Source organism: Pempheris klunzingeri, chromosome 3, assembly GCF_042242105.1.
Source record: "Pempheris klunzingeri isolate RE-2024b chromosome 3, fPemKlu1.hap1, whole genome shotgun sequence".
Taxonomy (NCBI): domain Eukaryota; kingdom Metazoa; phylum Chordata; class Actinopteri; order Acropomatiformes; family Pempheridae; genus Pempheris; species Pempheris klunzingeri.
This window is the reverse complement of record NC_092014.1, coordinates 20,900,148-20,966,557: the sequence shown is the minus strand read 5'-3', so window position 1 is coordinate 20,966,557 and position 66,410 is coordinate 20,900,148. Positions and strand designations below refer to the sequence as shown.

The 66,410-nt window shown below is 40.9% G+C and overlaps 6 protein-coding genes across 10 annotated transcripts in view; 5 read left to right on the top strand and 1 right to left on the bottom strand.

Annotated features, from left to right (window-relative positions):
- Window positions 1-9,033: 9,033 nt before the first annotated feature.
- Window positions 9,034-11,631, top strand: LOC139198671 (GTPase IMAP family member 7-like). Of its 2 annotated transcripts, none has more exons than XM_070827590.1 (3): window positions 9,034-9,146; window positions 9,430-9,551; window positions 10,431-11,631. In XM_070827590.1, exons 2-3 carry the CDS (start codon window positions 9,458-9,460, stop codon window positions 11,279-11,281), a joined length of 945 nt encoding a protein of 314 aa, XP_070683691.1. In that variant the 5' UTR covers window positions 9,034-9,146; window positions 9,430-9,457; the 3' UTR covers window positions 11,282-11,631. The 2 variants fall into 2 exon arrangements, with proteins under 2 accessions (XP_070683691.1, XP_070683692.1); XM_070827591.1 differs by having other exon boundaries at window positions 9,122-9,146; window positions 9,442-9,551.
- Window positions 11,632-12,619: 988 nt separating this feature from the next.
- Window positions 12,620-15,982, top strand: LOC139198678 (GTPase IMAP family member 7-like). Of its 2 annotated transcripts, XM_070827600.1 has the most exons (3): window positions 12,620-13,391; window positions 13,587-13,658; window positions 14,932-15,982. In XM_070827600.1, the coding sequence occupies exons 1-3, from the start codon at window positions 13,382-13,384 to the stop codon at window positions 15,861-15,863; spliced, it is 1,014 nt and encodes a 337-aa protein (XP_070683701.1). In that variant the 5' UTR covers window positions 12,620-13,381; the 3' UTR covers window positions 15,864-15,982. The 2 variants fall into 2 exon arrangements, with proteins under 2 accessions (XP_070683701.1, XP_070683700.1); XM_070827599.1 differs by having other exon boundaries at window positions 12,620-13,658.
- Window positions 15,983-19,492: 3,510 nt separating this feature from the next.
- Window positions 19,493-20,851, bottom strand: LOC139198979 (GTPase IMAP family member 9-like). The gene is made up of 2 exons (XM_070827976.1): window positions 20,726-20,851; window positions 19,493-20,647 (listed from the first exon to the last, which is right to left on the bottom strand). The coding sequence occupies exons 1-2, from the start codon at window positions 20,748-20,750 to the stop codon at window positions 19,803-19,805; spliced, it is 870 nt and encodes a 289-aa protein (XP_070684077.1). The 5' UTR covers window positions 20,751-20,851; the 3' UTR covers window positions 19,493-19,802.
- A 1,256-nt stretch (window positions 20,852-22,107) lies between these two features.
- Window positions 22,108-24,295, top strand: LOC139225619 (claudin-9-like). 2 transcript variants are annotated; one of them, XM_070856407.1, is made up of 2 exons: window positions 22,108-22,191; window positions 22,550-23,928. In XM_070856407.1, the coding sequence occupies exon 2, from the start codon at window positions 22,564-22,566 to the stop codon at window positions 23,230-23,232; it is 669 nt and encodes a 222-aa protein (XP_070712508.1). In that variant the 5' UTR covers window positions 22,108-22,191; window positions 22,550-22,563; the 3' UTR covers window positions 23,233-23,928. The 2 variants fall into 2 exon arrangements, 1 of the variants encoding a protein (XP_070712508.1); XR_011587156.1 differs by lacking the exon at window positions 22,108-22,191 and adding an exon at window positions 24,228-24,295 and having other exon boundaries at window positions 22,477-23,771.
- A 2,502-nt stretch (window positions 24,296-26,797) lies between these two features.
- Window positions 26,798-39,632, top strand: slc25a10b (solute carrier family 25 member 10b). Of its 2 annotated transcripts, none has more exons than XM_070856479.1 (12): window positions 26,798-26,813; window positions 27,396-27,603; window positions 33,528-33,647; window positions 34,278-34,392; window positions 34,739-34,787; window positions 34,916-34,957; window positions 35,049-35,092; window positions 35,215-35,285; window positions 36,422-36,514; window positions 36,600-36,677; window positions 36,770-36,826; window positions 37,850-39,632. In XM_070856479.1, exons 2-12 carry the CDS (start codon window positions 27,514-27,516, stop codon window positions 37,949-37,951), a joined length of 861 nt encoding a protein of 286 aa, XP_070712580.1. In that variant the 5' UTR covers window positions 26,798-26,813; window positions 27,396-27,513; the 3' UTR covers window positions 37,952-39,632. The 2 variants fall into 2 exon arrangements, with proteins under 2 accessions (XP_070712580.1, XP_070712579.1); XM_070856478.1 differs by lacking the exon at window positions 26,798-26,813 and adding an exon at window positions 27,063-27,077.
- A 20,063-nt stretch (window positions 39,633-59,695) lies between these two features.
- Window positions 59,696-66,410, top strand: part of gcgrb (glucagon receptor b) — a 42,199-nt gene continuing 35,484 nt past the window's right edge. Inside the window, exon 1 of the mRNA XM_070827748.1 lies at window positions 59,696-59,777. The gene's annotated coding sequence lies outside the window, so the exon portion shown is untranslated. The remainder of the gene's footprint in view (window positions 59,778-66,410) is intronic.

Here is a 66,410-nt window from a genome sequence, read left to right as displayed (position 1 = left end):
ACATACTGGTGAGGCACGGAGCACCATCTGGGAGTCGTCTTATTGGGCCTGGATTTATTTTCCAAGAGGACAATGACCCTAAACATTCTCCTAACTATTGCCGGAACTACCTGCGACAGAAGAAATCTGCTGGAACATTGAAAATGATGGACTGGCCCCCTCAAAGTCCGAACCTCAACCCTATCGAGCAAATTTGGTGCGAGTTGGAAAATAAACTGGACAGATCTATTGTACATTCAAAGGAAAGCCTTTGGCTTGAGTTGCAGAAGGCATGGGATAACATTAGTGTTGAAGTTCTCAGGAAATATATTGGCACTATGCCAGAGAGATGTGCCGCTGTAATTGCTGCAAAAGGTGGACAAATCCAAATATTAAAGTTAAAAGTGGATAAAAACAGTAGGACTCACTTCATCTGATATTTGTTGTGCTAAGAGAAACCATCTACACATTTCATGAACATTATGAAATGAAATCATGTTTTGGAGGCAAAAAAAAGTCTATATTTTCAGATCTATCAGGTGTTATAATAATTTTGGACACCACTGTATATACCGGAACTGTGTCTATCTGACTCCCTGTTTATCAGAAATAGTCTTCAGTCCCTCAGTGTTACCTTGGTAACCTGCTGTCTAAACAAATGTTGTATAGAATTTGTAGATTGTTTTTATTTGTTATATTTGGTTCTACTTGATTGTAAAAATACTTCAAACTGGCGTTTTTGTCTTTCAAAATGGTTATAGGATGTTCATGAATGTGGGTAAAACTATGTATATACCGGAACTCTGTCTGTCTGTCTGTCTGTCTGTCTGTCACTCCAACGGGAAAACTAACAGGCTCCCCTGACTTTGGTCCAAAACGGGGAAACAGCGCCACCAAATCGCCACTTGTGGCCACAAATGGTATTACATCGGTAGAGATCAGAGCTCCCATAGAGAAAGAATGGAAGAAGTTGTGAGAGTTAAGGTCTATAATTCAATCAAACTCTGCCGAGTTACAGTATCAGTAAACAGGACAATATGTGAGACTTTATGAAAGACTGGAATAATACAGCATGGTTGGATCGTGTGTGTATATATTTTTATTAGTAGTATTATTAGTAGTGGTATTATTATTATTATTATTATTATTATTATTATTATTATTATAAGACTCTGGACTCACCTGGTGCAGTAATTTACCTCTGTGTAATAATTTGTAATAATAATTTATAATACATCTTTTTTTTTAATTCATACTTTTATATATTTATATTTTACTTTGTGTTTGAAGTGTATTCTGATTCTAATTCTGATTCTAATTCTGATTCTAATTCTAAGTGGCGACTCTGGGGCCAGGGGGGACGTCACCTATGGCGTCATCTCTGACGTCACAGAGTCTGATTCTCCGAGGTTGTAAATAGGACCCGCTGCAGCCCTCTGGTTACTTCCACCCTCCCTCATGGGAGTTGTGAGAGCTCCATTCACTATGCCGAGTGATACGGACGAATAGGCCCTAACAGCAACTTTGTAAGAATGCAGTGTGGCACTCTGTCCCACTTTGTTGGGATGCTCTCAGGTGGAGGGTTCATTACCTGTGAAGATCATGGTAATGGATTATTTTTTTCTAATTCCCAAAACATCATACAAATAAGCTAGCAGAGAGCTTGAGCACGTGACAGCCGCCACTGTGTGTGTCTGCTCTCTGCAGTGATGAGTGTGTGTGTGTGTGTAACGTGCTCAGAGCTGACAGTGTGTCGCTGCTCTGCTCACCAGTTGCACAACATGACATGAGGAGATGCGTTCAGTGACTGACTGGTCCTCCTGTGATGCTGAGGACGCTGTGATCAGCTGTTTGGTGTCTGTCTCCCTCTGCTGTGAAGAAGAAGAATCGTTTTGGCTGCTGTCAACTTTCCTCCTCATTTGTTTTCTCTTCAGAAAGGTTGGAGTTCACTCACTGCTCTCTCTGTTTAGTGAAGCCTAACTTTCCTGCACTAGTTGCTCTTGCCTTTTGTCATCATTTTTGACTGAGAGTTAATGGCGTGACAGTCCACAGTGCTCATTTGGCACCAGTTTTACCCAGATACCAAATGTGAGCAGGTCTGTCATTCAGTACCAACTTGTTTCCCAGTCAGACACAGAACAGTAGAGCAGCAGCAGCAGTAACAACACGCTGAAACGACAAAATAAGAGCAGCAGGCAGGCGACGACAAGGGAGACACCCAACTTTCAAGTAGCAGAAATGCAAAATGTACACGACTGTCAATAAAAGGTAAACATGTTAAAATGCGCCTTTATTGTCTCACTCAAATCTCAAAGCTGATCTGTTTGACTGCATCATACAAACACACAGTAACCTCATGGTAAATGTTGATCTGTGGCATTAACACTACTGCTAACATGGGTGTTGAACATCAGCAGTCATCCCTCTCAAACCTGGTGTTGTGACTCCCTTCTGTGGCCACCTGAGAGCAGCAAACACTCATGATTATGAAACACACTCATCACAACCACCATCAGCCACTTCCGGTGCCCACTTTCAAAATAAGACAACTCAAACACACATCGGTAATGCTAATTCTGTCCACCCCAACCTAATGTGGATGGACAAAAAGGTCACAATGATAGCACAGGGATTTTGTATTACAATCATTTTGTTGTCTGTAAGTTTTAGATCATTTCAAATATTCCAGTTGTGTGATTGTACCACTTTGCAGCCGGTGGTAGAGAGACAGCACCATCCCTCGCATGTAAGAACTACACACTTTATTTGTAAAATAAAGTCTGGAAACATCAATTGATTTTCAGCATTTACTCTAATTAACTGTTGGGATTAATGATTGTTAAAAAAAAAAAATGCAAGGCCAGTGACGTTGTAGGAGTGAAGCTTGACTCTCTGACGGTGATGTCAGAGAGGAGAATGCTTCACAAAGTGGGAGCTATTTTGGACAATGTGTCCAACCCACTCCATGAAGTGCTGGTTAGATACAGGAGTTCTTTCAGTGCCAGACTAATTGTACCAAGATGCACTACAGAGCGCCACAGGAAATCATTCCTGCCTGTGGCCATTAATCTATACAACTCCTCACTCTGAGTGTACATGTTGTTGTATGTTATTACTATTATTATTATTATTATTTATTATCATTATTATTATTGTTGTTATTATTATTATTATTATTATTATTATTATTATTATATAATACATCTCCTCACTCTGAATGTACATGTTGTTATATATATATATATATTATTAGTAGTAGTAGTGGTATTATTTGCATCATCATTATTATTATTATTATTATTATAATATAGTACAGCTCCTCACTCTGAGTGTACATGTTGTTATATATTGTTGTTGGTAGTAGTAGTAGTGGTAGTAGTATTACCACAACATACTGGTGAGGCACGGAGCACCATCTGGGAGTCGTCTTATTGGGCCTGGATTTATTTTCCAAGAGGACAATGACCCTAAACATTCTCCTAACTATTGCCGGAACTACCTGCGACAGAAGAAATCTGCTGGAACATTGAAAATGATGGACTGGCCCCCTCAAAGTCCGAACCTCAACCCTATCGAGCAAATTTGGTGCGAGTTGGAAAATAAACTGGACAGATCTATTGTACATTCAAAGGAAAGCCTTTGGCTTGAGTTGCAGAAGGCATGGGATAACATTAGTGTTGAAGTTCTCAGGAAATATATTGGCACTATGCCAGAGAGATGTGCCGCTGTAATTGCTGCAAAAGGTGGACAAATCCAAATATTAAAGTTAAAAGTGGATAAAAACAGTAGGACTCACTTCATCTGATATTTGTTGTGCTAAGAGAAACCATCTACACATTTCATGAACATTATGAAATGAAATCATGTTTTGGAGGCAAAAAAAAGTCTATATTTTCAGATCTATCAGGTGTTATAATAATTTTGGACACCACTGTATATACCGGAACTGTGTCTATCTGACTCCCTGTTTATCAGAAATAGTCTTCAGTCCCTCAGTGTTACCTTGGTAACCTGCTGTCTAAACAAATGTTGTATAGAATTTGTAGATTGTTTTTATTTGTTATATTTGGTTCTACTTGATTGTAAAAATACTTCAAACTGGCGTTTTTGTCTTTCAAAATGGTTATAGGATGTTCATGAATGTGGGTAAAACTATGTATATACCGGAACTCTGTCTGTCTGTCTGTCTGTCTGTCTGTCACTCCAACGGGAAAACTAACAGGCTCCCCTGACTTTGGTCCAAAACGGGGAAACAGCGCCACCAAATCGCCACTTGTGGCCACAAATGGTATTACACCGGTAGAGATCAGAGCTCCCATAGAGAAAGAATGGAAGAAGTTGTGAGAGTTAAGGTCTATAATTCAATCAAACTCTGCCGAGTTACAGTATCAGTAAACAGGACAATATGTGAGACTTTATGAAAGACTGGAATAATACAGCATGGTTGGATCGTGTGTGTATATATTTTTATTAGTAGTATTATTAGTAGTGGTATTATTATTATTATTATTATTATTATTATTATTATTATAAGACTCTGGACTCACCTGGTGCAGTAATTTACCTCTGTGTAATAATTTGTAATAATAATTTATAATACATCTTTTTTTTTATTCATACTTTTATATATTTATATTTTACTTTGTGTTTGAAGTGTATTCTGATTCTAATTCTGATTCTAATTCTGATTCTAATTCTAAGTGGCGACTCTGGGGCCAGGGGGGACGTCACCTATGGCGTCATCTCTGACGTCACAGAGTCTGATTCTCCGAGGTTGTAAATAGGACCCGCTGCAGCCCTCTGGTTACTTCCACCCTCCCTCATGGGAGTTGTGAGAGCTCCATTCACTATGCCGAGTGATACGGACGAATAGGCCCTAACAGCAACTTTGTAAGAATGCAGTGTGGCACTCTGTCCCACTTTGTTGGGATGCTCTCAGGTGGAGGGTTCATTACCTGTGAAGATCATGGTAATGGATTATTTTTTTCTAATTCCCAAAACATCATACAAATAAGCTAGCAGAGAGCTTGAGCACGTGACAGCCGCCACTGTGTGTCTGCTCTCTGCAGTGATGAGTGTGTGTGTGTGTGTGTGTGTGTGTGTGTGTAACGTGCTCAGAGCTGACAGTGTGTCGCTGCTCTGCTCACCAGTTGCACAACATGACATGAGGAGATACGTTCAGTGACTGACTGGTCCTCCTGTGATGCTGAGGACGCTGTGATCAGCTGTTTGGTGTCTGTCTCCCTCTGCTGTGAAGAAGAAGAATCGTTTTGGCTGCTGTCAACTTTCATCCTCATTTGTTTTCTCTTCAGAAAGGTTGGAGTTCACTCACTGCTCTCTCTGTTTAGTGAAGCCTAACTTACTTTCCTGCACTAGTTGCTCTTGCCTTTTGTCATCATTTTTGACTGAGAGTTAATGGCGTGACAGTCCACAGTGCTCATTTGGCACCAGTTTTACCCAGATACCAAATGTGAGCAGGTCTGTCATTCAGTACCAACTTGTTTTGTGTACTATCCTCATGTGGATTAATATAAGCATTACAGTGAAAAATTTGTGCTTACTAGCACTGCAGGCGGCCTTCTCATACTGTACTCTGGAGAACTGATTCTTATTTGACATTAGATTTTGCCAGTGGGATAATTTGTCTTTATATTATTCAAATGTATTCTTTGGAGAGTATCTATTACGCCTTTCTGTGCTGGTAACAGCAGTTTAATTTTACTGGGAATTAGTGCAGCCTGGATGTGTGAACTTCATTAAACCTATACGGTCACTTTGTGCAGAACCTCCATTCACATTTCTACAGTTTTACAGTTTTTCTTAGTGCCTGTTCCAGACTGAAACAAATAAAATAGAAATAAAAATAAAATAACAGACAAAGTGAAACAATAAGAGTAGAAACATATATATGTATACATATACACACGTGGACAAAATTGTTGGTACCCCTCTGTTAATGAAAGAAAAACCCACAATGGTCACTGAAATCACTTGAAACTTACAAAAGTAACAATAAATAAAAATTTACTGGAAATTAACCATTGAAAATCAGCCATTACTTTTGAATTGTGGTTCAACAGAATTATTTAAAAAAACAACTAATGAAACAGGCCTGGACAAAAATGATGGTACCTCTATAAAAGATTGAAAATAATTTGTCCAGAGGGACATGTTTAACTCAGGTGTGTCCTTTAATTGGCATCATAGGTGTCTTCAAACTCATAATCAGTCAGTCTGCCTATTTAAAAGGTGACAAATAGTCACTGTGCTGTTTGGTGACATGGTGTGTACCACACTGAACATGGACCACAGAAAGCGAAGGAGAGAGTTGTCTCAGGAGGTTAGAAAGAAAATTATAGACAAGCATGTTAAAGGTAAACGCTATAAGACCATCTCCAAGCAGCTTGATGTTCCTGTGACAACAGTGGCACATGTTATTCAGAAGTTTAAGATCCACGGGACTATAGCCAACCTCCCTGGACGTGGCCGCAAGAGGAAAATTGATGAGAAATTGAAGAGACGGATAGTTCGAATGGTATCCAAAGAGCCCAGAACAACCTCCAAAGAAATTAAAGGTGAACTCCAAGGCCAAGGTACATCAGTGTCAGATCGCACCATTCGTCGTTGTTTGAGTCAAAGTGGACTTCATGGGAGACCAAGGAGAACACCACTGTTGAAAGCAAATCATAAAAAAGCGAGACTGGAATTTGCGAAAATGCATATTGACAAGCCACAAAGCTTCTGGGGGAATGTCCTTTGGACAGATGAGACAAAACTGGAGCTTTTTGGTAAGGCACATCAACTCTATGTTCATAGACGCAAAAATGAAGCATACCAAGAAAAGAACACTGTCCCTACTGTGAAACATGGAGGAGGCTCGGTTATGTTCTGGGGCTGCTTTGCTGCATCTGGCACAGGGTCTCTTGAATCTGTGCAAGGTACAATGAAATCTCAAGACTATCAAGGCATTCTGGAGAGAAATGTGCTGCCTAGTGTCAGAAAGCTTGGTCTCAGTCACAGGTCATGGGTCTTCCAACAGGATAACGACCCAAAACACACAGCCAAAAACACCCAAGAATGGCTAAGAGAAAAGCATTGGACTATTCTGAAGTGGCCTTCTATGAGCCCAGATCTAAATCCCATTGAACATCTGTGGAAGGAGCTAGCTGCCATCTGGAGAAGACACCCTTCAAACCTGAGACAACTGGAGCAGTTTGCTCACGAGGAGTGGGGCAGAATACCTGTTGACAGGTGCAGAAGTCTCATTGACAGTTACAGAAAGCGTTTGATTGCAGTGATTGCCTCAAAAGGTTGTGCAACAAAATATTAAGTTATGGGTACCATCATTTTTGTCCAGGCCTGTTTCATTAGTTTGTTTTTTTAAATAATTCTGTTGAACAACAATTCAAAAGTAATGGCTGATTTTGATTGTTTAATTTTCAATAAATTTTTATTTATTGTTACTTTTGTAAGTTTCAAGTGATTTCAGTGACCATTGTGGGTTTTTCTTTCATTAACAGAGGGGTACCAACAATTTTGTCCACGTGTGTACATATATATATGTGTATGTGTGCATATATATATATATATATATATATTATTTGTTTCAGTCTATATATATATATATATATATATATATATACACACACACATATATATATGTGTGTGTGTGTGTATATATTGAATTGAACTATTCAGCCTTTTCATGATGTCGGAGTTCATTCTGTTAGGAAATTCCTGACACATTCGTTTCCCATCTTCTGTACATTTGCTTCACTTTCCGTTGGATAATGAGATGAGAGTGTAATCGCCAGCTGAAGGACCCTCATTAGACGGAGAGGCTTAAATGAGTGGTAGTAGTATTATTAGTATTGTATAAATTGTGATCATCTAAAAGTGAAACTGGACTGTAAATGTTAGCACACAGTCTAATGTCTAATGTTGTAGGCTATTTCATTTCTAAATTATTCGCTCAGCAGAAAAAAGGCAGCCTTCAGACTACAGGAATTTACTACTTCCAGCCAAGTCTGGCATATTATTCTAAATGTATCAAATTGACAACTTTTCACTTCTTAAATTAGAAAATGTAAAATTTACTTTCTCACAAACAAATTATTTATTTTGTTAAATGTTAAATCTTCATGAATGCAAATGCTACATTTTTACAAATCTTTGAGATGCAGGACTGGTTTGATTTTCAGTTCTCAATGTTGTTTATTAGTTATGTGCTTCAGAAAAGGTAAAAAAGCTTGTCAAAGAAGAGCAACACACACACACACACACACACACACACACACACACACACACACACACACAGGACACATGTCCCCACTGCTGTTAAAATGCATCCTCTAGTCCTCACTATGTAGCAAGTACAAGAACACACATTTTTGTAACTCGAACCAATGCCACTCCTCCTGCTACCAGCAGATGGCTCCCTCCTCTGTTAACCCTTCGGAGTCTAGGACCGCCACACGGCGTCAGAGTCACGTGTCGCACGTTTGAAAACGTAAAGCTGTGACACAAGCACGCAGGTGCTCAATTCAAAGACTGTTGGAAAGCGGACACTTCAAACTTTTTACAAGTGTTTGAATTTTGTCGATCGGCCTATTAAGACTAAATTTATGAAGAGCCGAAGTCGCGCACTACAGCAGCTCTTCTACGAGTTAGAAGATGCTGAATCTGATTCTGAGGAAGACTCCTTTCAGAGGATGAAGTGGATGCTGCGCGTGAAGACGAACGAGAGGAGGTGTCCGCGCAGACCTCCGCTCCTCCAAAGATCCAACTAGTTCCTACTCGGATTTTGTGTTTCTTTTGCACTCTTACATTCAGTGTGTCCATATATTATGTCAAAATAAATAAATACTTGTAGAATCACATAGGTGAGGTTGTGCTGAAAAGAAAGACACAAAGAAAGGCAAGCTAAGCAGTTTTAATGGGAAACACAAAGGTAAAATGAAAAGTAGTAAAGAAAAAAAAAGCCGTTTTACCCCAAGGGTTAACCTGCTCAGTGGGTTAGGCTTAGTTTTCAGTTACTTTCAGATTCGTTTTCCACAGAAACGCAACTAGAAGCAGATCGGATCTGTTCATGATTTACAGTGGTAAATGCAATAAAAGCGTCCCTTCAGCTATCAACATATCAGACAGCTGAGGAAACACTCATACAGGTATGTTGAATATGTACAGTTTATTGATAAATAATGATATTAAGGATGTATTGCTTGGTTTCACCAAACAATTTAGGGCAATTTTAATTTTTGGATTTTATTCTGAATTTCATTCTTTCATGCTGATTTGATAGATTGTTGAAAATTTCCTTTTTCCTTTTTCAAGCTTTATCTTCTTATAAGGTTTAAGAGAGTACAGTTGCAGACCGTGTCTTTTATCATTTCTGTTTCATTTCACCTTTGAGAGAATTTCTTTTAACCCGTTTCCTTTTGTTTTGTGAAGTTCTTTTTGCAGAGTTACTGCTACAGAGATGTTGGGAGGAAAAGCTTGGATCCCCTCTTACACCCTGTTTGTGCTGGCCACTTTATGTTGTCACTCTGCTCACTGCCAAAGTCAACGCCAAGGTACATAATAGACAAGGAAACAATGTCACTGGCACTGCAGGTCATGAGAGGACCTTAAACTCACAAGATATAGTAAAATGTTAACAGACAAGGAAAAACCTCACTGAATACACCTGTAACACCACCTACCTAGCCTTTGCTTGCCAGATTAACTGGTTTGGCTACTGTTAGACGAATTAAGACTGATGCTACAGCAGTATGCAGACCAGTATGTGGATGATTAACATTGTACTGGCTATTGTAGTTTTTATGATGAAAATAAGCTTCAGCTAGCAAGTAAGATGAAAAGGAGAGTGCTCATTGTGTTTATTTACCAGTGTTTTTAGCTGCTCGGTGAAAGCTAGCAATGTATGTAGATCCTGATGACCGTGAATAAGAATACAGGTATACATCACATCAGTGATACATCATCCAGAGCAGGCTCCTATCACCAAGGTAAAATCCGAAATAGCTGATTTCCGATGTGTTCCCTTGCCATGCACTGAAAAAGATCCTGCTAGATGGGTTTTTACGGCTTTATGTGCTTGTGTTGGATGTATATTTGTCTGGTACAGTGTCCTCAGGCTAAGTAATCTCATTCAAGTGGTTTTCTATTAGTTTTGTTTTGTACCATTATTTTAAATTAATTCAGTGAGTGTCATTTGATTTGCCCCAGAAAAGGGTGGGAACATGTTGCTAGCCAAAGTTCCCGAATGTGCCGACTTGATCTATTATGGATTCAACCACATATCCAAATATTTTAAACTCAAAGCTGTAAAGTGTGATTTTTATCAATAATTCTGGACAAACGACTGGAAATATTTTAATATTTTAACACACACCTCCCACCAATCAACAAGGCCTATTTGCTGACTTCAATGTTGTATTGATTGCCCACAGGTCCGGCACAAAAGAAAGACCTGAGACTCATACTGGTGGGAAAAACTGGATCAGGAAAGAGCGCTTCCGGAAATACCATCTTGGGACGCAAAGATGCCTTTAAAAAGGACATGTCGCCCGAGTCAGTGACTGCAGGCTGTCACAGAAAAGTGGTGAAGAATGGTGGCAGGGACATTGTTGTCATTGACGGCCCAGGGTTGTTTGACACCAAAAGAACAGAAAAGGAGGTGAAAAAAGAAATTGAGAAGTGTGTCAACCAGTTAGTTCCTGGTCCCCACGCTTTTCTGTTAGTCATCAGTCTGAAGGCAAGATTCACTGACGAGGAAAAGGCATCTGTGAAGTGGATCAGGGATAATTTTGGCTCAGATGCTGACATGTATACCATGGTCCTGTTTACACATGCCGACTTGCTAGTCGATAAATCTGTGGAAGAATATGTGGCTGAGAGCAGACATCTACAAAGACTGATAAATGATTGCGGAGGAAGATACCATTCACTCATCAATGATGAGAGACCAAGCAGAGCCCAGGTCGTAAAACTTGTAGAGAAGATAGAGAAAATGGTGGCGTCCAATGGTGGAGGCCACTACACCAATGAGATGTACCAGGCAGCTCAGAAAGCACAAGAGGAGGAAAAGAGAAAGCAGATGGAAGAGGAAAAGCGAAGAATCAAGGAAGAGGAAGACAGGATCAGAGAGCAAGCAGAAAGGAATGCTTGGTGTAAGACTTTAGCAACTGCTTCTCTGGGACTGTTTGGTGCAGGAGCATACTACACCTCATATACTCTGATGACAGTAGGTGGAGCACTTGGAATTAGTGCTTTTAACTGCATACTTGATGTGTTTTTGTAGTTGTGGGATCCTACAACAAAAACACAATATGGAAGAGGCAATAAATGATGGCTAAGGCTGAACCAAGTACTTTGCTCTACGTAGATGCCTATTAACTAAATCTTAAACTGAGAGATCAGGGTGAATTGGGAATGTATACATTTGTTTCTCTATGTGTGACTGTGTGGGATTAAAACATTTTTGAATGAAGTCTGTGGCTCAGTTTAAAGTCTCCAGGCATTCATTTTATTTCTGTACTGTTTTTGGGTTTGCTTATGCAGCAGCTTTGGTGGCTTGCATGTGTATGCATGCTATATGTGAGATAGAAGGCTGTGATTTCACACTAATAAATGTGTGTATATATATATATATATGTGTGTGTGTGTGTGTGTACTTATTGAGACTTACAGAGAACATATATTGAATTGAATCCTGTACCTTTTATAACTATTAGGGGATGACATTTAAAAACAATCACAATGACCAAGTATTATTATGTTATTGTTATCGTAAGTGTAATGAATATTATTTTCCCAAACCTCTAAAAGCCACTTAAATTCCCTCATAGTGATCAGCCCTGACAGTTTCATGTCCTTTTGTGCATTATTCCAGGAAGAAGGGGCAGCACATGTGAAAGCTATATACACTGTTGCCCATAAAGTTGGAATAAACAGTTTTTTACCTCAATTGTGACAATGTGATTTATTCTTGATAAGTAAAGTTTATATCTTCTTTATTGATCAAACTCTTCCAAACATATCACAGTGAAACTTAAACCACAATTAACCTTTGCAAACTGTGTATTCAGGCTTTAACAAAATAGGGGGTATTGAACAATTATTCCAACTTTATGGGCAACAGTCCTGTTCACTTCTCTAGTAAATAGGACAGATCATAGATACAACATGAGGCATTTGTAGTCCATTCAGCTCATGCATCCCTTTGGTTCAGCTGTTAGCCAGAAAGCTAACGTTATGCTAGCAAGATTGGCTGTAAATAATGCTGTGTGCGGTTGACATACAGTAAACATAGTTTTACAGTATGTTTAACAGCTAGCTAACCAGCTATCTCATGATCCCAAAATCCCTTTCAAGATTTTCACAAACAAATGAGGCCTCGTGTAACGTTACAGCCGCTGCAGCCTGAAGCTGTGAGCTGAGTGTGAGATGATCGCTTGTGCTCACTTCACCCTACAGGATGGTTGCCCTGATTTTCCACACAGAGAAAGTTTTTCAGGATAGCAGATCACAGATCACAGGCTGTCCTGTGTAAACAGTTCAAAGATGTGATCAGAGAGTGATCGTGTGATCCCAAGTCTAGTTGATCAGTCTGGTTCCTGCAGCTTGTGTGTCTCCATCTTGAGGATGAGACACTGAAGGACCAGCGTTACAATCACTGTTGGAAATAAGCTAGCTTGGTGTAGTGCTGCCACAAATTATAAACGGGGCCTCTGATTGCGTCCCTGTTGCTATGGTTACTCCAGCCAGAGCATTAATTTAGACGGTGAAGAGACGGATTCACTGGAACTACTTAGTAGGTGTCCATTATCACTTTGTAACAGACAACCAACAGCCAATCACAAGCAAGTATTCATCCAGGCCATGGTATAAAATATGATTTGATTAGTGAGGGTAGATGCAGTAGGTCTACTTATTTCAAAAGGTTATCTATTGTGTTTTTGTGTGTTAGAGCAGCACAGATATATTTCTATGTCAACAATGGAAGGATGTGATGCTCTGCAGAGCGTTTCCTCCCTTTTCAACAACCAGGCCTCAATATTTGGCTATAGTAAGATAACCGAAAGTTCATCAGTTGCAGAGCTTGACTGCTGCTCTGGCGTTGTGGTCTTTCTAAATCATACCAGCCACCTCCAGTCCACAAACCTGTTCAGCATATTCAGAGAGACGTTCAGAGACAGCCTCTTTGGGCATGCATATATTTCAGATGTAAACCAAAGACAATACAAGGAAATAGGAAGCCCCCTGTGCACAGACCAGGCTTCCAGAAGTTTCCCTGAAATCTAATGTGAAAGTCAAGCCACAGAGCTTGTTGAAGTTGACTGCTCAGGTCTGGAACAGCGTGTTTGGCCACCTGGGAACAGGAGAAGGCAAATCTGAAGTAATGGCTGAAGGTAAGACAATCTACCTGAGTTAATGTTAAAAAACAGGGCAGCATCAGTCCTTTGGTTACTGTAAGATGTAACACTGACTGTAGTAATGTGACACTGGGGAAAGCACAAGAGGGAAATGGAAAAAAATGTGATAATGATGCCAGTGACTAAAGTTTATTTTTTCTTATGTCTCAATGGTCTCATTTCATATCACAGCAATACCACTGCGAGAGAAGAGGCAGAAAACTCTACCTCGGTCCGATGGGTGTGGTCTGAATAACTTTGACGGTATGCTCATTCATTGTTTCTCTCATGAATGCTCTCAGTATAATTCAACATTCATATAGCAATATACCACTTTCTGATAAGGAACACTTTATTAAGGCTTAAACTAACTGCATCATTAATGTTAATACATGATATATGTGTGCTTTTAGATTTGAGGTTGCCAGGTTGTGAAAAATCTCTTCATCTCGAGTTTATTGTTTTATTGTTCTATTTTTTTAATCGGCTCTTTAACACATTTCAGTGGCTTATGAGAGGCTAATGCTGTGAAGGATCATTTATTTCTGACTTTCTAACATCTATAACTACAGACATTACAGTAGTTATTTAATGACTTATGAGTTTTATTCTTGACCAAGAGGACATTAGTTATCACTGTCCATAAGTCATTAATAGAAAAGATTCTTCCACTAAATAAAAAAGTCTAAATAAAGAGTCGGAGCTTATAAGTGTAATGTAATGATGACCATAGTTGCCCTGGCTGGTTTAATGCTCTTCCTGATTGATTAAAGCTGCCATTATTATTATATTTTAAATTGTGCACTGCGTATTATAAGAACTATGAATTGAACTACAGGATGGCAGCCTGTCATTTGAATTAAAAAGTACACACTCAGCATACAGGGCAAAAAGAGTATCTGTGTTTCTGGGTGTCCTACTTTTCCTAGTCTCAGCCCATGGACTAGATTACATTGTGGTTTAAAAGATCAACTTTATTTTCTGTCTGAGGTGTCCTACTGTATAAACATTTTCTGCAAATGTTTCTTTTATATACTTTTTAGGTTTTCTTTGGTCACAGTACCGCAATTGGCCATCTGGGGCAAATTGGCAGTAAGGCTGCCTGATGGTGTTGTATCCAGCCTTGGTTGACGTCCATGTTTGGTAGCTTGCAGCATTCCTTTTTCTTGCCTTTGTTGGAACACTTGCTTGAGGTCTTTGTGCTTTCCTGCCTTCAACTGTCAACTGCATGTGTACAACGCCATAAAATAGGGACTCATTCATAAAAGCATTGGCCCATAATGCTACTAGAGGTCAAAAACTCAACAGGGTACTTTTAATGGCAGTTAAAAAAAGATCAAGCAAGTTATACTCAAGGGAGATATACATCATCCAAAGAGGATTTTCACAACTTCGGCAAACCAATCGGCGCCCTTAAACCCAAACACTCACTTCAGAATAATGTGATGGAAAAAAAAGAAAGGATTCACTTTTGTTGAATCAATTATTGCTCCTTAATCTATTAATTAACCAACTAATTTTGCCTCTGCTGTTCCAGCTCTGGACTTATCTGGAGGGCTGAGGATAGTCCTGGTGGGTAAGACTGGATCAGGGAAGAGTGCAACAGGAAATACCATCCTCGGGAGAGCTGCCTTCAAAGAGGACCCGAGCCCCGTGTCTGTGACCAAGCACTGCGAGACACAGAGCGGGGAAGTGGACGGGACTATGGTCCAGGTGATTGACACTCCAGGTCTGTTTGACACAGCCATCACAGAGGAAGAACTAAAAACCAGGATAGAGGAGTGCGTCAAATTGTCGATTCCCGGCCCTCACGCCTTCCTGCTGGTGATCCGGCTTGGAGTAAGATTCACTGAGGAGGAGAGAAATGCAGTGAAGTGGATCCAGGATAACTTTGGAGACGATGCCTCCATGTACACTATCATGCTGTTTACGTGTAAAGATCAGGCTAAAGCTGACAATGCTCTGAAGGAGTGCAAGGAGCTGCGGAGACTCTCAATTACATTTGGACGCAGATACCACGCCTTCAACAACAACGACGCTGACGACCAAGTGCAGGTCAAAGAGCTGATCACCATGATCAAGGAAATGATACAGGATAACGGGGGCAAACATTACACCAACGAGATGTATGACAAAGCCCAGAGGAAGCTGAGGGAGGAGGAGGAGCAGAGGAAACAGGCGGAGGAAGAGAAGAAGGAGGAGGAGAAGAAAATGTGGGATGCGGAGAGGGAGAAGAAAGAGAAAGAAAGAGAAAAGGAAAAAAAGGGGAGAATTAAAAACATACGAGTGGCTGCGGCGGCTGCTGTTGTGTTGGTGATAGCTGGGGTGGCCATCGCAGTGGGGGCTGACACCACAGTGGCTTTGGCTCTTGGAGCTCCTCTGCTCGTCCTGGGGGTGTTATGTGGTTTAGCTGCCATCTGCATATGGAAGGGCATAAGATGCAAAGCCAAAGCAGGTGTTCCAGTATAGCTATGTGACACTAAATATGCATTATTAATATTACACTCATTACTTTTTGTTTGGAACTAATGAGTGAATTATGTTGTTCTGGTCTTTGCTGCATTCTGCTTCAGAAATGATAAAGTTTTGACACAACCTTACAACAATCAAGTATGTGAATTTAATACAATCAGTAAACAAACGGTATGAAACACTTGCTTTCTTCTTGTTTTCTTTTCATTCATTTATTGTTTGAAACCCACATCATAAGTTATGCCTAAAACAGAAAAAGTTATGAGAAAAAGTTTGAATCCTAATAAATAATGTTGTCATATTGTGCTGATAGACTGCATTTTTGCACCATATATAGTCTTCCCTGAGATCCTCTTCCGTGCTGTTTCCTTTGCTTTATTATTAGTAACATTACAGGCTTACATCCCTGAAGGAAATGAGAGACAATGGTGAACGTCCGCCAGCCAATCACATTTAAGTGAGCAAGCATTCTTAACAGAGCAACCCCCTCACCACACTGCAACATCACTGCCAGTACACATCATCCACGGCAAAATGGGAAACTGCAAGGCTAATTTGCACAAGCTATGTAGTGTATTTTTGATTAATATGTAAAAATAATTCAAATTTGCATCCATCACGTAAAGATTTTAACCCTAGAGAGGTGATCGCTTCTGGATTTTTTGGATCGATTAACGGGAAAAAAAAGGCCCTCGAGCCTTAATTATTTGTCCAAGAGAAGTCATGTCAGTCACGTTTTCTTTTTTTATTCTCTATTACAGCACCTCTAAGTCAGGAGCAAGACTCGAAGTCAGAGAGGAGAATGACGTGTCAAAATGTACAAAATGTAACACTTAATATTTTGACATATAACATTTTGTCAGACGTAATACTTCCCATTTGCGATGACCTTGTGTTTACCTGTCATTTGGATTAACTTTGAATTAAAACATGAACATTAATGTTAAAATAATATAGCTAATTCACAGTTTAGACACACTAATCAATTCATGGATTTTACTCATAAAGTGGAAACTGAACTTGACAGGCATTTCCATACCGCCATGCATAAAATGCACCAACTGTCATGGTTCAAGCTCAATGCATTAGGCTGCACCTCTCTTTAAATGTTGGTTTTTACTTAGCATGTATTTTGAGTGTAGGTATAGTAGGCTACCCATGAGCCATATAGCTTAGCCAGCTAGCTTAGCTTAGCATGAAGACTGGAAATGGGGGGGAAACAGCAAGCTTGGCTTGGCCCAAATGTCACAAAATCCACTACCAGCACCACATCTGTCCAAAAATGAAAGCATAAAAACGATGTGTTGTGCTGTTAGGGGGGCAACGTGCCAGATTATTTCTTGGATGAGTCCTGGAGTCTTGTCATCACTGTGAGGTTGCCAGGCAACCAGTGGTGACTTGTTTGCTCTTACACTGTAGGTTTTGAACATCTCAAACAAATGACTTATAATGCGTTAGTGAGCTTTACAGGTGCTGGTAGGTGGATTTTGTTATCTTTACTGAACCAGGATAATTGTTTCTCTGTGCCTTGTCTTTACACTATGTTAAGCTAACTGACTGCTGGGTGTAGTGTCCCATTTACCATACAGACGCGGGAGTGGTATTGATCTTCTCATCGAACTCTCTGCAAGAAAGCAAATAAGAGGTCTGCCCATAGATATGAGGGGTTGAAAAGGATTGAGCCAGGAATTAACCATGCCAAAATTCAAATACATAAATATGAGTTTTTGGTCACAGTGGTTCTTTCAGTGCCTCCTTACTCTGGTGAATTTAAGCTGACCGATTTTATGGCAAATGAGCAACAGTGTGGAGATGTAGAAGCCTTTGTGGCAAGTCTTGCCATTATAACTGGGATTATCATGCAATACAGGCACATCTCACAACACATTATGAAGCTGTCATCACTTTGCTCTATTTTATTCTTACAAATCAAACAAAAAAGTAGTGTTCTCCGCACAAAATGATATTCATGACAACAGTGGGTAGCATCAACAAAAGATTTGTCATAAGAGGTTCAGTATCATTCAAAGCAGGCAAGCTGTGACAAACATGTATGAATGTATATTAATGAAATGAAGAAAAACAACAAAATCTTGACAAAAGAGGCCAAAAGGAAAATTCAATTCAACTTTATTGATCCCCCAAGGGGGGAAATTCCATTTTACAGTGGGGGGGAAAGTGTGGGGGGGAAACATGAGGAGAGAGGGGAGGAGAAAAAACATGCGACACCAGACTGTACTCATGTGGAGTGCAGTGTGGGATCGGTAAAAAAACCTCAGCACAAATTTTTGCACATCACATGACAATAACAACATGGCAACAGGGGAGGGGAAAAGGGGAGTGGAGAATTCCAGCACCGCAGGAGGCAGGCCGCTGGCTACAGCCCCGATAGGCGAGCCCTTGGACCACGCCCCTCGTACTGGAGGGGTGGAAGCTGGCGAAGGCGTTGGATATAGGGCAGGAGTAAGTCCTGATGTGTTTGCCCATCAGTTCCCAAAACCCGCCTCAGTTCATTCGCGGTCGTCCCTGGTCTGGTTCCAGACGAGCCAACAAACACCAGGTTAATGGGGGAGGGATGGGGAAGAGTGTCCCAGCTGCAGTGCACTCAGAGGGGAGATTGTTCAGACAGTGACCTTGGCCAAGGCCACTGTTTAGGGAGGCCAATTCAGATTAGATTATTTGGGTTGGAGCGAGACAGCCATATTCAATAGACTTGGCTTACTCTATTGTCCATTCTGGTCACTCAATCGATCCAATCGATTCAATCCATTCTGCAGAGCCGAAAGCTTCTCCAAGATGTTATCCGTGCGGTTGAGAACCGCAGCCACGGCCGTGGCCTGGGCCCTGCCTAAGCCCTCAATCATGGTCGGCAGCGGAGTGGGGCCCTTGACTGCTGCCACCGTCTTCCAGAAAGTGCAAAAGAAGTGAATATGTGTTCATGTGTGAAAAAGCAATGAAAGGAATGATTGCTCAAAGGAGACATGATCATTTTCGGGTTCATACTTTTGGCTCCCACTGGAATATTTTTACATGCTGTAGTGTTTAAAGAACAGAAGTATATTACTTTTTGTACTATCATACTATTTTCACCATCTCTTGTTTTAACTGTCCGTTTTAGCTCCTGTCTCTTTAAAGATCCCTTCTCAAAAAGCTTGCTCTCCTGTGATTGGTCAGCTCCAGGCACCACCCAGCAACTCCCACATCAGCACTGCCATATATTAGAATGTATGGCTGAGCAAAGCAAAGTTCAACCGATTAACTTGTCAAATAAACAGTAAAACAACATAAAACACAACAAAACTAAATTCATCATTATGGGGGGCACTGAAAAATGGACTCTCAGGAGAATCTGGATTGTTGACATATTGTTCAAAGACAGTGGATCCCACAGGATCATTTTGTCCAGACAGCTAGGCCTAGACTAGAGAGGGAAAGAGTTCTTACTGAACTGTTTAGTTTGAGTTTGTTGCATTTTCTTACTGATTATGTCAGCAGTACATCCACACATATTTAGAGCTATTTATTACATTGTCCCACAGGAGTTTTAGCTTGTATGTATGTTCTACAGTGGTTTTGTCAGTGCCAGTGTACTCTTTATGTTGAACAAGCAACAGTTTGGAGATCTGGAAGCATCAACAACACATCAAACAACACTTTTTGAAGTTGTCATCAGATTTTTAAATTTTATTCTTACAAATCAAACTGGAAAATTACAATAGTATTTTTCAAACAAAGTGATATTCAGGATAAAAATGCACAGAAGATTTGTCATAATATGTTCATTTATTCTGCAGCGCAGGCAAGCTGTGACTAATACGTATGAATGTGCATTAATGCGATGAATAACAGGAATAAAAGCTTGACAGTGCATGGAAAAGCTATTAAAGGGATAACTTCACAAGTTTGCTGAAAGAGTCATGGCATGACCCACACGACTTAGCTCTCTTTTGGTTTAGGTTTCATCCACCACCCAACTGCTTTTGAAATCCCTGCTCCTGCTAACATTAGAAGGGGTTTTATGGATAATGCTACTGCTTCCTCTGCTACCACAGCACGACCAGCCACAGGGGCAGCTGTTATTGCTGCTGCCATCATCAACTGATTACCTGTGCCGCTCACATAATCTCCACACTTGCGCCACCATTCATCTGACTTCAGCTTTCTCTGGGCCTCTTCGTATTTGCTGCTGGTATAATGGTCACCATTTAATTGCACTATTTTGTCTATTTTTTCAAACAGATCAGCCACCTGAGTGCGATTGTGCATGCATGTGTTGTCAAACACGATGTATCCACTTGTGCTGTCACTGACAAGCTGTTTGAGTTTAGAATTTTGGTCTAAACAAGCCTCAATGGACTCTGACAGCTGATCTCCCCTGGTGAAAAGCACCAGCGTATACTTAGAGGCCTCCTCACCAAAGTTGGTCTTGATCCATTTGACAGCCTTCTCCTCCTCCTCTGTGAACCGTACATCCAGTCTGACCACCAGCAGGAATATATGAGGTCCTGGGACAGACAGCTTGATGCATTTCTCTATTTCACTTTTCAGCTGGACTTCGTTATTCGTTGTGTCAAAGACTCCTGGAGTGTCAATGACACTCACAGTTCTTTCATCAAGGTGGTTGATTTTTTTTTCACATGTCTTTGTCACAGAGGATGGACACATGGGCTTTGTCTTGAAAGCCTTGCATCCCAGGATGGTGTTCCCTGTTTCACTCTTTCCTGATCCAGTCTTCCCCAGCAGCACAATCCTCAGCTCACGGACAACTGGAGTACAGGAGTCTGTGGACACAGTGATGGGATTTCTCAGGTTTTGGGCCAACTCACATAAAGAGCATGAAAACAAGTAAAGACACTCACCTTCAGTTGAACTTAAACCCATCATGTCGTAGAGAAACAAATGCCAGGAAACAGACCTGGATACGAGGCACAAAAGCTCAGATCGCAGCACCTTTTTATTTCTGTGTGGTTTGTCCTACCTCTCTCTCTCTCTCCCTCCACCTCAGTGGTTTCCTGGAAAGTGAAACTGAAAGCATACAAGAGCATTATTTGAATAGTTTCAAACACCAAGGATGTCATGTTAAGGAAACATGACATTATAAGCCATCTGCATTGCTTTTTTGTAGAAAGAAACCTGAGATCTAGTTAACAATATGAGTTAACTAACTTTTCTATTGATAAATGTCCCATTCATTGATAATCAAGGTTCAAGGATCATTTCTGTTTGCATTACACAATACAGAATTGCTCCATTTTAGAAACTGAATCTAGAGGAAGGCTTAGTAACTGTGGTTTTCAAGCTAATCAAGCCGGGGGTACAACGATATTGTTTTGATATTTTTACAAAGGCAAGACGTGGTGGGAGAAACATGGAAATAAAATGACACCAATTGCATTCACAGCGTGGAAAAGGAAAATGTCAACCAGTTTGGCCAGTCAGCCTGCATAGCAGCAATCAAGGCAAAGTGCACTTTGACTCCAAACTCTCTGCTGCCAGCTTCAGCTCTGTCAGGAATCCTACCAGGCAGCTAGTTACCAGCAGGCCTCTGTCTGCAAGGATAGTGTTGAAAACAACATGGTGATGAAGCCGGTGTGGGAATGGTAGCTGTTCCTCAATTGCCATCTAGTGGCGGCTTTAGAGAGCAACTTTTAATTCACCCACCTGCATGCTGTCAGTGTCCACACAACTTTAAGGCATTCTTCTCATTTTCAACTGCATATTTGTATTTGGAGGTTTTAATGTTCAGAAAATGCATAGTTTTTTGCTCATATCTCCTAGTCCGCACATATCTATGTTGAAAAGACATTAAAAAGTACATTTTGTATAATAAAGGACCTTTAAGTACTCACTGAAATGGTCACATAAATTACAATCTGACTGATCGTTTCCACTTCTTTTGGTAATTTTGCACTATAATATGACGTGGAGGTTGTTGTGACATGTTGTGCTTGTCAGGCTATCAGTTTTCAACTCCTCCTCCTTGGCTCAGTACATTCAATGGCTCAATGTGGCCACTTCAATGTGGTGGCAATCAAACAATGTCTGTAACAAAGTGTCCTTGTGCTGTCATTTTTCTTTTTACATAACTAGCTGATTGTGTTTATGTGTGTGTGTGTGTGTGTGTGTGTGTGTAATTAGTATGCAGTATTACACACTGTTGCCCTCCTACACCCCTGTGTATGAGATCCAGAGGGACAAGCTGTCCAGTCATAACAGCAGAGAGATACCAGCTGCTCACACCACACTGCTTCACTACAAAGAAACACACAAAGGATCATCAACACGCCATCTGTGGACATCTGACTGCTTGATTGGTGGTTGAAAAGTAAGTTTTATAGTTTATAAAGTCTCGCTGGAGTAAGATGAATGCTCTTATTTTAACTTATTGTTAACTGTGATATTGCACAGTTATATGTTGCTCTCCTCTAATCGCTCAGATCCACAGTACAATTACGTTATATCTGTGTTCATTTCAAATGTGCCTCTGTAAAGTACATTTTCTGACAAGTCTCTCACTCATCTTAACAGTATATGCAGATACGATACTGAGGAGAAGAGGGGGAATCATCTCAACACCTCACTGGAGATCTTACTGAATGACTTTGGGACTTTGAACTCTCAGCAACCTACTGGTGAGAAAGTCAAGAGACAATCCAGACTGAAGTTTTTCTCTTGCCCTGAAGTTTCTTGCGTGGCCATGGCATCAACAGGCCTTCAGCTGCTGGGCCTGGTGTTGGCTGTGCTGGGCTGGGTGTGTGGGGCGTTGGTGTGCGCGGCTCCTTTGTGGCGCGTGTCCGCCTTCGTGGGCGGAGAGCTGGTGATCGCCCAGGTGTTGTGGGAGGGACTGTGGATGAACTGCCTGTCTCAGACCACAGGACAGATCCAGTGCAAGACCTATGACTCCACCCTGGCCCTGCCCACGTCTGGGCAAGTCGCCCGGGGCCTCACTGTTCTCTCCCTGCTCCTCTGCCTTCTGGCCCTCATACTCGGGGTGGCAGGGGCCAAGTGTACTCACTGCGTGGGTGACGCTAAGCAGGCCGACAAGGCTCGGCTGGCGAGGATAGCAGGGGTGCTCTTCCTCGTGGCCGGCCTGGCCTACTTGACACCCATCTGCTGGACTGCCTATGCAATCATCAGGGACTTCTATGACCCGAACATTGCAGCACCTTTAAAGAGAGAGCTGGGACCGGCGCTGTACCTGGGCTGGGGGGCCTGTGTGCTGCTCCTGGTGGGGGGGGCTCTGCTGCATGTCGGCTCCTCTCCACCAGGAGGAAGAACGCAGCCTGTTTTCGGAGGGACAGCGAAGGACAACTCACATACAGGAGCAGCAGGAGAGGCGAAGCAGCAGGAAAAATCTTTTGTATGAAGTCACTTTGTTGGACACAAACAGAGGTCACAGCGTCATCATACAAACTCCTGAAAACTGCAAGGCCACATTATACTGAAGGACATTCAGTCTATACTGTGTTTTATATTCTATAAAGAGTTGTTTCTTAGAATTATGGTGTGGATTCATATGGTGTGGATGTAGACTGATACATTTGATAAAAGGCAGTTTTACATTTATTAATAAATGTGTGTGATAAAAAGTGTTTCTAAACAGAAAATAGATATAGAAAAGTGTTTCTTATAGAATTGACATTATTCAATAGCTTTCTGTTAGAGTTGGAGTTGACATGAATTGTGGGAGGATTTAAGATGTTTAGAAGTTTACTAATGTGTGCGACTTACATGTCTCAAATTCCACCCTGCCTCTGCTTTTGTTCGTGTATGTGCGTGTGTGTTTGTGTGTGCGTGTGGGCGGTCTGTGTACAGAAGGCCAGTGTACATAGTATAGCTGTGTGTGCTGGTGTGTTCACTGACAATAAGTGTAGGCGGTCAGAGCGACGCTTGTTTATTTACTTTGTATGAATGTTTCTGAGTATTTGGGGTTTCCGAGCAAATTTACTCTTGATATTCTATTTTGTTTTCATTTCATTTCATTCATTTCTTTACTCTTGTTTACATTTTTACTGTACCTCTTTTATTGATATCAATTAAACTCTGTCTATGTTTCAGAGCTTGTCTATTCATGAAAAATTAATTATTAATGTTTACGTAATATAATTATTTCAGTAGTAACGGTAGCTAAAAATAATTTGTTACTGATTTCATTTTTGACTTGTGTTCTCTGACTTTCTGTGTGTAGTTCACTCATTCTCACCATTTTATGCCATATATGTTGTATACCACAGATACAGTGTATGTTTTACAGCTACACCATAATGTTTCATCCAGCTTTTGCCACCTCAACTTTGACTTAATTACATTATACAGTATGTATACTTACAATACGAACTTTATTCAGCACATATACATGAGTGTGACTTTGCATTTTCTCTTACTTTTCTGTATTGACTGTATTTTGTACAACTTATAACCATTTCTGCATAAATATACATGTTTGGATTCATTCACACATTCAGTGTGAGCCCTCTGTGATGGAATAGATCATGTGTTTATGTGCAGACTGAATACTATAGACAGTCCTGCTTACCCCGTGTTGTGATTTCAATGACTATGAAACGCATATAGATATCTTGGATATAGCTATATAACACATATATCACCTACTAGAAAAAAAGAACACTTAACGGTCTCTGAGATATCAGTAAAATATAATAAATGAGCACACAGAAGTTATATCACATCAGTTGCAAGTGCAAGGCTATGAGACATCAGCAACACACTCACTCAGAACCACAGCCACTAGGAGCTGTGACAGCAGACATAATACACTTGAGGGCAGTAAACACCAAGTAAGTGATGTGCTCTCTATAAAGGACTGTCACACATCATGACATGACATGACATCATGCTGACATAAAGAGATATACATTCAAATTATGTTTACAGCAATACCAATGTGGGTGCCAACAGTTTGAATGTCAGTTTGCAGCTTTTGCACTGTATGTCTGTCATGCAATATTTGATATTATGACTGTGGCTGATTTGGCCCGATAAAAACATGTCTCAGAATGTAACAGTATGATCCACCAATGCTGCATGTCAATGCAACTGAATTACAATAAGGCTTCTAATAATTGCTACTTATTTTTGGTGAAGGTCTTAAGATTATGTTGCATAACCTCAAACTTCTAGTACTTGTTCATGTGTCTAGTTGAACTGCTGTAGTGTTCAGAGTGATCCACAGGTTTTAGGTGTGAGTTTTGTGCTTTAAACACTGCACTTGATTCAAGGGACAACTTTTATTGGAAACTGTATCAAAGAACTCAACATCACATGGTCCCAACAGGAGAAGACATCCAACAGTGATTCCACATAGCTTTGCCTGCATGCTGCCCTGCTGACTCTGCACAGTACAGAGGAGCAGATTTGCACTTGTTTTTAAGGGCATAGTGCAAAGGGGCTACATGGAAAGACCTGCTGCCCTCTGGACTGTGCCAAAAGTCCCTCTTTCCTGGAGAAGAACAAACTAGTCTGTAACTTTCCTGACTAAGGCCTTTGTAATCTAAACACTGCAAGTCTATTTTCAGTGTGTGCTCTCCCTCTCTTTTCTAGATAAAGTAAAACCAGTCAACCCTCTCTGCAGTATAAATTACTCTATTTCAACAGCAATGACTTCCTTCAAGAAAAAGTTAATAAAGTGGCTGAAGAACACCGAACTGTAGTACTGGGTGTAATCCCACAGTTAAACACAAGGGGCAGCAACAAGCCTGTTACGAGCTGACATGTCAGAATTAGGTGAAAAAGATGAAAACATACACGGAAGAGCCGCACAAATGTAAGATTTATAGAGGAACAGCATCAAGTGGGAAGCCTAATGTCTGTATAGCGTTTGTAGCATAGTAGAGACTGTTTCTCACACAGTCGAAACTAAGCTAACTTCTAGCTAGCTCATAACACGAATGACTGACAAAATTAAAAAAAACAAATCAAAAATAAAAACATGGTATTTCTAACTATGTGGAGTATAGTTCATGTTTCGTTCCCACTCCAAGGCCACAAAGTGCTGTGATAAGTTGATTCTCGGGGTGAGCAGCAGCCTTGACGTTCACACCAGAAGTGCCAACAAGCGATACAGGTCCTCTGCTGTTTTCTAATCAATAACCTCATGACTTAATAACATAAAGCACCGACGTCTCTGTCTGCGTGGTCTCTCTCGCTCTCTGTTTTACTGACAAACTGACTAACATGTAGAATAAGTATGTTGCAATGAATGAAAGTTGTTCTACCCTGGAGGTCGTGTCACTTTGCTACCTTGACATGGAGCGCACATGTCTAATAGAGTGTGACATCAGTGTTGTTGTACATGTGACAGCTCAGTAGAGTTACACACAGAACAAAGTGACGATGCTGGCTCATTAAGTTAGGAGACTATTCATTATATCTGTAAGACAGACATCTACAGACATTATCACAGTCTGATACTAGTCTATTTTAATAAATATGGTGGATGGGCTTTTGATAAATGTATTCATGGAAGCATTCTTGCCATCACCGGAAAGTTTCTGGTGAGCATGAGATAATTTCTGGTGAGCACGAGATAATTTCTGGTGAGCACGAGATACCTAAAATAGAATAAAAATTCACCCATGTCCCTTTAGGGGCTCCGTACTGAGGCAGGCTATAGCGGAAGGGGGAGGAAGCTGAAGTTGATCTCTTTCAAATTCAGTGGTTTAGTCTACTCTCCTCTCAGTGTTACCAACTACTGCTTTAACGCACGAGTAATAATAATCTAATGATGTAACAGTGATAATAGTCACAGGGGACATTTTTCTGCATTGGGTAATTTTAATTTAAATACTTAAAGTATATTTTACTGATTGTATGTAAATACTTTTACTTAACATTTTAGGGCAGTACTTTTACTTGTAACAGAGCAGTTTTACAGAGTGGTATTAGAACTTATACTTCATAACAGGAATACTTCCTCCGGCACGGCAGGTAACACATTACGAATAGACACGTCATTAATAATCTTTTTTTGTCATAGTTAACTGACCGCTTGCTCGAGATTGTAAACGATTGTCCTCTTAAAGAGACAGTAAACATGTGGCCTGTCTGCAGCTGCAGGAAGGATGCGTGTCACTTTAAATCTCGCACGACATGTCTGTGGTGGTGAAAGTGGGCCGTGTGAGTTTGTGCTTTTCGGAGCCAAATCTTTCTCATTCCCCGCTGTCGACCTTTGGATCGCTGAGCCCGGGGCGGGTAGGCAGCTCCGCAGTCCGCGGTGACAATTGGCTGCGCTCCTCTTCTCTCCTCTCCTCTCTGGCTGCAGCTGCTTCCTATTGCGCCGCACATCGTGGCCCGACCACGGCAGACAGCGCGCGCATACACACACACACACACACACACACACACACACACACACACACACACACACACACACACACACAGTCTTTCACGTGCAAACGCTCGTACTATGTGGCGCGAGTGTGCGCGCGCGATGCACCAGGAGCCCAAAGTCCCCCGATCCGTCTGTTATCGAAATGTTTGAAGATTAACGAGGTTATCCGTGTGCTGTAGACCACGAGCCGCAGCCAGCTGCACTCTGCAGGCCAGGAAGCCGACAGAGCGGGCGGACAGCGTGTCAGGGCGGACCGGGAGGGAGGAAGTCACCGCTACAGCTGCAGAGATCGGAGCCATGACGGAGAAGCGGATGTCGCGGTGGTATTTCGGTGGGCTGGCGTCCTGCGGAGCCGCCTGCTGCACCCATCCTCTGGATCTCCTCAAGGTGAGAGGCTGACTGAGTGTAACCCTCCGCTGGTGTGTAGAGGAGCGCAGGCCTGAACACCAGGCAACAGCTGTTTCCAGTCGTGGTCGTGCAGGCTGCGCTGCCTCCTCACCACTCATCACACTGTGTTAACAGTGAGTGCTTCCACTATAGCTGCAGTGAGCAGGCAGTGGCCAGGCCAGTGCTCTGAGCTGTCACAAGTCCTCTGTGGCATCACTGTAATGTGTATTAGGATGATCAGTGATGTGAAAAGGTGGCACACATGAAGGTTGGTCACCTCAACTGACACAATTTGTGAAAAGTGATAGAAAGTAATTAAGTTTAAAGTACACAGACTGGCCCACTGTAGTGTTAGTTTAATATTTACATATGAAGATAGATATAATATGGTTATTGTAAGATCACACAGACCAGAAGGAATATCTGTTTTCTCCCATAAGCAGCCTGTCCTTGCTTGACAGCAGTATGTGTGAGATGCTTGTTCGGTCTTGTTAAGCTTTGCCCTGCTGCTCTTGCACAGAGGAGTAAGCCGCAGCAGCACATCTTTACCCAAATTAGCCAACATCCTCCCTCACTTTACTTGTACCTTGCACGTGGTGACATTGGAAACAGCAGCACATGACACCGATAACATCGACTGGTCTTCAGGAAGTCTAGGGATAATGAGTAATTATGTAGACAAGGTTGGTAATCACCACCAGCAGAACTGTCCTCTGGAGTGCTTCACTTGTGCCCTAACTTGCTTGTTAGCTGGTGATGCCGAATGAAATTACAGTGTGGACCTTGTTTACTACATATGTCATTTTGTCTACCCACGGAGTTGTCAGTGTGGCGGTATTACCACTTTACTTGTAGTGTGTTTTCACATATGACATTCATCAAGCAACATTTAAACTCAGTGAAAAACATAAAACAAACGATCACTTGTACTGCATAGTTACCAAAAAAATATGTTCCCATTAATACACTTCTTATCCAGTGGAGAAGAGAGGCAGGTATCATGGCTGTTAAGGATAATGACCTGAAAACTAGTTAAAGGTGGTTTTACTGGTTTAATGCTGAGCAAATACAGCAGTTTTACAGGGCCCTTATGAGGACTCACTATCCACACTGAGTGGACATGATCTGGGTCAGTAGGTGAGAGTCCTTTAAGATACACTAAGAACTGCAAGGTTAGTCTTAATTAATCTACAAAAATACAGAATGTGTTGGATTCCCTGTCCCAGTGTAGAACCTTATCAGAGAGATATCACCATCAGGTACAATGTGGAGCTGCGTCGACGTTGACAGCTGCGTCAGTTCAGACCAGACAGTTCCTTGATCAAACTGATCAAATTGGTGTGTGTGTGTGTGTGTGTGTGTGTGTGTGTGTGTGTGTGTGTGTGTGTGTGAACTAGAGGCACATATTAGGTCATATTCTTTTTTGGTGTCCTTCTTTAATACTTTTTTTTTTTTTTTTAAAAAAAGAGGTTTTCACAGTCAGTCTTGCCACATGTCTTTTTCTTCAAGTCGCTAAAAACACAACTTGAGCGTAGCATTTTTTGGCCTATATTCTTTTTTACATCGTGGCAAATTGGCGCCATTAAAAGTATGCTGAATTAGCTATCAGCACTTCCTGTAGGCTGTGTACCCATGAATGTACGGAAAGTTATTACCGAATTACTTTGATACTGAAGAAAACTTTAAAAAAGTGATAATTTCCAAGCAAATTCTGGAGTCTTCACTCAGTTCACAGTTTTCGCACAGACTTCTGGAAGTTTATTTTTGATGGACGTCACAGATGATGATGGAAAGCGTCACACTGAATCTAAGCGTATGTGTCCTCATGGCTGCGTTCAGATTTGACTTGCGGTACGACTCGCAGGAGGAGCACGATTTTTGAGGCAAATTGTGCTGCGTGTCACAGCGACTGCTGCAGCTCCAAATGCTGAACATGTAGATGGTGTACACTGGTGTGCACTTGTCCATGACAGTTTGCAGTATCTTTGCCTCATGTCTCACCGTCTCTGCGCCCTTACAAATACTGCAGGACTGCTTTTAACAACACTCTGTACTCAGGTGAACGTTTAGGTAGCAAAACATGGTGTAGTGTTTGGAATACAGAATGCGGTTTTGCCGAACCTACCGTCTCACTGATACTCCGTTTTTAGTTGAATGCATGCTTATTGCTCTCTTGCGCATTAAACTATTATAATGATGATTAGTGCACAAGAGCAGTTGAGGACATGATGTGGTGCTTATTGCGAGAAGCAAATGGCAGGTAAAAACCACATTAAAATGGTAGAGATGTTAAAAAAACACTGATTCACAGAGCACATTTAGCACTGCAGTGGGATTCCCACATGGCTCATATTGGGCCATGAGTTGGGTAAGGTGCGAGCTATAAATGGTTGGATTGTAATGAATTTTCTGTTGGAATAAATAAATGACTATGAGGCTAAATGTTTACTTTTTGCTTCAAGAGTGTCTGAGGGTGACTTGTAGCTCTCATTACACTTTGGTCTCCCAATTTTAGGATAATACAGCAGGACAGTGACGAGGCTACAGGCTACGCTGCTCGCCCAACATGGATGTTAACAGCTTCAAATCAAAGCTGAGAGTCAGTACTTGATCCTCAAAGTCATTGTTTCCCTCCAGAGCCATTGTGCCGGAGTACAGAGGCAGCAGAACAAAGGAATGTGTCACTATCCAAATACTTACACACTGCGCTGCCTTTAGTCATGTGGTTTCACACCAGTCGGGCTGCTAACGTGGCAGTCAGGTGAGGACTGTCCCTAGTGTTGGATGTAGCTGTATTTGGTGCACTGTCAGGACTGGTGCTCCCATGAGGAGGTGTTCTAGCTGGTTATGGGGGAGGTATTTTCTCTTAGAATAAAAATGTAACCATGTGAGGAAGAATAGCATAAACACCCATCGATAAACCCCCATTCATGCACACTGAAATAGAACAGTGACTATACAAACTGTGGGCACTTACATGTTGTGGTAACAGCATGCTGGTATCAAATAGGAATGAATTTTAAGGACAACTGATGCCACTTTGTAGAAATGAGAATGTGTGTGTTTCAACTTGCTCTGTGCTGCAAGCTTGGTGTTCACCGCAGCTTTTCCTCTTACTGCTCGTGCAACGGAGGCTTGAATCACCTACAAATGAATGTATGTAGGTTAAATGGCAGCATTTGAATAAGCTGTTTGCTTTCTGAATGAAGCAGTGTTTTCACACGCTGCTTTTCACACTGGGGCACGGCTGAAATCGTTATCGCAATATTAAAGTCAAATCAGTGATCTGAGCTCCGCTGTGGTGTATTACACAAGACCGAGCTTTTCTTCTGTTTAACCCAGAACCTTCAGTGACTCGTCTTATTAATTTTTAATCAAAGCTTGTTCAGAGTCCCTCAATTTTGGACAACAGAGATTTGTGAAATCCGAACATGGTAACATTTAATCGATACAAAATGTGCTGAAAAATGATAAATCATTAATATAAATGTATCACAGCACTTTTAAAAAATTTTTTTTACTCTTGTGTATTAACCTTGGATGGTCAGAAATGCTGCAGGTGCATAACCTTCTTTATTTTTACTGTGATTTGCCCTCCAAGCTGAGCTGATCGAGCCTCAAACTCAGTTTGCTCTGTTCCCTGTCGGCGGACAGTGAGGCAGATGGTGGCTTTGTAGAAGAAGCTTACAAAGCTTAAAAAGTGAATGGCTTCATAATGCCGTTCACTTACCACATTCCTGTAAAAGCTAACAGCAAAGCATCTAAATTTAGACGGACTGAAGTGTAATTTAGAGGAGAGAATGTTTGAATGTGGTTTCCAGCAGGGAGACAGGGCTTGACCAAAGGAACATAATCACACGGCAAATGTTGCCTAATCGTGGTTTCATTGATTTCTTCCTTTTTGTTAAGCCAGGCATCCATTACACCATCACATGAAATGCTCTATTGTTTCTCTAAGCTGATACAGCAGAGTTGCTCAGACTTCACCTGAGAAGACAATCCTTTAGTTAGACATTAGTCTGGGTGTAATATTTCACCACAGTGTGTTCCTGTGCATGTACACATTAGCTCGCTGGTGGCTCAGTATCATGTCTCAACACATTTTTGCACAACACACAACACCCTTTATCAGACTTGTAAGGAAAATACTAGAGTTACAGTGACGTCTGTATCCGGATTCAATTCCTTGAAGTATTTCGATGTTGTTTCCACACTGAAATCTGGCTCAAAAATGGATTGTGTCCAGTTATCAGATACAGTTTTAGAAGAGTTAAGTAGAAGTAAGATCTTCTGGTGGATTTTTAGCCCTCTAGCTTGATGGATGGCAGCGTCTTTTGGTCCGTCCGCCACTTTGTAACCCATTTTAACCCTTTACACTGTTGGATGGATTGTCATGAAATGATGCAGACAGGCTCCCCAGTGGATGAATCCTAAAAACTCCCTTGACTTTACCTCTAGCGTCACCAGGAAGCCAACAGGCGCCATGTGCTTGATACTAATAAGCAAGGTCAAATATCTGAACAATTCCAGGTTCAAATGTGCATGTGTGTGTATGTGTGTGTGACGGAGAGAACTGAGCGATGATGGCAGATGTGGAGAAGATGATGCTAATAGATTCTTAAACTGTGAGATGAGATGAGGTGGTTAGAAAAACGTTGGGTATCAACTAAAGCGAGGACTTCATTGTTCCTCCCCCCCATTTGTTTCCAATTTCCTTTTGTTTAACATACCACACCCCCAATTACAACTGGCCAATCAGTGGCTGTCAGACAAAATCAATGAATTAGAACTATAACAAAAAGCCTGCACTGTGCCTGTGTTTAAGCTCACAGAGCTGCCTGCATTGCTGTAAAATCTTAGTCTTGATTAATTTTGTCTTTTAGACGTCATGTCATGACAGAAAAAGTGTGTACAATGAATAATACGAAGTTTAGGCAGTTTTTTTTTCTTCTTTTTTCTCCATGGAGTCTGACACTAATGTTTGTATGCTAAAAATGTACACACCTAATTACCTACAGGGCAGAATGAATGAGGGTAAAATTTATGTAGAAAGCTGCAAATGTGACGTAGCACGCATCGTATTTAAAAGCTGCATTTCTGATTTCACCTCTTTTTTTTTTTTACTCTTTAAAACTCAGAGAGCTGAGAGGAAGTTTTGGAATGCTTTAGTCATTGGATGTTTTAACAAAATCGGAGCCCGTGTGATTAGTTTGCTGTCTGATTTGTGCTGGAGCTGGTGCTTAGGATCAGTCTTGGTTATCAGTTTTAGTTTGAAGGGCTTCGTGGCCTTCAAACTCTAGATAGTGATTAGGACAGAGGACAAAGGGCACATTGTACACGCTGAACTGCTGACCCCCTCTGACAAGAACAACACACACACACACACACACTAGAAAATTAGAAAACTTGTGTTAGGTATTATAACTGTGTGAGTCTCACATTACATCTTCCTCCAATGACAACATGTGAAGGTCAGTTTATTCTCATCACGGTTAGTACACTCAGTCTGTGATAACACTGGTGATGCCACAGTGATGTCGGTGTTACGTGTGTGTGTGTGTGTGTGTGTGTGTGTGTGTGCTGAAGCTGAAAGACTGTTAAAAATGGTACTGAGTTGCACAATGGGAAGTGTAGGACCTGCAGTAGATTTTTTTAACTTGTCTCTCACAAGTCCCCCAACTCTACAGGAGTACAATACTTACTTGCTGGAGTATACAACCCTTTGACACATTTAGAGAAGCATAAATAAGTGAGCTGGTGTCTAAGGTATCCCAGGAAGGAGGAACAAAAAGACAAAGCTGCACTGTCAGCCCCAACAGGAACCACACATTGTCTGTGTCAGTCCTTCCTTTGTGTCTGTGTTCTGTCAAATGTTTTCCTTTTTACGTCACTCGGTATTGAAACACACACAAAACTCTTTGCAGGTACACCTGCAGACACAGCAGGAGGTGAAGACGAGGATGATGGGGATGGCCGTTCATGTGGTGAAGAGTGATGGGGTGCTGGCTCTTTACAATGGCCTCTCTGCCTCCCTTTGTAGACAGGTGAGGCTGTGTGTTCATTCTTTTGATTCTTTATTTTCTGTTTAACCTGTGTTTAAGCAGGTTAAGTCCCATCGAGGGTGGAAAGCTGGCCAACACGATAGCAATGAAAAGATATCAGCCTCGTCAATCTGACTATGTAGTCCTTTTTGTAGTCAACCATACTGAATGAAAGCTATAACATGAGAAATCATTAAAAAAAAAAACCTGTATGATTTTAGTATCCTTTTTATAATATACAGGGTGATTACACAATGAGCACCCTGACTTCCTGTGAAGTCACTGTTATTATATAACCCAAGCGTTGGTTTGTGGTTGCAGGATAGTCTCAATAGATCAATGTGACAGTTATACAGAGCACAGGCGGAAATAAACACAGGAGATAAAATGTCATTGGATGAAGAGAGAGAAGTCTGAATCACCCAAACCCACTGGATGTCGATGAAGAGTAGGATGAACCTCACCGTCATCAATGCATTCTGTTTAGTTCCTTTGCCAGAGGCTCCCCCTAGTGGTCGAAAAAAGAAAATGTGAGGAGAGTAGAGGGTACAAGTCTCAGCTGTATTTTATTCATTCCTCTCTTCCTCTCTCCTCTCCTCTCCTCTCCTCTCCTCTCCTCTCCTCTCCTCTCAGATGTCGTATTCGCTCACAAGATTTGCCATCTATGAGACAGTGAGGGACATGATGGGCAGCACAAGCAAGGGCCCCATGCCCTTTTACCAGAAGGTCCTGCTGGGAGCCTTCGGAGGTGGGAGCACACACACACACACATACATACACACACAAACTCTTGTCTTTCTATACTTGTGAGGACACTCACTGACATAATACATAGCCCAGCCCCGCCCCCTACCCTTACCTTAGCCATCACAACCAAATGCCTAAACCCAGCCCTTTTACCTAAACCTAACCTGAACCTTAAAACCAAGTCTGAACAAAACTTGTGAAGACAAAGTACATTTTCCTCACTTCCCAAAAATGTCGTCACTTCTCACAAACATGGCTGCAGAAGAACACACACACACACACACACACACACACATGCAGGATCACCCATACAGGACTGTGTGCCAACAAGATTTCTCTGCCAACAGGTTTCACAGGCGGGTTTGTTGGCACACCGGCAGACATGGTGAACGTCAGGTACGGTGCCATGACATTTCAAGTTGTCGTTAACATTTACACAATTTATTCTTGTGGTTAGTTTTTTGGCTCAGGCATGAGCACGGCAACCGCTGGATTCAGAAGATCTGAAATGTGTTTGCTTCCAGGATGCAGAATGACATGAAACTACCACCAGAACAGAGGAGAAAGTAAGTGTTGTAACTTACTGTTGCTAAAAATATTTGATGTTTGATCTCGTGGCATAATTTAACCCTGAATGTTTTTTTTTTCTCCTCTCAGCTACAAACATGCCATTGATGGGCTCTTCAGAGTCTACAGAGAAGGTAAATCCCACGCAGAATACTGTCCAGCGTGTTCCTTCATGTAAAGCTCGCAGTGGCACCATGTCTGACCTCTGACCTCTGACCTGTGTCCTTTGTCCTGTGTCCTGTGTCCTGTCCCACAGAGGGTGTGAGGAGACTGTTTTCTGGAGCCACCATGGCCTCCAGCAGAGGAGCGTTGGTCACTGTGGGACAGGCAAGTCAGAAATTTCTAATCGGCAACCTTTTGTGGGGTTTTTATGGTATTGCAGGTATAAAATCTGTCCTTTTTAAATGCCTGCACATATGAAAGAGACTTGGCCAGTTCTCATGCCAGTGAAAAGCAACATTTCTTTATTTTCTACTTTATTCTACCTGGGCTAACACAATCACAATTTAGATCAGTCTTTTTCTAGAATACATTAAGAAGATTATTTCTATGGCATGTCAGTTTCAGAATACATCTATAAATCCTTGAGTAAAATAATGGAAGTAAATTAAATGAAAGCCACATTAATTAATCAATGCTGAATCAATCTCTTAGATGAATAGGCTACTTCTTTCCATTTAAACGATGCATTATGCATTAATCCATAGAACCTCAGCCTCACTTCACTTTTTCAAGTCTACATGCACATCCGAAGGAAGTTTACCTCTGTAGCACTGATGCAACTGTTCACATCCAATTAGGCCAAAAATGTCAGCGGATTTCTATGGGCTGACTGTCGGCTACAGAAGAAGGGACAGTATAGCTTACATTGTGTGTTGGCACAGCTTGCTCTAAATATATCAGAAACAGATTATTGAAGGCTGCCTGCAGAAAACCCTATAAAAGCATTTCAGTTTATCATTTTGAAGAGTTTCTATGCTGCCATATTTACACCACAAGTGCAACAGAGCCACCAGTCTCATCTGCTTCATTATATTCACCGTTAGACCTTTAAGACAGATGAAACTGGAACGGTAGCGACGATACCAAAATACAGATTCATGTGAATAAGGTATATCAAGTCAACATGCAGCTTTGTAGATGTCCTCAGAATATTTTTGACCACCCGATATGCTAAATCCCCTAAGGTTAGTTCATCGTTGTTATCATTTATAAAAAAAAAAAAAAAGCTGAAAATTACACAATATTGGTTGTACAATTCTGAGGCGGAGTGCCATCTAGTGCTACCAACAGGGGGAGCCAAATTCTCAAAGTTAAAACTTTACACATAATATTTGTGCTGTGTGTTTGATTGATTGCGTAACTTTTTGTGGACTACATAATGGGCACTTATTATAGTTAACAAATGACATATAAAACTATAAAATGACACATCGCTCTGCCCTTATTCTTCCCACCTTTAGCTGGCGTGTTATGACCAGGCCAAGCAGCTCGTGCTGGGAACAGGCATGATGGGCGATAACATACTCACACACTTCTTCTCTAGCTTCATTGCTGTAAGTATCAGGTTCTATCTGTGTGACCAGAGGCCTGTAAAGCTCACAGGGCTCTTTTGTGAACTGATGAACTGTTCCTCTGCAGGGAGGCTGTGCTACATTCTTGTGTCAACCTCTGGATGTACTAAAGACGAGGCTGATGAACTCAAAGGGAGAGTATGCAGTGAGTAGCACCGCCCTGCTCTCATCCCCGTTTCTGGTTATCCGTCTTCTTTTCTTACTGTTCGTTCTAATCCTGTGTGTCTCTCTCCTCAGGGGGTGACACATTGCTTACGAGAAACTGCCAAGCTGGGGCCGTTGGCATTTTACAAGGTATAAAAGCAGTCCCAGATAAGATGCATGAACACAGCTGTGCTTATTTAGTGCCACTTTTAATCAGAGGTACTTTATTATTTCAGTTATTTGACTCTCTGTCAGGATTTTCTCTCTGTCATCTTACTGCGAGGCCCACCATCTCAGAAAATTCCTGGTCCACATAGACGGAGAAAACTCTGTAGTACACCCCGCAAACGCTGCATGCAGGACTGAATTAGTCTAATATCCTTTTCTTTAAGTATTTGAAAAAGATCAATCAAATTCATGAGCTATATCAGAATGAGTGACTCTGCCTGTTACCATTATTAAGCCCCTGAGTTGAACATAGACAGGAGTCCCCCTCAGCCACCTGGTTCTGAAGCAGAATTGCTCTTTCAAACACAATGTCCAAAATACAGACACATCAGGAAGGGATTCTTTCCCTAATTTTAAATAAATTGCCCTGGATTTGAAAGCCTGACACAAAGGCAGCGCTGGCTGCTAAACAGGTCACACATAGACATATAAATAAATAGACATTTATCAACTAGTCACATTGAAATTGCGCTAATGCTAGCTTGATTACTTATTTTACTTACTGAATTTCCTGTTCCTAATTGCATTGAAAATAGAATGATTTTTTTTTTGCATATAGCCAATCAAATAATATTAAGCAATAACCATTGTTTGCTGACCATGATACAGCCAAACAGGCTATCACACAACACTTGTCAGCTGTTTGCAATGTCCCACAGTGGCTCTGCCAGCTCAGCTGTCACTCAAACACACACTGTATACAGACTAACCCACTCAGAGACATGGAGGCTGATCACTTCAAAATGATTTTTGACAGTAAAACATGCACTTCACATCAAAAGCATGCTGGTGCTACGTCGAGTGCTAAAATTGCCTGCAGTAAGAGTAGCTGGAAATCCACCTTTTATGATAAACCACCTGTTTCCTACTAGATTTGAATTTAAATAGTCAGACTGAATAGGAGAACACTACAAATGCTGAACTAATACACATGTTTTGTTGCAGGGTCTCGTCCCCGCAGGGATCCGCTTGATTCCTCACACGGTGCTCACCTTCATCTTCCTCGAGCAGCTCAAGAAATACTTCGGCATTCGCATCATCTCCTGAGCACGCTCTGCAACCCGCCACACGACACACCGACACTGCCGTGCACAGCGCCCCGTCATCGCTCTGCTCTTAGCGTTTAGATGGAGAGTCATGTATGGTTTCTCCCTTTGCTCTACCTCTTTCTCACGACTAGAAGCGAAATGATTCAGATTATTATGAGCACCAGCTGCTTGAGGGGACAAATGCTGGATTCAGCAGATGATTTCCTCTGTGATGGGTATAGATGATCAATATGATGCTAAATATAAAGGGGCTTCAATGGGATCGTTAGAATAAAATTGTAAATTTAGACAGAAAACTTGAGATGTAGTTGTCCATTGTGATTTCAGGTATAGTTAGTGATACTAGACTAACGACAGACTAAATGTTGATTAATTGCGCGTCAGATTTAATCCTTTATTTTTAATGTAAACCCAGTGGAGCAGTGGTGTAGAGCGCCTGCAGAACACACGCCAGTATTTTAACAACTTAGAAACTTAGAAAGTTTGTGCCAGGAATGTGTTACCTATTAATTCTCTCCAACACTTTATTGGTGTCTGGACAGAGTTTATGATTTAGGTAGTACAAAAAGTACAAAATGCAAACAAACACAGTGTAGCCTTGTCATGAGTGCCATTCTTACCAATCTTTGATATTTCCCAAAGGCCATTGCTTAAGTGTGACTGATGAAACTGTTGTCATTACATAATAATCATTCCCAACACTGGTGACCAAATGTGATGCACCCTGAATTTAACAGAGCTGATTTATTTGTTTGCCTTTAGTAAATGAATTTCATCGGACTCTTTAAATTTGACCTGATTCAACTTCATTCCGATCCTCTGTCAGCATTTCCCACTCAAATCATTTATAAAAGAGGACCAAGCTTGTTGACTTTTGTTTTTAGTTTTAGACCACTTGATCTCTTTAAGTTCTCACTGTTTGAATAGAGATGCCTGTTGAAATGCCTGTAGAAAGCTGCTGTACTGTACAGGTGTACATGTAGCATTTCCATCTGTGATGTTACTGTTTAGTTCAGCTGAATGCATGTCAGATTTTAATGACTCAGGATGCTACTCTGTTATATGAGGCACTTTATTGAAATCCCTGGACTGACACGGACTAACCTGCTGCATAGAAACGCATGCTGCATACTAACACACGTCCTGAAAGTGAAAATGGAAATGTTTTCAGGCATTTTGAATTCACATTGTTAATGGTTCTTATTTAGGGCAATCTGTAATGTTGTGTGACTCCTACCAGTTGTTGTCCAGTGTTGGACCTCGGATCAGTGATATAATGTGCTCTGTGTTCTGTGCCTGCTGTGTTGACAGACCATGTCAACTCGTGTTGCCTTACAGTGTGTGTGTCCTCCAGGGGGCAGTATAGCAACGTGTGAACGATATCGATGCCAACAACCTGAACGATCCTCTCCCTGTTAAGCCCTGCACCTTCATCCAATAGTACATTTATAGAAAGAGAGCCACAAGCTCAAAGCCACCTCAGAAAATGACTGCAAATACCTGCATGTTAAGCATCCCTCTACAATGTGAGGTACTGTAGATCAGCCATAGAAAGTAATGCTGACCCCAAACTTTATTCATGTGCACAGAGATGGAACTGGAGATACCCACAGTTCTGGGTGTCGTTTGTAGATGACTAACAAATGATTTTGAAATTAAAATACTAATGGAAAATTTGAGTTTTTGCTGTGTGACTGTCTACTTTTTTTTTTTAACACAGTATGTCATGCATCTATTTTGATAGTAAATCTGATTGTTGTGGGTGAAACCACATTTTTAGAATCATTATTATACTATATATATATTATATACTGTATTATAGTATTATACCATTCCATAAGTCGGCTGCAGGCCCGGTGAGCAGTTTCAAATCAGCATCATAAAACAAACGGTGATCTTTGTGCGTCTGTTTTCTGCTGCCACTGGTTCTTAGTATAATGATAATGAAGCAGGTTGTGAGTCAAGCTTCACCCTCGGGCACTCGCTCTCATCAGAACAAGGACATATTTTTAATGTTTGCCCACAGACCCCAGATCAGTATTTACTTTGCAGAACGAGGGCCTCCCGTCCTGCACCGTGTGGCGGGCCCAGCTACAGTTAAGTGGTGATGTTCAGCTGTAATGATGAATGGCAGCAATGTGACTCTGCTGCTCTGCCTAGATGAACATTGCTGTCCATTCCTTTATTAAAACAATCCATCAAATGCAAAGCATTAATGACTGTGACCGCTCACATCTACCTTCGCGTACGTGTATGTGTGGGAATTCGTGAGCCGTATGCCTCAGCGTGCCCTCTGCTCACTTTCACAGACGTCAAGAGTGCTGCTTTTGCAGGACTGAGATGCACGCTGATTGTGTGGACAGTGTTGAAGAGGATCAGGCTGTTGGCCTGCTTACACTGTGATGTTCTTACTCCATAAATGTGCTTTGATTTTAGGAGCAACCATCGTCCTGTCAACCTTCAGGCAGTTAAGGTTCTGTGTCTATAAATCTCTGGTGTTTTCGTAGGCAATAAGCTGAAATCATGATCATAATGTACATGAGTGCAAGTGAAAGATTGCATTGGAAAACGAAACATGTACAGGACAATCAGTAATGCCAGCAATACTCAGGGTGTATCTGTGACATCCATCCAATTTTTTGAATGATTCTGCATTTTCAAAATAACACTGTTCTCTATTTTGCATTTTCTAACTTGGTAGTATGTTATACTGCTGCTTTTTTATGTATGCAGGCACCTGACAGGAATATTCCTCAGTAATAAAATACCAAATCAAATCATATACAAGAAAGAAATGGTGCAGAGCTCCATTTCTAAAAGACTAAAAAGGCTTCTTGCTAAATGAGAGACGAGCATACAAACGTGCAGATGAACAGACTGAATTCAGTGTCTGTAAAGATGGTTAGAAGAAAACGCCTCTGACTGTTGTGTTCACAAGGAAAACATTTCACTCAATGACTTTCCCGTTTGTATTTTCCGCTACACGTTCTGCCTAAAGGGGCATTGTATTCAACAATGTTTTTAATTCCTCTTCATCATCCTACAACCTTCTGCCAAACAAAAGGAGCAAATATTTGTTCTACTCATGTCAATAAAAGACAAACTTAAGAGGCAGCATTGATTGGAAGCAGGTTGGAGTGTCTCTTCAAGGTGCTGACTGAGGAATGTTTGCGTGAGTGGGTGTAAAAATGTGAAATAGAGAGCTGCTGAGAGCAGGTATGAAGGTGCTTGAGCACAAACCTAGACTAAGATCAGGTTGTGTTAGTCAGTTATATCACTGTATACATTAATAACATTTCCATAGTCTTGTGTATGCTGTGCTGTTGCATTTTTGGATAAGATAAATAATTATTTTATATATAATTATATTATAGATTTGGATTGGCTTAATTCTTGTGTTCAGGTGAAAATGAAAGCTATATCAAAAAAAAAAAAAGTTGAGTATGCTGATCCTGTACAGCTTTACTATTTTGTTTAATGCTTTTGAGTGTAATGACTTATTATCTCCAAGCCAGAATGATTCAATTCAAGGCATCATTTTTGTGACAGAGAGACAAGCAGACAAAAGAATCAAAGATTTCCCCCTTGGACTAAACTCAGATTTGCATCTATCAGGTGCTTCTCGTTGTTGTATGCATATTCCAAATGGCTGAAAACACATCAGGAACCAAATCACACACGATCCTATTCATGTCACACACTTTATATCCTGAACAACCCTTGTGATCAGTTTTGTTTTGGTAGAATTGCAGTGACACAACTAATAGCCTACAAATTAAATTGTATGAAACTATTATAAAGCAGTATGTTAGTATTATATTAATTCTTCGACTATTGCACTTAACTTCATATACTGATATACAGCATCCCACATTTATTGAGCAGCATTTCAAATAAGATTTCATGGACAGATGTTCACTTCAGAGAGAAACTCCAGCAATTGTGCACGTGCAGGTTTTTGTTTACTTCTGACTATACATTTACTTTTAAGTAGTTGATTAAAATGAAAAACATTCAGTCATATTTAGGTACAAGTGTGGTAAAATGCCTCAGCTGTAACATGCAGACACATCCATGATCTGAGAATGTCATACGATGATGGCATTTAATTTGATGATCTAGAGTAAACAAGCCATCAAACATATAAGTGATCTGACCGTAAAAACCTGGTATCTGTGCGTAACAGTTCATATAAAAGCACAGACTGTCAATTAAGTGTCCGAAAAAACTGGAGACTGCAAATGCAGCACACATAATTTTGCTGCTGATGCTACAACAAAAGAAGAACATGTTCAGAGAAGGCGGAAACACAAATACACATAATCCCTTGACAATAGTGACTGCGCCTTTTCCTCTGTAATTTGCATTTACCATGAATAAATAAACTAGATGCAAAAGTGTGTTTATCATCATATAGGCGTGCTGCAGGATCTGTAGAGGCAATGACAGATCACACACAAGTCCAGTAATTAATCCTCCATGTACTGTAAATCATCTGTCTCTCATCTGTCATGGTGACGTGCCCTGAGGTGATATTAGAGCTGCAGGCCTTTAAAACTTCTCATTTGCACCTGGACTTGATACAACTGATGTAAAATTGCACCTGCAGCCGGCTGGAAGCTGAACTTTACCAGAGGAAAACTAAGAAAACTTCACTATATAAGTGACTGGAAAAAATGGGATTTGATGGGTCCTCCATGGAAGAGCACCTGCTTACCAACTGCTATGTGGGTAAGACATCTTCTAATATCACAGCCAGTTAGTTTATTCCAGGGATCCTTAGAGATGATGTGGCGTTTAGGAGCTGACGTCAGGACATCAGAGGAACGTGCAGGTGTAAAAACAAGGGCTGTTCATCAGTGTGAATGGTTGAGTTTGTTTGTTGAACAAAAGATCTAAAGGATGAATGAACTCTAATTTTCAGACCTGGGTCAAACGTTGCTGGGATGCAGCAACAGATTAACGTCTTGTGAACCTGAGTGAAGGAAATAATTTGAACTACAAGTATGTGACTGTTATTGGGCCTCCAGCCAGAGCTGTTGGGTTCAGTCATCACTCTGGAAATGCCTACTTGCCATGTTCATATTTTCATCAGTTTCCTCATGTGGTGAAATATGATTGTGTATTTGAGATTAAGGCTGCTGTGAGAAATAGAGATGTTGAATTATTTGAATAATTCATTGCTCTTAGAACAGCTGACCTTGATGAACACACACACACACAAAATGTCTCCTGAAGCTGCTGTGCTCACTGTGTGTCACTGTGTGTGAATGATTAGTTTCCTGATGGCACTGACGCCGCTGACACTGATGGCAGGCTGGCAAACCTGCTTTCAATGTGTGAATGGTGTGTGAATGTGAATGTGGTGCTATAGCACAAGACAGGGTGCTAGAGAGTGCAGTGCGTTAATGTTCATAGTACTTTTTACTACTATTACTACTACTATTTGGCCACAACTTTTATGTCAATGAAGGCTGTTTGCATCATGCATCCAGGAGGCCATGTCTCCTTCACACCCCATGATTTACAACCCAGCCTGTGATGGTTGAAATCTTGAAATACAACGTTCACTCAAGCCTGACAAGGTGCATTAGGTGCATGTACATAGTACTTTTTAATTTATACATGATTCCACTAAGTAACATCATTAAGAATTATGCCACTCATATGTGGACGACACACAGCTGTAAATATCTTTTTCCCCCAATGACTTTAACCTAATTGATAATCTAATAAAATGCATTAAAGATATAGATTACTGGAAAACTTTTTACAGCTAAACATGAATGAAACTGAATTTTTATTTCAGTTTCAGTTTCAGTTTTTCTCCAAAAGCAGCAACAGGAAAATAGCTTCATACCTTTTATCACGCACCCTAAAAGCCACTGAGCAGGTCAGAAACTTGGGTGTTTGATCTTAACTTTGAAAATCAGATATCATCATTCTACCACTTGAGAAGTTAAATATAAATTAAATATAAGTAAAAAGATTCATATCACAAACCGATTCTGAGAAACTGGTTCATGCATTCATTTTGATCAGATTAGACTACTGCAATGTTCTTTTCACTGGACTATCACAACATTCAATAGGAAGACTTCAACTCAAACAGAATTCAGCTACCAGAGTTGTTACCGGTAGAAGAAAACACCATTACGTTACACAAATACTTAAATCACTTCACTGGCTTCCCATTCAACAGAAACTTCACTTTAACACCCTCATATTGGTTTTTAAAGCACTACACGGGCTCAGCTGCTCTGTATCTTTCTGACCGACTCACTGACTACACCCCCATCAGACCTGTCAGGTATTCAGACTGTGGCTTGCTGCTTGTTCCCAGAATGAGATCAGGAGCTGGTAATGGTCCTGTGGAATGGTCTGCCAGATGAGCTGTGCATCAATAAAAAAAAGTATCTCCATTTAAAACTAAACTTGTGTGTGTGTGTGTTTATATGGCGTTTTCTTTACTGTCTTTCTGTTTTTAACGTGCTTGATGTTTTTGTGTGTCTTTTATGTATGTAAAGTATGTGAAGCACATTGAATTTCTCTGTAATTAAATAAATAAAAGCCTTGCCTTTAATATAAAGACAGAAACCTATTATATAAAGTAGCTCTACCATTACATTTTTTTACTCATCTAATATCACCTATTTTATTCATGCAAAGATTATTTTGGCTGTTTGAGTTTCTAACTAACAAAGTTAGTGACCTAGAAATAAACTTTAATTTAGATAATGGAAAGTAATGCATGTTATTGTGCAAATCGGTTTTATCCGTGTAGTATTACTTACTAATTCAAGGATTACTTGTCTTCGTAACCAATTTCAATCTTAGTTTATCTTAACACACCTATGGACAAAAAAGTATGAGAATGTGATTCTGACTTGTAGAGCGAGTGACTTAGAACAGACTGTAATATGAGGAAAAAGAGAACGTAGTGCACAAAATGGTGTAATGTATTGTGTGTCATTGTGTCTACGTGTTTATCTGTATAAAATTACTTACTTGTTATTGTTATTCTTTTTACACAGGGTCAGTATTTGGGGAGTACACACAAAGCTTCCTACTAAAGAAGATACAATTATTCCCGACATGACGAGAAGGCTGACTCACCACAAGATGGAGAACAGTGGCTTCCTGCGTTTCAGTCCACTGTGATAACTGCTCTGCTGTGTGAAAGTGTGCACACTACATTCTCCCTCCTCACAGCGCCTCCATCCTCTGCAGTGGGCCTTTTGATGATTTGGAGAAGGAGTGTTTCACCACGTTGAAAGCAGCTGCCATTTTCTCTCGCCCTGTCTTCCGTTCTGATTTCTGCACCATCGTCTGGGTTGGTTTTTGTGTTCGTGTTGTCATCGGCAGTGGGGGTTGTTGCAGAGTCCCTGAGGCCTGCATCTTTACACACTTTGTTCGCCTCGCTGTCTGTTTTCATGCCCTCTCCTTCATTCTGTTGGATCCATTCTGTCCATTAGAGCCCCACTTCTGGAGCCACCCAGATGTGGGCTGTTATGTTTTCAGGAGCCCTGTCAAAGAAGCGTCCTACACTACCTTCCCTCCTGCTCTCTTCTCTCTGTCTCCTCTCCTTTTCTGCCTTTCCGGATGATCAGGTCAGTGTCGTGGCATAATGAACATCGGGTTGCCATTCAGACACCGGCCAAACGCCTATCAGGAAAACACATACAAACAGACAAACAGGGCAGTTACTAAAAATATTTACACAAAAATAACTACAGTCACAAAAACGGATGAAAAAAGACGATAAAGAGTGAAGTATTTCTCTCAGGGAGCTGGTGGAGACCCAAACAGAGGAAAATGATAGTTGCCTCTCGTTTTTTCAGGTAGCTAGAAGTATAAAACCAAATAACTATAATGTTGCTTCGTATCTCCTGGATATGTTCACATGCAACTGTTTGGAATATTTCAGGTTTTGGGTTTGTCAGCCAGTAGTAGAGTATCTATGGATCCAAGTGGCCAAATCATCTAATGCAGCTTTAAATTTCACAGTTTAACAAATAAATAATAGAGTAATAACTTACTTTAACTCAGCTCTTTCACTGCTTTGGTTGATTTGCTTTCACTCAAGAGATAACGTCTGCCTTAGAGAGAGCACTGATAGTACTGGGTGGACGAGTGGGAATAATTCAGTAATTCCCCACCTCACTGGCCAGAATGCGACTCTGCAGACCAGCCACGGTCAGGCCAGATCTGAGCATGGTTGAGCGCTCACAAGAAAGTGATTGTGGACTTTGAGCTGAGGCTGATGGAGAAACAGTTGGAACTGACATTAATTCAAAGGTCACGGTGAAACCTTGGTGGCAGAGTGAATGTGGTCTAACGGTAAAGTTAGATTTCGGCCTCTTGCTCTGCACATGGTAACTAGCCTGGTAACATATATGCAATATGACTCACTGCTCTCATAGTGTTGCAGCATTTAGGAGCTTAAGAACTATGTTGGACTTAAATTCATCAGATCATCTATAAGCACGACTGAATGCATGCAATGCAAATGAATGCAGAATGAATGTTGAGGTCAGAAGAAAAGAGCTAACTGTGATAATGAAACACAAAGAGGAAAAAATTTCATTGCTAAAGATGAGAATAAAGAGAACAAGTGAAAGACCAGAGCTGAACAAATGTCCTCTGTGCCGGAGGTTATATTAACTACTCCTAACACAGAACACCCCTACTGTCTATCTCCAACCAAACTGCTTTGCCCACAAGGCACGTTGCATTGATTTTGATCCTTTTTTCTTACTGTCCTTCACAAGTCTGACAACGTTACGCGAGTATGATGTATTCTTTTAAAAGAAATGCACTGTCCTTCATTCTAATGAGGTAACTCTTGTATGGATGATGGCTAACAGACAGTTAGAATTGATTTACAATATTTCCGTTTTTATCTTTTTTTTTTTATGTTTTTCTTAGTTTATGAGTTTTGTAAAGCACCTTGAATTTCCTTTTTGAATGAATTGTGCTATATGAATAACCTTGCCATGGCTTTAATTTGTAAAATTGTCAATGATATCCTTGTTAGAGCACGGCGATCGTTGTTATCAATGACAATTTTAAAGTCTCAAAGATGATTGTGAAGATGGATGAAAACAGCAACTGCTCTCATTATGTTGCTCACAAGGTTGTGACCTCCACAACACAAAGAGTATTCTGGACTACAAGACCAACAGTCTACATAGCAGGGATGTTACAGCTCTTTGGCCACATTTCCCTTCACATCAGTAAGATGGATGATGAGAATGGATTGCACATGCAGGCAATAACAGCATCATGTAAAATAACATTTAGTGAGTATTGCTAGAATAACCAGCAATATGAAAGAAGAGTGTTTTATTATGGAATATAGGGTGGATCAGTGTCTCAGTGTTCTCTTAACACACAAGAACACAACAAGAAATACACTAGTGGACAACGTGAGAACGGTTGACAGTTTTCAATACTAAAAAGCTGATTCAGTCAGGGTTCTCAGAAGGTATTTCATTTTTGATAGTCAGTCCTGATCCTTTCACAGCCTGACAGCGTGAAGGAAATACACACAATATAAGAAAAAAAGTCAAGGCCAATCATCACCTTAAAATTTCTCTGTAGTTGAGCTACATCAGTCTTGAAATTGAAAACAGCTGTTGACAAAACAAGCTCACCTTAAGGTCCATTTTGAAGCTGTTCTGGAGCTTTCAATCATTTCACATGATCTTCATCAGAAGTTCTTTTCCCCCCAGAGGACTCAAAAATTTTCTTACGTCCAAAAGTGGCAAAACTAATGGCCTATGAGCATTAGCTGTACTCTGTGTTTAGTGCTAATGAGCAAATATTAGCGCACTAACATGGAAAGCTAAGATTGTGAACTCGGTAGCATGTTAGCATGAACATTATCAGCATGTTAGCATGATGTGTCGCACAGAGCTGCTGGCATGGCTGCAGACCAGGGGTTCTCAAAGTTTTGATGACTTGTGGGAGCCAGCTTTTGAGGGCTGCACAGGACAAATGTAACACACATATAACAAAAATAACTTTAAAACCAATCCTTCTGGCCAATTATTAAACATTAAGATCCCAGAAATCTCCCCCAGCTGCAGCAGCAGAGAGAGAAAGAGAGAGAAATTTTCACTTACCATACATTAAAATAAGACAGTGTTATCATTATTAAGTCAAAATTATTATGAATTTGTTACTACATCAACATACCTTGAGATTTATGGTGCCGATCCCCTGATGCTAACAGCACAGAACTCTATTCCTAAGACATTAGTTGCCATGCAACCAGTAGCTTTCTACAAGCAGTCATTCCTAACCTGACAAACGAGACGAGACTCTTCGTCTTTTTAATTGTTCGAAAAAGAACAGCTTATTCATTTTGTGTAATTATTCGTTACAAGCTGCAACAGAGCGGCTGGAATTGTTTGTGTATATGTGTTTGTCATCAAGGCAGCACAAGGTCCTGGAGACATCTATTGTGGGTACTACTGCAGAAATGGTTTCGAGAACACAAAAGCTTCAGAGGTGTGTAGTTGAAATCACAATGATGGATGTGGTCTGAGAAACGGCACAGAAAGTAGCGGAGTAGGAAGAAAAAAGAAAAAACAACCATTGGTATTAAGTCAGAGATGCCTGTCGTTCATTCCCATCCAGTGATGATAGCATCTGACCTTTACTGTAACAACAACAGCAACTAGCATGATACATTTGACATAGTCCACACAAACCAACATGGTATTATGTGCAAACATCCATTATATATTATATATATCCATTATAACTTTGCATTTGGGGCTTGATGATTGCAAGGCGAAGTGATTCTTCACAGCACCTTGTACGGCACAGATGGGATCAGTGAATAACCTCCCAGTAATAACCACTGTAGTGTGTAAACGATCTCATTGGTCTCATCGGTTAAGAGGTGCCCACTATAACTCTTCGATTAAAACTCTGGATTCCCATTGTGGACAAAGGTGACATTATCTGCATTTAAATATCAAAGAACAACATCTTCACCGTAACACTCAAAGGTGACAGATGCTTATTAAAACCACTCATGTCAGTACACAGAGAGCACTCTTTAAATAAGCACATGTATCCATGTGACATGAAATGAAATTATAACAAATTGCAGCCCTCTATATGTCTGAAGTATGCCATCAGATATTACTTTCATGTGAAGTAGGTGGATTAGACAGGAATACATATAGTGGAGAACAAAATAGTAGAGTTGTTTCTCTCTCTCTCTCTCTCTCTCACACACACACACACACACACACACACACAAACCAGAATGAATACTACCTTACACAACCAATAAGACAGATTCCTCTGCCAACAACAGTGTTATAAATTGGCTGAACAACAGGAAGAAAATTAACTCTCTGACACACAAGCACACATTACATTACATTTCTGCTCGAAGGAATCTGTGAACGATCATAACTCTCCCTCTGACTGACTGTGAGACAAACAGCTGTAGAATGCAAATGTCTGATTGTGTGTTATGTGTGTGTGTCTGCACAGGCACAGGCACAGGCAGGCAGTGTGTGTGGTCATTAGTGTGGATCCGAATGGGTTGTACTCTGATCATCGGGGTTAAAATAACTATCAGGCTTTGTGCTTTACGACCCGAGAGGCAAATCCTTCTCGACCTAGCCTCACACACCGATTGCTCTCCTGTCACCAAATCAAAAACAACTATCAGGGCCTTAAAGACAAATTGTCTCGGTGTGCTGTAATCACCTGTCCTCTCCAGTGTGACACATTTAAGTCAGTTTGTATGTGTGTGTGTGTGTGTGTGAGGGGGCTGGTGGTGAATTAGTGCGTTGTAGGTGAGAGCATCAGGAAGGATTGAGGGGATTGGGAGAAAAGATGACAAATTTATTCTCTTTGTATGTGTGTTATATATGTGCATACATGTCTGCAGTTGTGTGAGAGGATATCGAAGCCTGTGAATGCAATCTGACTTCAATTAGGTTTCTGTCTGAAGTGTAATTAAGGTGATATGTGTTTGTGAAACTTCCATCAGTAACTCCATGATGATTCTCCGCTTTCCTGTCCTCCCTGCTTTATTTTACTCACGTTTTCTACTCATTGCTCACAATCATTTGTGTCACAGTAATGTGAGGCATCTTCAACTTGCAGATTGTTGTTACTTTGTCTCACAGGGCATTAAAGCAATACAGGAAAGCACTAGTGAAACCATATTTCTTAGAAATAAGGAGTTGGGGACAATTTATACGCCAGCTGGAAAAGGGAAGCACAGACATTTGCATATATGCATATGATGATTCTCATCCACACATTTATTTCAGGCTCAGTTGCATTACATTGAAGACAAACAGAATGAATTGGAACTGTATTAAACTGCGTGCTGACAGCTTGAAACAGTGGTTTAAAAACACCATTTGGTATCCCTGAGGGATGCTGCAGATGTATGAAGCATGATTTTTTTTTTTAACCTCTAATCAGGAATATTTATTCATATATTCAGAAAAGGGTTTTGCAGATCACACTTGCTTTTGAATATACGCTTTGATTCATCATTTTCTATTGCTCACATTCTCGCACGCTCCCACTCCTGTGACCACGCTCTCCATCCAGTGACAGAGCACATAAATCAGTACATGTACTGATTGAAGCTACAATGGGACCCCTAGCCCTTTTACCACATCCATTGTCAGACATTTACAAATCAGAAAGAGACTCTAATATAACAAGAAGTTGTCTGTCATACTCTTTAATCGATCAAAAAATAGTTTACTATGCACAATAGTTATGTTTATATCTATGAACCTAAAGTGACTGCAGCCCTCTACTTCTTATTTGCCACTGAGCAGCTCCACAGGAAGAGTTGGAATGCACCAGAGCACTGCACCATACTTTCATTTACTTTCAACATTCATTTAGTAACGTTATCAAATCAGGTGGTGCCATAGAGGTCAACCTCTCTTTTTCAAGACAGACCTGAGAAGAACAGACGTGTAGAGTCAAACAACCGACAACCAACCATGAAGTGACTGTCAACACTTTAAAATCTTCCCATAACGTGTAAAAACATGGCTGGCAGTAACAACAACAGGTGAGGAGACCAAATTATTCTTCAGTCTCATCCAAAAAAAACATTACAGCCATTCTGAATATAAAACATCAATGTAATGTCGCAATCAGGAATCATGAAGTGAAATGCTCACCAAAGGATTTCAAGTACCATTTCAAGTACCAAGTGGAAGAATCTAAAGGAGTGGTACAGTGGTGACAGCAAAAGATGTCTTGAAGCCGTGCAAAAAACAAAGGTTAGTTTTTTTTACAAAATGGTACATCTCTGTGCTCTATTATCAACAGTGCAGGTTGGTATCGAGTTTTTAAAACAAATAAATACAGTTCAAAATGTAACATTAGTTACATAACATTAGAGGCTTTGCATGGAATGTTTGGAATTTCCATTTTTCTTCCATGTTCATGTCATGGGTGCTATTTGAAAGACAAAGTTTGATATATGTGAAATACACAAAAAAATATAAACTGGTGTTTAACTACTAGGTCTTGCAAACAAGTCGAAGTGCAGCTTGTTTGCAGCTCACCCTAAAAAGTACAATGGAGAAGATACCTTTTCCTTTTAAAGTCAGCAGATGGGCCTGACTGCTTGGGCTCACTGGGAGCAGATGGTGACAGATCTTCACCAAATTAAATAAAAGGCCTACTTCAAGAGCAGACATGACACTTTTCTGGGTGAAGCAGTGCAGTGCTTTGAGCTCTGTGCACAAACAACATTGCGTTAATCAATAATTTTGTAGCGACAAGGGATGAAATTACTGTAATTAAAGAGAAAGGTGACGCTCATGGCATCTTTCAACTTGTGGTTTTCGTTAATGGACCCCTGACTTCATATACTACCTGTTCAGTAGCCAAAAGCAAACAAAGTTACACTTACATTTGCCAGTCTCCAAATGAATGCTAATGTTGCCTCATTGTTTAAGGAGTTCACCACTAAATTTAATGAGGTGATAAAATGTCAGCTTTGAGTATGGTGTTGCCTCCACAGTTACTGAAGGGCTAAACGTAAGAGTCTTGATGAAAAGCAGATAATAGATTTATTGCAAAGGTGAACAAATAACTAAGACATCGTATAAAACCACACAAAACAACAGTCACCGAGCATGTAAAGACAATTACATAGGCACACCTGAGCCAATCTAAGTTAAACTAATGTGTTTGTTTTATTGAGTCTGAAAATCACCGCTTTTATTTGCAGAACTTCAAGGCAACATACAATGATTTAGATACACAGAGGCTAGACTGTTGAATTACTGAGTATCAGTTGCAAATATAAGTTCAGAGGGGCAAAAAACAATGCTTATCAAAGGACCCTCACTGACACCGACTGAAACACACAACACAAAATACAGCCTCAGACAGGTCATCAAGTATTAAGACACCCCTTGTTCCTGTTCAGTTAATTAGAATATGCCTATCTCCTCTGGTGTTAGCGCATCTTTAAATTAACTTCTATTTTGACTTTCTTCTTCTTCTGTTTTGACAAACTGCTCGTGTGTGGTGGGCTTTGAATGACACTCGAGTTTAAGGGCTTTGAAATAATTTTCAGAGAAAACTGTGAATTTGCATTGGACAGATAGTTTTGATCAGCTAGCTGCTTTAATTGATTCAGTTTTAATTTGAGAAAAAGTACTGTCACTGAGAAGACAATCACGCATTTGTCCCCCACTCGTGCACATATGTATACGTTTCTACACACACTCAGAAAAAGAGAGACATAACTGACGTGTTTCATTTCCCAAACAATTGATGAGAATTGGTATGAAAAAATTAAAGATACATTAATGTACGGAACAGATGGTAAAGAGCCTTATTATGAAGATCTACAGTTTGCCATCTGCACAATATTTACAAATCCATTGCCCAGATACATCTTTTTAAAATCAAATCTTTACTTCCAGCTTCAGCAATGTGTGACAGTCTAGTGTCAGCAGCGGCAGAATTATTGTCTGTGAGTTCTGGAGAGATCACTTCAATGAATGAGTAACAATTGATATAAATGTTAGGAGTAAAAATTAGGGATGTGCATCTCTCCCTCTCTCATCTGATCCGGATCTAGATACGTGGGCTATGATACGATTCAGGGACAAGACGATACAATACCATTCAATTTGATGTAATCTGAATCTATTTGTATGGGGGAAAAAAATGTAAAAAAATCATGTCAGAATGTCATTGTGTTTGTGTTTGTGTTTACACAAACACAAACAGACTTGCTGTATGAGAGAGAGAGAGAGAGAGAGAGAGAGAGAGAGAGAGAGAGAGATGCTTTTAAGTGCCTAAATGAATTCTTTGTTCATTCAACAAAATACTCTGAGCTTCGTGAAAAACGAGAGGACATTTTCAGATGTTATTTTTTCAGCTTTCAACTCTCTGCTTTCACAGCTAAAATCACAGCACTCACAGCCTGGAGAGCTGCTGCATAGAACTGTACATGCAAATCAACGACGACTCCACAGACATTCATATGTGCACTTATGTGTTTGTTCATGCCTACTTAAGATGATGATGATGATGGCGTGAATGTCTCCATGCCACGCTGTACCGTGTATGTCTGAGGATCATCCTTTAATGGCACTGATCTGTGTTACGCACAGATGAGCCCGTGACACCTCAAGTTCAGAGGCCACTCCGATATTGAATTGCATTTTTCATAAAGACCACCTGCAATATGACAGAGAGTGAGGCAGAGATGGAAAGACAATAATGCCTGGTGCTGAGAACATTCAGCAACAAACCTGAGGTCCAATTTCATCTGAGAACGCTGAGCCAGACCTCAGATTAGAGGATTCTCATTTACATCCCCAGGTCTCGGTAAAAATAAGATTCAGAGCTACCTGTCTGAATCCTGCAGCTTTCTGTGATTCTCATTTAAAGGCTGATGTCCTGCAATTTTGCAACAACAAAAAAAACCCTCACTATAGTGGGTCTCTTTCAAGAATGATGACCAACCTTTTTGTTAGGTGTTATTTTGACTAAGGTGTTCAAGTCTGCTCAGGGCTGATATGAATATCCCCAAACATAGACGCAAATAATTTAGTAAATCAAGTCTGAAAAGTAAATCCTGGGTTTCCATAACTACTTTCATTGTACACTCGTTACATTATGCATGAACAAAATGATGCAGATCTGCAGAATGCAATAGATTACTCATGTACAGTTTGTACACAGCTTCAGTTTCCCCTCCTCATTTATTTCATTTTGTTTGATTCCTAAGGGACCATATGCAATATCAACATAAATGTTACCCCTTGATGGAGTACCAGAGTTAGCCTAATGCTAAAATTCATTTGCAGTCAATTATTAGAGCAACTGTAGGTACATTCAAGAAGAAAGAGAAACCATGGAAACTAACAGGGTGGAGCCAACCTCCTGCCTCAAACACCTCAGTTGTTGGAATCAATTTTCACATATTTCAATTTCAAATGTTCTTTTGAAAAGGTTTGCTCCAGCTGAGTGTTTCATTCACTCTCCACTACTGCTTCTTTAATTACTCCGGTCAAGCTGTGCCTCTTATCCATTCACATTTTCCAGCACTCCACTATTATCTAATCAGTTCTAAATCCAGCATAGAGCCACAACTGTCTCCTCCACCAGGGTTACAACTTCAACTCGACTCAGATTACTTCTGATCAGTGGGGTTATGCTGCTAATTATAAGGCACTGACCCTTAATTAAATCTGTCAACAATGATGCATCAGTGTGTCTTGTTTCTAATGCAAAGTAGTACGAAAATGGAAATTTAAAGGGCGACAGGGATGTATGTTAAATATTCAAAGAACTCGACTCCTGCATCAAGATAAAAGCAGACAAGAAAATAGCATACAGGAGCATGCAACATACTATTTATAGTGTGCAGTATACAACATACTATAAGTACTCTCGTTCGTTTTTTAAATAAAGAGAAAGTATGTAGCATGCAAGGTAAACAGTGATGCCAATTTTTAGGGCCCGAGCACCAAGCGGTGCGAGGACCCTATTGAAACTGCGTGGGGGAAATATGTGCAAGGGAGGAAACGGGCCAGTACCCAAGAACCAAGAGGTGTACGGACCTCATAGGCCTCGAGCAGGTAGGCCTCGAAAAAATACGTGAAATGAAAAAAACCAGGAGATCAGGGGGCCAAAAACATAGTTGAAATGCAAGGAATTCTTCTTCTTCTTCTTTTTTAGGCAAATGAATTGCATTTTTGGGGGCCTAAACATGCACGAAAAGTCATGAAAGTTTGCAGAAAATTCAGTCGTGGTGAAAAATGACGTATTTCATAGGTTTCGCAAATGGATGTGACAAAATGGCTCTGTAGCGCCACCTAAACTCAGCCCCGGAACTGCGTTTTATGTACATGTACGACATTCGGAAGGGTTCATATATCTCTTCAAGGCGAACACAAAAAGTCTCTTGGAGCGATGACCTCAACCCAAACAGGAAGTCGGCCATATTGGATTTTTCACGCATTTTTGGCGATTTACAGGGGACGTAAATGAACGAACTAGTCCGAGGGGGTTCCAGCGATCGACTTCAAACTTGGTCAGCTGGTAGAGAAGGCATCAATGATGAAAAGTTATTAAAAGTCTCTACAGAATCTTAACGGTTTGGGCGTGGCGAGCTGTCAAAGTTCAGTGTCTCACCATGACTCGCCATGAAACAGGAAGTTGTTAATAACTTGACTGTACATGATCCAATCAGCACCAAACTTCACATGTCTGATGAGAGTCCCGCCCTGAAGACGTCTACATGTCAATATTCATTCACAGTCACAGCGCCACCTGGTGGTGACAGGAAATGCTATGTTTTACATTATGATGGCTCAAGACCAGCCAGTTGATCAGATCCACTTCAAATTTTGTCAGGGAAGCCTCAAGACGTTGATGTTGGTCTGGAGCGAACACTGTGAGTCTCCGTCAAAAGCTGTTGCCGTGACGACCAGGCGATTTCGATAATACATTTTCCTTCGCCATGAGCATTAAAAGTGCTGTAACTCCACTGTACAAGGTCCTATCTTCACCAAATTTATACAGTTTGATGACTGTCTGGCTCTGCTATAACTTCAGCGTACATTATCCAATCTCTTTCAAACTTGTCACGCTTAATAAGAGTCCCAATCTGAAGACATCTAGATGCCAATTAGTGACCACAGTCATTGCGCCACCTGGTGGCAACAGGAAGTAACACATCTATGGCAATGATCATTTGATTTGCACAACATTTTCACAGTGTAGTCAACACTTCATATACTGGAATATAGGACGTGATTAGTGGCTGTTCTCTGGCGCCACATGGGAACAGGAAGTGACGTGTAACTCCTTCACGCACTGTCCAACATACATGAACATTTTGAGCCGCGTGGAAGGGTCAGAGTCCGGCACAGGATGGAGCCGCCGCACGCCCCGACGTGCACGGAGGTGCGAGGGCCCTCCAACGCTGCTTGCAGCTTTAATTATTATTATTTTTATTCATTTGTGTGCACTTCATGTATGATGAAAAATATCAAACTAAACACTGGCCATGGTCATGCGTAAACTGAACAGTAGTTGTTAGTGGAGTTTTCAGTTTACAATATTTTTAATTTGCTATTAACATTTTCAAATGTGAAATCAAAGTAGAAATTGAACTGTTTTCATTTTGTTTGACTTATTTCGTCATACAAAGACAGTATTTTTATTTCTAGTAGATCTAATTAAATTTTAATTACATTTTTTTTTAATTTTGGCATCCCTGACCTTCCATTGTTAGAGCCCAATTGTCTCATCTCTATTAGCTGAGTGTCCAATGATCCTGGAGCATACAGCCACTCTACAGAGCAGAGAGTCATGGGATTGTAGTCAGAGAACAGATAAACAGGGTCTCTTATATCATTTCCCTCATGAGTCTCATTGCTTTACCAGCATGTGGGCTTCCTGACACAGCCCTCACTTCGCCTTCATGCCTCAGCGGTCTCATCAGGCTACAGGCTAAGGTTTGACTCGATACTGCAGCACTACACGGGGAGATTGTTTTGAAAATGAAAATATTGCATCAAACAAAACTGTTGCATCAAACACTGAGTGGGAGAAATGAAGGTTGTGAGATGACTCAACTGAAATGGAATAAAATTGAATGGTGACATAAAAGTCGCGATGGTGAAAGAACAGAGTGATGGATTCATATAAAAAAAGAAACATTTCCTTCAACTGATTAACAGACGTCCAACTACACATGCTCCGTATAATTCCCTGTTACAAACTACCAAAACAGAACTGCTTAATGGACATTTGGCCTTGTGACGGCAGGAGAAGCGCAGGTGTGCCTGGTATCATCAACGACGGCTTCGTTTAATATTCCAATAAGAGGACGCCGTGCCGGTGAAGCATGCACATTAGCATTGACCTGACAGTGACCACCTAAATGGAATGCAGCCATAATCAATGCCATTTATTACACCTGCGCTTAATGAGTCAATCCTGTTTTGTCACTGCAATCAGAGCAAATGTCTTTGTGTATCCTTAATGTTAAATAAAGGTCAAAAACTAAAAAAAAACACCAACACACAGATTAATGAGAGACACCCAAGCAGGGGATCCTGTCCTGTGATTGGTGGATTTCTCACAAGAACGAAGCCTTTAATCAGATGACAACTCAAGCTGCCATGTTATTTTCACTGTGTAGGCCTATTAGGTGTAATCCTATGAAATTTCAAATTTTAATTAACATACATGTGAGTTTTGATTCAAATATTGGGATGAATGAAGTATTTTTGATTAAAAATATTATTATTTCTAAACATTTTATTTCATTGTGCGTCACAAACAGAAGGCAAATGAAAGTTAAATGCTATAAAGCAAGGGTTTCTTTTTACATTGGCAGTCCTGGACTCGACTGCCTACAGTAGCAGGACAGGCTGCAGCCTCTTGTCACCATAAACCTTCACACACCATCACGGCACTCATCAGATCTCCTCAGCGTTGGAGCCTCTCATGTTGGGCTCTGGTTACTGGTTTACTCTGCTAGTTACTGTTTTCCTGACTCTGCTGCCTGATGCAGGCTGCAGCCCACACCTGCCTGACAGTAACCTCTCAGTGACCCCGTGCCCCTCCTCCTGCCTCCTACCTGTGCGCCTTTTCCACCTTACAGACACTATAGGATTGTGTCCCACTCCATCATGCTGCTCTCTATGCATCCAAACCTAAAGTTAATCCAAAATAAAAGCCTACACTGCGATCACTTCCTTGTAAATTCCTTTGGACTGTGAGGAGTCCAACACCGCCTTCCCTGTGTCACAGAGGAAAACTATTCTCATACACTTGAGAGCACCGACCGGGCAGCGACCTGCGGAAAGTCAGTCACATTCACAATAATCTTACCGGAACTTCAAGGGGTGGTTTTCCAAAATAAAAGCATCTGATAGCGAGGCTGTAGAAAAAAAGACACAAACACACTCATGACAGACGTCCAGAGCTGTTTAGGAGCTACTACAACTACAACTTCCTTAGTTTCACAGACGAGCCGCACTCTCTCAGCCTCCAGATGCTCTGGCTCCAGATACATCATGCTGTGACATCTACAGAAAAGAAGGCATCCTGACCCAGGACAGCCTTGGACCAAATTATTCTCTCAGTGATTCAACAGATAGCAGCGGCTTGGCCTACTTCAAGGCTCGTGTTTCCGGGTTGTTGCATTTTTGTGCTCTGCACTAATCTGTTCAGCATATGTTTGCTCTGTTCCTGGTCTGTGCTCAGTCACTGGGCTTGTTATACACCTTAGTACAGTTTCATTCCTTGATAAGCTACATGTGCTGTAACAACAATGGTAATAGTATATGTGTTGTTTCTAATCTGGTGTTTTAATTCCACTGAACTGACTGAACATGTGGACATGTGAACATATATGTATGGGTATATATACTGTATGTGCAAGACGTTTTACAGATCGATCCATCTGCATTGCTGCACTGCTTTTAGCTTCAATTGTATGATACATATTTTACAGTAATGACGTGTTCTCATTATACAGACAAAGGCATTTCTCTTTGATTCATGACTACTTTTCCTGTGGCCACATTTTTACAGATCTTCTCCTGCTCTGATTTCACACTCATGCATCATTCACTTACACCTAATGACAGTCAGTTCTATTTCAAGAACCAAAAAAAATCTCCCACACTGCGTTTTTTCTTTGCTGCATCTGGTTATTGTCGATGCACTGACCTGTTGTTTCCACAGAGGAGATAAGCCATTTATTCTCAGGGGATGATAGAAATGTACTTTTTAACATTGGCCTTTTTTTAAATTTTTTTTTTTTTTATGATAAGCTTATCAAATCTAATCTGAAACATTTAATGACGTAAACACACACACACAAATTGTGCCTGTGCTTCACAAAGATGCTACACACAGTCACCCCTTTTGTATTATGAAACTCTCCACCGGAAGTCAGCGTCTTTATCCCGGCTGGTTTGACAGAAGCTCCTGCAGCGCACCAGTGAGCCTCTTTCAGTCTCACTCACTTCGGTCCTCTGCAAAAGGAGCGAGACTTCATTTAGAGAAGTGATTTACAGCATCTGGACAGAAGCCTGGCCGGACAAGGGCACCACTGAGAAGTTACTATTCCTTTCCTATCTTGTTAATTTCTTTACTTTTATCCCAGCACCCTTGTTTATCGTGCCCCCCCTCTCTGTGGACGCCGTTATGGGTGCCTACCGTACCGTCCGGACTCTACCTGCGGTGATGGCCCGGACCGGAAGATGAGCTGCGGGCGGTGTGGGGGTGCCAGGGGCGCAAGAGGAGGTGTGGACGCTTAGGTAAAGACTGGTTTTGTTGATGTTTGCTGGGCTCATCCGTTGATTGTGTCCGTCCTCTCTGAACTGTAGTGGTTCAGGGTGTCAACTTTCTCATACTATTGATGCGCAGAAGTTGATCGTGTTCTCTTCTCCTCGGGGTCCAAACACGGGTTTTATTCTGAAGGGGAGCGCAGTCTCCACTTTCTGAGCTTCCTTTCTCAACATTTAACTTTTGAGTCGTGTATGGCTCTGCATGAGCAGCAGAACAAATTCACAAGTGGTCTTTATTTATTATCTGCTTGTGTCTTTCATGCCATGGTGATCGCTTGTTCGCGCATTGAGGACAGATGAAAAGAATGGATAGGATGCAGCTCGTTTGCTCGGAGTGAATGACAGGCTTATGATCACTTGCATATCAATAATGAAAAGTTTGGAGTATGACAAATACCTCTGTCTTTTTGCCCTCTCTCTCAACACTGCCTCTTCTGTGGTTTGTGTTTTTTTCTGCAAAGCCACGAGCCCGCAAAGGCAAATGAATATTTTATTACGTGGCACTGAATGATTATTTTGTGATGAAGAGATTAAACAGGAACAAGCATTTCCTTTCTTTAACCCTAAACGTGTTGTGTTGTCTTGTGACCGCTGCGTAAATGGCGGTTTCTCATCTAGAATCAGCAGATATGATCAAGACGAGACTATTTTACTGCTTAAATTTGACATCTGCAGAGAGCAATTACTAAAGCCTAGTGCAGCTGCAACCAGAGTCCCTGTCATGTGCCTTTAGGGGATGAGATTGGTCCTGACATCGGTCATCAACAGTTGTCTAATGTGGCCTCATAAATCAGTGCTTCATCCATGTGTGGGACTGATTGTGTTTATGTGGGGGTCAAATCTCAGATAGTGAAAAAAGAGGAGCACATCTAAATCTCATGTGGAGAAAACTGTCATCTGTGAAATTAGCTCAGTGTGTCAGGATCACGACAAATCTGATTACATCAGGATCATAAATTAATATTCTGTGATCACAGAGCTGCAACAATTAGCTGATTAATCCATCAGTCAAACGCAGAAAAATAATCGGCAATAGTTTCGTCTTTCAAGGAAAAATGGAAAAATGTCAAGTATTTACTGGTTTCAGCTTTTGGAAATGAGTGGATTTATTGTTCTTCTTTGTTACATTTGATAGTAAACTGAATATTTTTCAATATCAGACATGTGGTCAAATAAAACAAGCAATCTGAACTTGTTACCTTAGGCTATGGAAAACAGTTTTCTTTCTTTCTCTCTACAAATAAAACAATTAACTGCGGAAATATCAAAATAAACACAGTAATAATAATAATGATTAAAACTGTTGCACACATTCCCAGGTGGTGTATTCAGGGTTTTTGTATTCTTGTTGTTTTGCGTCCCAACAGTCTGCACCAAGCTGACCTCAACTGTCATCCCGGGCCACTTAAAAACGGGACGAGAGAAGCTGATGTGATTGGCCATTGTGCTCCGGCACACCTGCTTTGCTTTTCTGTCTTTGCACCCAGTTTGTGGAAACCAGAGCCCCGTCTCTGTCTCTGTGTCCTTTCGCCCTCCTTCTGTGTTTTCGTTCTCTCCCCCAAGAAGTAATATCCTAAGTTGTCCCGCCTGAGGGCTCAGTGGGCTCCCCAGACATCAGACCACTCTTTTGTAATGGTATGATGGCCAGAGATTTGATTTGCCTGGTCAGGATGGGCCGGCACACATACAGGGAACATTCACAAGGGACAGATATTGATTCACGGGGGGGTTGGACAAACATGAAAGCAGCTGAAGTGAGCTAATGTCTTTCTTCCATTAACTTCTTCCCCCTGACACAATCACTATTGTCAAAAGCTTGAGGTTTCACTGGCAAAACTCTTTTTTTCAATCGATAAACAGACAAAGACAGAGAGAGTTGTTGTGAAACAAGACCGGCCAAATCTCATTCAGCAAGACTGTGGATGGAACCTGTGGGAGGCATTGTTGGGAGAAAGAGATGGCTTTGTCACATGACTTTCTCTCCATTAATGTATTGCTCCCTTTTGTTTGTTTTTTTACTTCTAGAAGGTGCTTCCTGTTCAATGAAAGTGAATGAGAGACGTTTTCAGGGTTTGGTGTAAAGCGAAGCTTGAATCTACATTTTAGACATTATAGCAGACTTAAATTCCATGTTATATTGTTCATGTTTGCTTCCTATATGTGCTTGTAAGTACTGAGGTATCGCACCCTGCTCCATCCTGTCTCTTGGCGCTGGCTTGCACACAGCAACCTGTTGGGATGTGCTACTCAGCAGTGACTTCAACTCTGCAGAGAAGCAGCAGTTTTATTCACACTCTCACATCCCGGCTGCTGTACCTTGACTGCTTCGTCTGTCTGATTCACACGTAGAGTGTGAGTGCGTCAATGACACGTGCTGCGACGTAATGCTCGGAGATGCACCCGGCGGGTGCTGCACTGATGTGGTTTTTGATATTTTCCTGGTTAAGTTTTCCAGGAAGTAGACTGAGAAAAGCTTGACTTATAGTGAAAAGCCTGACTTGAGATACGGGTTTAGGCCACTCCACAAATGCAGCTCAAGGTCGGGCTAAATTAAACTAATACCATCACCACTAGATTCACCCTCTTAGTTTAGCTTATTTTAGGTACCTTTAACTCTGTCTAAAGAAAAAAAAGTGGTACAAATAGAAGTGCTGATGCAACTTCTTTACTCAAGTAAAAATAGAAATATACAGGCTCTGAAAAGTATAAAGGTAAAAAGTACATTTCTTCCATTTATCTTAAGTCAGGCCATCGATGGGGAAGGTCTTTGCTGTTCTAAATCTGCTCTGTCAACACTGCTGGCTGGTTTCCTTTCATCCATGTCACTACTGGCTCTCCCTGCACGGACATCACATTCAGTAGACTTCTTTACCCCACGGTTGAGTCTCCCTCTCTTGTCTTCAAACACAACAAACATATGTTCTGATTTGAAAATATAGGGAAAAGAAAGTACAGATATTTGTGTCAAAATGTAACAAGTAAATAGTTAAAGTAGAGATTCTTGAAAACTCTTCACTACTTAAGTATTGTACTTTGTTACTTCCCACCTCAGCCACCACAGTTTGCTTACATCAGCAGATGACAGGAAATAAACCTGGGCCTAAGCTCTTTCCTGGCAACACAATTCTAATAAACCCATATGTAGTAGTTAGAATATGTTTGTGGTTGAGTTACTGACCACAAACAGCCAGTTTATCACATCATTTAGTCCGAGCGACAAGCGGAGAATTGAATGAACATCTGATCAACACTTTGATAAATGTATGCCAGGAAATAGTTTATAACAGCTGCTGTTGGACTGGAAAGTTTAATTAAAACATGAATCGCTTCACCTCTGGACACAATAAGCACATGAGCAGCAACACCAACACCAACTTCTCTGCACTTTGTTTCCGTTCCTTTGGATGAACTCCAGTCTCTCCTCAGCTGTAAATTCATCCACAGGAGCAATGTTCAGCCGCAGATCTCCATTCATGTTTGACACTGTGAGCTACACAGAAAGGATCATGTAAACACTCTCACACACACACACACACACACTGGCAACATTTCAGCGCTTCTTTTGAACAGCCAGTCATCGCTCTCACCATCTTTTCATCTGTGGCATCATACAAGACCAACAGAAGCTTGGAACGCGATAGTAATATGATTAATGAATGGAAGCCCAAGACAACAGCGGCTATCTCCACCAATCTTTGATGCATTCGTGCACACACAGTCAGTCGAACCGTTCCCAGCAGAACACACTCACACTCCTGTCTCTCCAGGGGAACGAGGAAACCCAGAAGAAAACACACTGCTACAGGGATAAAAAGCACTGTATGCGAACATTCATCTAAAAGGAATCAATGCAGGCGTTTTATCTGCAGAGAGGCACAGATCGTCTGCGTGGAATCACTCAGCGAGAGAGAATCAAACAAAACAGAGGTCATGTAAAATGTCCATATGCTTGCATTGCTTGTGGGACTTGCAAAGTTTCAGACCGTCATTCATGCGCTCAGAAAGAGAAGGAAGTTTTCTGTAAATGTCAGTCGTGCGCATTTCACGTATATTTTCTTTTGTAGAGTCCTCTATTTGATCTCAACATTATTTATTCATTAGAGTGGTCTGAGGTACAGGGTGAGTGATTACATAAGGAGACTCACATTAGTCACTCTCTCCTGCACACTACATGACTAACATGCACACACACACACACACACATGTGCATGAACATACAGTAAATGTACACACATACTTTCAGTGGCAGCTGCAAATGTTATTTTAAGATTCCCTCTGTTGTTGCATCCAAAGTGTTGCGTCTGGCTGCCAAATATTAAAATTTACTCCCTGCTCACTGTTGATGTTGTAAAACTCAACTTGAAGTATGAGGGGTGGAAATTTGGGGATGGGTGCTACATCGACATTCTACATTATTTTCTGTTGTTTATTCAAATAGATTTTCTTTTTGTTTTACACTGAAAAATCAGACTCAGTTGATGTTCAGTAGCTGCTTCATTATCATTGATTCCTGCTCATGAAGCCACATTATTCGCTTCTTTGTCGTGAGTGACAAACAAAATGGTGTGAAGCGTAGGATGTTGACGGGTGTACCGCAACTGTGTGTGTTTTTTATGAATGCATGTTGTGAAAAGGTCTGCTCTATAAACACAGTTGTTTATTTAATCAACACTGACCCAGACTGGTTTCTGACGCATGCTTTGGTCACACACACACACACACACACACACACACACACACACACACACACACACACACACACACACTCAGAGCACATTAGGAGCAAATTGCCCCTGCCTGGTAAAATAGAGACATTTTATCTGTCAGTGAAAATCTAATTAATTAATCTCCCCAGTCTGATTGTGATGTCATCAACATGAGACACCCATGTGGCTAAATAATCCAGCAAATGACCTCAGGGCAGCGGCACATAAGCCTTTGGGACTTACAGATGTTTTAAATTGCTGAGCTCTCTCTAAGGACGTCGTCGACATTATCACCATGTTTCCATATTGTTTGTGTTTTCTTAATCCACGTTTGTGTTCTGAGAGAGAGTCATGTAGGGGGAATTAGACTTCGTCCCATGTCCCGTGCTAGCATTGTACTGATTTTTGTACAGTTTAATCTTTTTGGCATTAGCGTACAAGAAATAAATGAACTTTACAATTGTATACAGGAACTCAAAAAAGACAAGGCCATGTTGCAAATTTGTAACATTATTGTAACTCAGACTCAATTAAGAGAGGAGCTGTCCCAGTTCTATACTACACAATAACGAGTGTGTCTTGAGTTTATAGTGTTTTCTCACTGAAAAAGTGAGAAAAATTGCTTGATTTTTGAGTGTGCTGTTCAACAACACAATTTTCGAACAATTAAATACATAAAAGAACTACAGAGAAAGCTTTCTATTGGCAGCTTTACGCATGCAAGAATTTTTTTCACGAAGGCATCTTGCGAATGCAGATGCACGTGCATCATGGATGTACTGTAAGAATTGGATACCAGATTGCCGCCCAGCCTTTCTTCCAGTTTTTTCCTGTGGCCACACGCAGTACTGCAACGAAAAATCCGCTCCGGCCCTAAAAGCATTTTATCCAGGGGGCAACTCAAGCTATAAATGTGGTCAATTGTTACTCTTTGTATTGCATGTTTTTAAGCCATGGTGGTTTAATCTTTTGCAAAACTTTTTTTTTTTATGAATACTGTCACCGCTGTGGTGCGAGCCATTCACCAGATATGTAGATTTACCACGAAAGCAGGTGATGAGTGGCTGCGTGGATGCTAATAGTTAACTTTCTGCTAGTAGTCAAAGGCTGCCACTAATTCGAGTTCATGTTTGTATAGCTAGTTAGCGTTAGAGCCTGTGTACGGCTTTACAGTATAACCGCATTCTGATTGCTAACTTCATTTTCCTGCGCGTGTGAGGTGCTTCATATTTTTACCCAAGCTTTACTAGCACATACACACATCAATTTGAAAGTTGATCGCAGCTGTTAGCTTTTAATATATCTGCGCTGGGATGTGTGTGTGTGTGTGTTTACTGATATCTAACTGGTGGACTCTAATCGTCATTATGCTCTGTGAGGTTCTCTGACACTCGGTGAAACTGAAAACCCTGAATCAGTCTGTCACATTCATTACGTACCTGCGTCATCCCTCCCTTCACCATTCGCTCTTTGTCTCCCTGATTTTCAGTGTTCCTGGCCTGCATTGAAATCTTTTATCTCATCCATTAATGGTAATAATCCTTCCCTTTTACACCCTGTCTGATAAAGGAGTCAGTTAAACACACTCCCTTTGTTGGTCTGCTGTATATCTTTCTTCCTCCCCCTCCCTTTATATAATTTTCTCCTCTCACTCTACATTAACCATGGCTGTATCCTCCACTACACTCTCCCACTCCTTCTCCAATTTCCTCTCTAACATTGCCCTGGTCCTAATCTCCCTATTTTTTTCTCACTCTCTTTCTTGAAGCGTAAAATTGAACCTCTCCTGTCTCTGCCCACCCTACACATTGTACGTGTGATCTGTGTGGGCGTGTCCTCAACCTTGACTTTCATTTGACCCCACACTCAAACGTTTCACAGCAGCAGGATGCACCGT

What these genes read in the sequence shown, in the direction of transcription:
- LOC139198671 (XM_070827590.1), top strand. Translation starts at nt 9,458, where the DNA reads ATGTTGGGAGGAAAAGCTTGGATCCCCTCTTACACCCTGTTTGTGCTG. An exon ending in CTGCCAAAGTCAACGCCAAG is followed by an intron (nt 9,552 to 10,430) that starts GTACATAATAGA and finishes GATTGCCCACAG; the next exon opens with GTCCGGCACAAAAGAAAGAC.
- LOC139198678 (XM_070827599.1), top strand. Translation starts at nt 13,565, where the DNA reads ATGGTCTCATTTCATATCACAGCAATACCACTGCGAGAGAAGAGGCAG. An exon ending in TGGTCTGAATAACTTTGACG is followed by an intron (nt 13,659 to 14,931) that starts GTATGCTCATTC and finishes CTGCTGTTCCAG; the next exon opens with CTCTGGACTTATCTGGAGGG.
- LOC139198979 (XM_070827976.1), bottom strand. Translation starts at nt 20,750, where the DNA reads ATGATGGGTTTAAGTTCAACTGAAG. An exon ending in GGGTTTAAGTTCAACTGAAG is followed by an intron (nt 20,648 to 20,725) that starts GTGAGTGTCTTT and finishes CTGTGTCCACAG; the next exon opens with ACTCCTGTACTCCAGTTGTC.
- LOC139225619 (XM_070856407.1), top strand. Translation starts at nt 22,564, where the DNA reads ATGGCATCAACAGGCCTTCAGCTGCTGGGCCTGGTGTTGGCTGTGCTG.
- slc25a10b (XM_070856479.1), top strand. Translation starts at nt 27,514, where the DNA reads ATGACGGAGAAGCGGATGTCGCGGTGGTATTTCGGTGGGCTGGCGTCC. An exon ending in CCTGCTGGGAGCCTTCGGAG is followed by an intron (nt 34,393 to 34,738) that starts GTGGGAGCACAC and finishes CTCTGCCAACAG; the next exon opens with GTTTCACAGGCGGGTTTGTT. An exon ending in CCACCAGAACAGAGGAGAAA is followed by an intron (nt 34,958 to 35,048) that starts GTAAGTGTTGTA and finishes TTCTCCTCTCAG; the next exon opens with CTACAAACATGCCATTGATG.